The sequence below is a fragment of the Gekko japonicus genome, unplaced genomic scaffold, assembly GCF_001447785.1.
Source record: "Gekko japonicus isolate JY-2015 unplaced genomic scaffold, Gekko_japonicus_V1.1 scaffold179, whole genome shotgun sequence".
Taxonomy (NCBI): domain Eukaryota; kingdom Metazoa; phylum Chordata; class Lepidosauria; order Squamata; family Gekkonidae; genus Gekko; species Gekko japonicus.
The window spans coordinates 657,378-719,416 of NW_015160213.1; the positions used below are offsets into that span (position 1 = coordinate 657,378).

Below are 62,039 nucleotides of genomic sequence, written 5' to 3' on the forward strand. Positions count from 1 at the left end.
TTGTTGTAGAGGGTGAAGGAAAACTAGGAAGACTGCAAGACCTTCACTCTCTCTATAATGTTACATAACTATCATTGTTCAGCATCTATTCATTATGTAGACCTCTATAGTTATGGACACTAAGTATTATTGGTTCCAGCTGCGGTTTACTTCATATACTGAAGATTATAATGAACAGAAAGCTGGCAAACGGAATTAATTTTTGTGGCCTATTGGAATTGGAAACTTACACAAAACTGTAACAAGTGATTGCTAGACACAGAAAATAAAAATAAAATGTAACAAACCATGTACGCAGCGTCCCCAGCATCCCCACTCCCCATGTTTAGATGCCAGTCTGGAAAAACAATTTGACAAGACAAACCTTTGAGAAACTGCTAAAAGCATATATGAAACCGTAATGCTACAGAACCACCACGAACAAAGGCCTAGTAAGCAACAGAACCCAATTTATAACTTGCGCTAACCATATTAGATCATTAATACACATAACAAACACTCTGAACCAAAACACACATTTTGGGGAGTGAGCATCGACAATTTAATTGGGTCTTATTTCTAAAGTAAGTGTGTTTCGGTCTGCCATCATTCAGCCAGATCTGAACTTGCTGAGACCCAGAGGGGAAAAGATAATGGGGCCATAACGGATAGCTCAATGAAAGTGTCAACCCAGAGTGCTGCAGCAGTGAAAAAGGCAAACTCTATGTTAGGGATTGTTAGGAAAGTGATCGAACACAAAATGGTCAATATCATAATGCCCCCTATAGATCTGTGGTGCAGCCTCATTTGGAATACTGCGTACAGTTTTGGTTACTGTATCTCAAAAAGGATATTGCAGAGCTGGGAAAAGTACAAAGAGGGTGGGAACACCTTCCTTATAAGGAAAGGCTGAAGAGGGACTTTTCAGTATAGAAAAGAGACAGCTAAAGGGGATATGGGGTTGAGAAAATTGACAAAGAGAACTTTTTCTCCCCCTCCCAAAATAACAGAACTCAAGGGCATCCAATGAAACTGATGGGCAATGGATTCAGGAATTCGCTGCCAGAGGATATAGTGATGGCCACAGACACAAAATCTTTAAAAGGGAATTATATAGATTCATAGAGGATAATTAAATACATGAGGACTGAATAGCAGCATCTAGAATGCCCGGGACATTCTGCAAGGTGGTCAAGACTATATTGGCTTCCTTCTGTTTCTTCATCAGTAAAGTTTACAAAAAGACACAAAATGCTTCCAGAGATGGAGCCTTGCCTTTTCTCCAAATGGGTCTGGCTCATTGTCTTAGATCTAATACCATTACAAGTAATCTGTGGCATCAGAATCCACCACATTCTGGATAAGAGTCTTAATCCTGTTGCCATATAAATACTTGCTCTGGGGTGTTTCTCGTACATCCTACAGCTGCTGATAGATTTCTTATAGACAGTACCTGGCATTGGAGATCTGACTGAACCCTGCTTTGAGCTCCTGAAAACCATACCATCAGCAGTGGCCACCTAAACAACTGCCCTTTTGTGTGACTTTTGCCTCAGGGAAATAGGTATGATTTTGTGCAGTCTGTCTGGAAAGAACTGTGTGTTTTGAATGAGGATACGATTGTTCTTTGCACTTGATCCCTTGTTTTGGCCACACGAGTGCATTTCTCTCATTTAGCCTGTGTTTATAGATTTTGTTGTGTAGCTTTCCTTGCCATTAGTTAGGGTTATCATATTTTGAAAAGCAAAAAAGATGACATATTTCCCAATTGATTACTTCAAACAAGTGATCACTATGACAAATATAATTTCAAATACCCCTACTAGTTAAGCTGTGATTATTGCTACTTAACTAGGAATATTCCTAACCTTCCAACCCAAAAAGAAGGTATTTTCATCAGTTTTTTTAATAGAGCCCAAAAGAGGATGGACATCAAAAAAGAGGACATGTCCTCTAAAAATAGGCCATCTGGTAATAACACTTAAGCAATTGCTTGCTGGTATAGTGAGCTGCGTTCTGTGAAAGAGAGTGTAATCTGTGATAGCGTGAGAGCAACCCTCTTTGCCAATTCTGCTGCATTACCTGCTTGTCTTGGAATGTCAAATGCCTCTCTGTGCCCACTCTGTGCCTACCTTCTGGGGTTGTCAGACATCTCCTTGTGGATGCTGTGCAAGTGAAAATTTAAAATGTATACAAAACAGGGGATTTATCTACTGGTAGTCTCTGGTCTGAAGGACGTCAGCTTAGCCTCAACCAGTGCCAGGGCCTTCTCTGTCCTGGCCCCTGCTTGGTGGAACATGCTCCCAATTGAGATCAGGGCCCTGCAGGACTCGCTACAGTGGAGTTATTCCACCAGACCTTTGGTTGAGGTGGCAGATTTTTTTACTGTCTCAGACTCCCCTGCCCATAGTGGGCCTACAGATGCCTGCAATCCTGCTAACACCTAACAGGAAGCGTATTAAGCTGCTCTGGACTGATGGGGTTTTTTTGCTGCCATCCTGTTTTATTTAATTGGTTTTTAATTATATATTTATTGTTTTATTTCTGTTGTGAGCTGCCCTGAGCCCATCATGGGATAGAGTGGGATATAAATGCAATAAATAAATACAATCTCAAATGTGGCACGGAGAATCTCTTTGAGTGTGGGATGCCATCTCTGAGAATCTCATCCCCATTAGTTAGGTGGAGATACGAAAGTTAGTAATGTGTTTTGCCTTTAATAGCCTACAGAACAGGGATATTTCTTCCTACCTTCTTGAAATTTGGCAGGAAGATCTCATTAACTGGGTGGCAGGATTAATAACTGATGATTTCTTCCCAACAGAATGGTAAACGTTACAGCTGGAAATGTGTTTTCTGCTGAAATCAATGGTAACAGAAATGTAAGTTTTTTTTATAAAGCATGAATAGGAGATAATAAAATCAAAATGGGGGGAAAATCTGTACCTCTACTCAGCGATGAACAGATAAACACACAAAGGCAAAGGCGATCCAGGATAACAAAACACAAGACATCATTCAAGCATATAGTAAGATCATTCACTTCTATAGTTTACTATAGGAAACAGGGTTTCAAGAGGCTATGGCTGAAATCCTATGCACATTTACTTGGAGGTGCATTTCATTGACGAACTCGCATCTCAGGGAACATATACAAGATAATAACTTAAGAGGAGCCCTACTGGATCAGACCAGTTGTCCATCTAGTCCAGCATCCTGTCTCACACAGTGGCCAACCAGTTCCTCTGGAGGGCCAACAACAGAACATAGAGGTTGAGGTTTTCCTCTGATGTTAACTCTTGGCACTGGGATTCAGAGGCAGTCGCCTCTAAATGTGTGGTTCCCTTTAGTCGCTATGGCTAGTAGCCACTGATAGAATTCTAGTGTAGTCCCTCAGAAATCATCTTAGTTACTTAGATGGTATCATCTTAGTTGCTTAGTGTTTTTTCCCTCTGCTTCTGTATTTAAATCTGGTTAAAATTTGGTAAGCTGTTTTGTTTGGTTTAGTTTTATTTCTTTTCAGGATAGTTCCATTCCCTTTACTAGTTTCTTGTTCAATATTCTCTTCTTCTTCTTCAACTTCTTCCTCTTCCGTTTCCTCCTCTTTTTCTTCCACCTCCTCTTCTTCTACCTCTTCCTTTTGCAATCCTAGTTCTTCCCCAAATTTATCTAGGAAATATTCTGCCTTGAATACAGAGTCTATTCTGTGTCTTTGACTGCTGTAAGAAAACAACACTCCCTCTGGTATTAGCCACCTAAACATAATTCCATTATATTTCAAAAGATTTGTTAATGTTGTATATGGTATCCTTCTTTCTCTCACTCTCCACGGTATTTCTTTTTAAAATGTTATTTCTTCTCCTTGTATAGATACTTTACTTTCATTTGCTGCTCTCAAAATTCTATCCTTCAATTCTTGTATATAAAATTTTATATGTACTTCCCAAGGTTTTTTGTGTTTCTTGGCATAGGCCAAATTTCTTCTGGTTCCTTCTTCTCAATTCCCTCTTCTAATTCCTCTTTCGTGGCTACTTTCAATTGTTCTGCTAGGTTCTTCGAGATTTCTTCCTTTAGGTTTTTATCTATGATCTCTGGTATATTTTGACACCTTAGTATCAGTGCAGCTTTATCCATTTCTAAACTTATAATCGTGTCCTCAAGTCTTTCATTCTTGCTCTTAATTTCCTGGACATCTAAATCTAGATCCCGTACTTTTTCTTTTAATTTTCCCTGATTGGTAGAAATTTTTATAATTTCTTGCTTGTTGTCTAATATTTGTTTTTTTATTTCCTTAGTTTCATTTTTAATTTGTATTGTTAAGTCATCCATTTTTGCACATAGGATCTATTTCCTTTTTAATTAATGCTGGTAGTGTATTCTCTACTGTATACTTCATTGCTTGCAACACTGCCTGTGTCACACTCTCTTGTATCATTTTATTTAGCTCCTTCATCGACATTTGTGATACACTCATATTAGTTAATTTAAATTGACTTGCTCCTCCTAATTGTCCCAGCGAGGATACTGATGCCTTTCTGCTGCCACTGGTTCCTGAGGCCATAAGATTATCCTTTTCCTCTCTAAGACTACCTATTAACCTCTTTTCTCCTTTGCACTCAAGTATTTTGCTTTACTTTATTTTGTTTTATTTAAATCTTCTCACTCTATTGATCTTATACACACCTAGCCTTATATACTTTATCTCTTTATCAGTTCTATATATTTATTGTTCGTTATATTCTGTGACACCCTTTAGTCACTTCCTCTTCGTTGCTCTTTTCCATCAGTTTTATCTGTTCCTTCTACTTTGTATCTTATCTGTTCCATCTATGTTCCTTCTGTTCCATCCATGTTCCGTTCTCTCCCATCCATCTATCTGTATTCCTTCTATATCTGTATCTCCACCTTCTTTCCCCTTTTTGGATCGCTCCTCCTTCGTCTCGTTAGGGCTCTCTGCTGCGATCTCGTGCTGTTTGATGATGTCACCGCCTCCACTCGTTCCTCACACCTCCGCCCTTCTCCTCTCCTTTCTCGTCTTGCCTCCGTCACCAGACCGCAGCACCAACTCCACTAATTCTGCCTCGTCACGATGTTTCCTTAAAGCGGTATGTTGTTCAATATAAATAGGAAAGAAAAAAAGAGAAAAGAAAAACCTTTTTTGCAGCTTCAATATCTTTCCACTTCTAACTCTCCCTCTGTCCCTCTACCCCTTCCATTAAACATACACTATGCTTATGCACTCCTCTTTTACTAGCCACTTCTACTCTACTCTTGGTGCTTTGTTTATTTTCGGACACTCTTTTCCCTGGCAATTCTCACCCTTTTCCCAATATCTATATTTAGTGAGCTACTTAAAGCCTTAAGGTACTTAGCTTATAACTTGTAGTGTAATTCAATATTCTTTCGACTCTGTTGTTTCACCACGGCTCGTCTTGTGCTTGGCGTGACTCTGCTGTCTCATCGTAGCTCCCCAAAGCTTGATGCTGACTTTCTTGCTTCAGAACAGCTGGCTGAAACCAGGGGGTCACCACCCCACTGGACAAGCCAGAAAAGTCCCTTGCCAAACCCTCCATTGCTAGAAGGAATTTGAGGCGTTAAAATTCCCTAAGAAAAGTCCAAGGGCAGAGGAGCGCACACAAATACTCCCTCTGTTGATGAGCCCGGATCCGGAAATCTTCTTGGCACTGGGATTCAAAGGATGGCTGCCTCTAAATGTGTTGTTCCCTTTAGTCGCTATGGCTAGTAGTCACTGATAGAATTCTAGTGTAGTCCCTCAGAAATTCATTACACTACCAACAGCCACTGAACCTGTGTGTGACTAAGATAGCCCACAAGGGTAGCCATGTTAGTCTGTTTTGGTGAAATAAAAGTCCTTAAAGACTAACATTTTGTTTTCTTGTTTTTCTGACCTAAAAACACTAGCCTTTTTTTTCTAATGGGAGAAGGAAGAGGGGAGGAAAGGGAGTTAAAAGAGGAGTTTTGACAGGGAACTGGAGACAGGAACAATGTCAGGGTTGGGCTTGATGAGTCATCCCTGGAAGATGAGGGGGTCATTGCAGCTGACATTGTGGGGTTGCGATCCCAGGAGACCCTGTAGTCCCTGGGCCCTCAGATACCCAGTACTCAGACAGGCCAACTGTCGAGATCACATGACCAGAAAACCAAAGAGCTCATGCACATGAGCTGGACATGGTGGCCACAGAAGAGCCCATCAGTGAAACCTGCCCTTTGCCATGGATCCCACAGGCACCCCCAGAGCCCTGGAGCAGAGGAGACAAAGAGCCTGGGTGAAGGCTGAACTCTGGTGGTGGAGTGCCTTGTTGGCCATTTGGGACCTCTCCTCTGCCCATGAGGCTTGCAGCAATCAAGTTCTATCATGAGGTTTTGCAGGATGCTGGACTAATTCCAGCTGTAAGTACCTGCAGGATTCTGGCCCTGCTGACAGCTGTATGCACTCCTTCATAAATTTCCTCAGTCCTGTCTGGTCAATCATGAGGTTAGCAAACAGAGTTTGCAATTCCCAGCCTGACCTCTGGTCTGCCTATACTTAAAAGAGTCCTGACTTGCTCAAATTGCAACTTGGAGAAAAAGGCCAGTGACAACTGAAAAGACACCAGTGAGGACTGTAGAATCTAAAATAAAGAAATTCTTGGGAGTCCTGATATCAGAGCTCTCCTGATATCAGCTGGAGTTCCAGGTAGACACTTTGTTTAATATTGACTGTGGCAGGAGAGCTCTGGGAAGAAATGCCTGGAACCAGTGCACTCTCACTACTTAACTGGTGAGCACATAAGGCCTAGTTGAAGAAGATTCACACTTGGAACACAATTACTATTTCCCACTCCTTTTTAGATTAGCTTCCCTACCACATTAAAGTTCTTCTTGTGACTACAGTTGTTGGAACCCATCAGGGCTGAGACAGCTGCTAGACTTCTAGTGTTTTCAGCACTAATCTATAATCTTATGTACATAGGCTATTATTTTGTATTGGCAGTAGCTTTGCTGAGGCTGGGTTAAGCGCCAGCACCTTAGGTCAGGTCAGACTATCATGGGCTTAGAAAAGAAGATCTTGAAGTACATCAAGTCTAAAATCCATAGTTTCCTTGGCTAGAAGGGGACCATCAAGGTGCCTTCTGGCCACATCCTGTCTAAAAGACAAGTCTGGCTGCCTTCAAACTCCATTAACTGATAGGGTGAGAAGTTTTGTTAAGGTAGAAATTGCCTTGGTTCATAAGCCCAAGTAGCCCTGACATGAATCTCCAGATTGGGCCCATGAACACCTGGGAATTAAGCCCTGACATGAATCTCCAGATTGGGCCCAGGACACCTGGGAATTGTTCTTAGCACAGAGCTCCTAGCACATATTCAGCTGACAGTCCATGTGGTCTTTAATGCATGAATCTGACATCAGGATGGCACTTAGAGAGCTTTGGAAAAATAAGAAAACTCTGCTTTCCAGCCCTCTGAACCACAGTAAAGGAATACTTCTCAAGTATTCAGATAAAGATGAATTCTTTCCGTCAGCCACCAAGTATATACGATGCTACCTTTCTAACTTCTCCAAGGCTCAGTCTTAATGTCTTGGATACCTCCCTGCTCCATGTGGATAACCTTCCCTTCAACCTAACAGACAAAAGAGAAAATGCAGGCTTCCACGTTTCCTCTGCTTTCACATTATCAGTATTCCATGGCAGGTGCAATCCTATTTGGAATAAAGGGGCCAACTGCTATTTCTCCATCTTAATTATTATTCTAGTAAGTAATCCTTCCATGACACACACATTATCTTAGGTCAAACAAATATGTTTCCCCACGATGCTTGTACCCTTTCAATGGTTACCATGCATATTATCTTTTTATTACTGTGCGTCAAACTTTAAAATGAGAGGCTCATGTCCATCACAAAAGTTGTAAAACTAGGCTGCACACAGATAAGGTATGGACTTTTACATACCCTGCAAATTCCTCAGGCGTGCTGAGAAGCAACTTTCTAAATTAACAAAAAACAGAAAGGGAAGGAAGAACCTCCTGACGAAGACTGAATACGCCCCAAGAGGTATGGAAGGTTGAAAGCAGTTGACTTAAAAGGGGGGGAACAGAGACACTGGTCTCCTCAAGCCCTGAAAGTTGGAGGGGAAGAAGGGAATTTCCAAATGGTTTTCCCTACATCATATTTCCTTGCAGCCCCTTAGCTCTCCCCCTCTAACTATAAACTTGGCAGCCCATTAGTTGCTACAGCAGCACAACAGGGTGATTAACAAAGAGGAGAGTTCCAGGTGGGTAGCTGTGTTAGTTTGTAGTAGAAGAACAGAAGATTGGCAGCATTTTCCTGGGTATTCATAAAAGCTCACTTCAGATATAAGAATGCTTATAACCTGGGAGAACTGTGCTGGTCTTAAGGTGCTACTGGACTTGAAACTTGTTCAACAAAGAGAAGTTTCTGCATATCTGGGGAGGGGTAGTCTAAGAATGCAGAAATAGTTTACTTAGGTAAACGAATAGCAGATACAGTCTTGCAGATTTTCTGTAGGTATCAAAAAGGATACAAATACACCTTTAGCTGATCCAATAAGATGGTAAAGGTAAAGGTTCCCTTGCTCGAAAGCCAGTCGAATCCGACTCTAGGGTGCTGGTCTTAAGGTGCTACTGGACTTGAAACTTGTTCAACAAAGAGAAGTTTCTGCATATCTGGGGAGGGGTAGTCTAAGTATGCAGAAATAGTTTACTTAGGTAAACGAATAGCAGATACAGTCTTGCAGATTTTCTGTAGGTATCAAAAAGGATACAAATACACCTTTAGCTGATCCAATAAGATAGTACCAATCAATAGATTTATGCTATAACAATGCTATTCAGCAGTAGTTAAGAAAAGACCTTGGAGGGATAACGGAAAGAGGAATAAACCATTAAGTAATGAACATGTACATGAAGTCCTAAGTAAATGTGTTCAGAGTAAAGTTTCCATTGATTTTAATAGAACTGAATATTCTCAGGATCACAGTTTAAGGGATATTAATGTTAGTTTGCCATTTACTGTATGCCATTTACTGTACTAGCAGCACTAGCTTTGCAAACATTTCAACCACAAAATATCCCCAATAGCCTGCTTTAATTTAAACAAAACAAAAAAACAACCCAAGGCCAATTTCCTCCCAACATCAGCCTCATCAATTTTATGTAAGCATTCCCCCCCCCCAATTAAGAATTGCCTCTCCTGAAGCCTCTCTAGCCAGAGAAAGGTCTCCCTCCTGTGGAAATTTCTCTCCAGCAAATTCAGAAAGGAAACCTTTCCTGCATTATTTGGAAGTGTTTGCATTCTGAAGAACCTAATTTTGAACATGCACCATCAACTTGGTCCTGTGTTCACTGTGGAAAGTATGGGGAAAGTACCCATGCCACTATATTCAGGAAGAGATTCTGAAGAAATGAGACAAATTGAGGTGACGAGAGATGAAGTTCTAAACCTATTGGGGAAATTAAAAACCGTTAAGTCCCCAGGTGGGATAGAGGAACTCAAATGTGAGACAGTGGATCTACTAATTTGTATATGTAACCTATCTCTAAATTCAGCTGCTGTACCAGAAAACTAGAGAGTAGCAAATCTTACACCAGTTTTTAAAAGGGATCCAGAGGGGAACCAGGAAATTACAGACCAGTCAGCCTGTCCCAGGCAAATTAGTAGAAACTGTAATCAAATATAGAATTATTAGGTACATAGAGGAACTAAGCCTGCTGAGGGAAAATCAGCATATCTTATGCAAAGAGATGTCCTGCCTCACTGACCTTTTGGAGTTCTTTAAGAAAGTGAACAAGCATGTAGGCAAGGTGACATGGTAGACATTATATATCTGGACTTTCAAAAGGCTTTTGACAAGGTACCTCATCAAAGACCCCTGACTAAACTTAGCAGTCATGAGATAAGAGGACGGGTTCTCTCATGGATTAAAAATGTTTAAATGACCTGAAGTAAAGTTTGCAGATGACACAAAACTATTCTGATGACACAAAACTATTCAGGATGGTAAAAACCAAGGCTCCAAGAGGATCTCCACAAATTCGGTGAGTGGGTGCCAGTGTGGAAAATGAAGTTCAGTGTTGGTAAGTGTAAGGTGATGCACACTGGGTCAAAAAAAATCCCAACTTCAAGTATAAGCTGGTGGGGTCTGAACTTGCTGAGACTGAGGAGGGGGAAAGATCCTGGGGTCACAGTAGATAGCTCAATGAAAGTGTCAACCCAGTGTGCTGCGGTGGTGAAAAAGGCAAACCCTATGTTATGGATGATTAAGGAAAGGAATTGAACATAATACCACTGATATTATAATGCTTGTGTATAGATCTATGATGCAGTCAACATATCTCAAAAAGGACATCACAGAGCTGGAGAAAGTACAGAGGAGGGCAACCAAGATAATTAGGAGGTTTAGCACCTTTCCTAAGAAGAAAGACTGAAGAGTCTGGGCCTTTTAGAAAAGAGAATATTTATAAAATTATGTATGGGGTGGAGAGAGCTGACAAACAGAAAATTTTCTTCCTTTCCCAAAATACTACAACTTGAAGGCATCCAATGAAGCAGGTAGTAGATTCAAGATGGAGAAAAGGCAATACTTTACACAGTGAGTGATTAAAATGTGGAACTCTCTGCCAGAAGAATTCTCTGCCACAGAAATAAATAGCTTTAAAGGGGGATTAGATAGATTTATGGAGGATACATCTATCAGTGGTTACTAGCCATGGTGATTGAGGGGAATCTCCACGTTCAGAGGCAGTCAACCTCTGAATCCCAGTGCCAAGAAGCAACATCAGGGGAAAGTCTCAGTCTCTATGCCCTGCTGTTGGCCCTCGAGAGGAACTGGTTAGCCATTGTGTGAGACAGGATGCTGAACTAGATGGACCACTGGTCTGATCCAGCAGGGCTATTTTTATGTTCTTAATCACACTACAGCTGACAGGAAATTGAATGTGAAGCCAGTAAACATGTTACAGTGAGTGTTCTTTATTGGCTATGTACAAAGGATCCTGGTCTAAGTTAGAAGTTCAGACTAAATCAAGAACTTGCTATAATGTCCTTGAAAATCAACAAGTAATAGAATTTAATGATTCTTCCCGGTCCAAGCCCAAGTCTTAATGCAACTACCAGTGTACTGCACTAACTTTTCAACCCTTCTCTTCTTCCCCATCATAAGCTTTTAACATTACCATAGGATTCATTCATTCAATCTCCCCTTAAGCATGAATGTCAGAATTATCAACAGACTAGTTTATAAGAAGAACATATATGCTTTACATGTCAAGTTGAGGAACTCTATGAGACAGTTGGTCCTTCTTGGGATGTTCAGAATACAGGTAAGGACCTGCATGTACCACTGTATGAAAAACTTCTTGGCTTTGGAAAACACAGCAGAGAAAAGGGCTCTAAACTAATTTCTCCTTAATCTTTTTTCAAAAAAACTAAACAAAGAAGTGTGATCTGCTTTCTTGCATTCTGAACTGCCACAGACGCAGGAAGGCTGTACCAAGTGTTTTAAGCTAATAGCTAAATAAGCTTTCAAATGGAAATTCTCTCTCCTATCATCACCTTAAAAGTTCAGAGAAGCTGATGTCTCATTCTGCATGATAATACAGGAAGAGGGCCTGGAGGATAAATCAGAATTGGAAATATGAGCCAGAAGCCAAGATTACACATTCAAGATGACAATATGCAAGACTAACAACTGAAAATATGAAGTACATAGTTCCTCTCAAACTCCATTCAATCTACTCAATTTAGCTCAAAATGGCAGCAAATGTGTGTTCAGTTAGGCACATGCTTAGTAGGAATATGATTAATTTCAAAAATAGTTTAATTACAAAATATCTTGCTGACAAAGATCCCAAAATAAGTTCTGTTAAACCATACTGACGGTGACTATCCGATTTATCTACTAAGACCTCCTCCTTGGCTTGCTGTCGGCAACTAAAATCTCTTTGGTAAGCGGAGACACAATACTCCATCTGTGCATGGAGCCTGAGAGAATTAAAAAAAAAATTCACTTGACAAATGGCTGCCGAGTCTCACAATCAGACTTGATAATTTAGTCTATTAGACAATAGATTAGTTATTACCGCTTGGCTTCCTTTCTCTCATCTCTCATGTCCTCAGATGACCACCGTAACACTCTGTCACAAAACAAATGAATGCCTTTGTTGGACTGATACTGGTATGACATGTTACATCTAGCTTCTATTTAACTATTACACTCACCTTTTTGATATGCTTGAACACATGAAGCCACCTTATACTGAGTCAGGTCATTAGTCTACCAAGATCTAGAATGTCTACTTGGACTGGCAGCAGCTGTTCATGGTTTCAGGCAGGGGTTTTATACATCACTGGAGATGCTGAGGAACCAACCTTGGACCTTCTATATGCAAAACAGATGCTCTACCTGTGACCCATGGGACCTTTTCATAGCCATATGGTTGATGCTTTCATTGTCTTCATTTCTTTCCTTCCCTTTTTTTTTTGTCTTACTCTGAATCCTCCAAATATGCTCTCATCCATTTTTCATATTCTTTAAAAATCTCTGATCAAAACAGTATGAAAAAAGATTACAGCTCAGGGAAGCAGAAAATGCTTGGTTAGAGCTGCCTCCTGGCAAGCTGACCACCCCCCTACCATGGGCATTCATGTTACATGGAATGAACTACAGTGAAAACATGTGGCAAAGGAATTTCTGTAAGTTTCAGAACAGCAGCAGGAGAGGAGATGTGGATAGTAAATTTGGCTTGGGGTATGGAATTATCAGCTGCATGTGGTATATACTAATTCACCTTCCCTGACCTTCCAGGTAACAAAAAGATATTTTGTTCCTGTCCCCATTTATGATTACATCCACAGACTTTCATTCTCTGAAGACACAAGATGTGGAAATCAGAACACTTTTGGCAACCTTTTTGTTGAATTTTAGCCTTCGTTTATTGTTCTGTGGATGCTGAACTTTCAAGTCAAGTAACCAAGTGCGTCAGGACTTGATAAGTGACTCAAAATGGCACTTGTGCATTGGGTGAAGTTTAAAAAAATGATAGGGCCAACGATTTATTTTACTCCATAGACTGAAAAGTCAGTTTGATATTCACAGTTAGAATCCACAAAGTGTGCAATGTTATATTTATTGATTCGTTCTCGCTTTCTTTACACATTACATCAATGTTTTTCATCACAATCCACAAATAATTTACTGATTAAAAGTAAGAAATTCTGCACCATAATTCACTATGGGGGGCAGTGCTGAGAACTATGAATTTTTAAAACCAGGAATAAAAACATTATAAACGCAATTAGATCTTTTTAGTGAAAAACACTCATCGTTTTACCTTTCAGGTCAAGAACATCAGCAGGCATTTCAAGATTGATTCCCCAGATGACATCCAATTACAAAGAGCCCATAGTTTTATTAAGTATATAATCCTTTACTCAGTAAAAAAGCTTTTTGGTTTGGCTTACGACCTAAAAATGTTTGGAGCATATCCATTCCATCTAATGAGCCTCCAGGCTTCAGGATAAGATTTCTGTATTTCATTCCAGCCTAAAAGAAAATAAAAAGGTTGGCTAATATTTCATGTTTATGTGAATTTTCTAAATCCACAACAAATAAAGGACATTTCCATGGAATGGAAGCAGGAGGTATTCTTACCACAGAGCTAACATAATTGTTCTTGTTCTTCCACAAGCTGTTTGTCCTTCTGCAGTCAACATAGGGTGAGAAAACCTTCTGCACACTCCAGCCCTTGGTTATCATGCTCCCAGCAAACTAGGTTTACAAAACTTGTGGGAATACAGAGGGCTAAACATGTGTCTGTCCGTTCTCACAGTCTTATGGGTTGGTTTTTTTTAAAAAAGTAATCTTCTCAAGAATAGCTCCACTGTTAATCCATCTTTAACACACCTGAAAGTCTCTTTGGGCAGTTTACAGAGGCATGCATCCATAAAATATTGGATTGTTGGCTTTTTACCACTTTTAACACGCTCTCCATTAATAAACTCCAAGGGGATAATATTCCCTATCTGATGCTAGACAGTGACCCGAACATGCTATACTTGGTCACCAAATTTCTGTCTAACATATTTTCCTTTAGTAAATAATGTATTATTCCTTTAGTCATTGCTCAAGATCATCTGACCATAAGAACTCTGGAAAGGAAAGTGGCATGCATCTTTCTACAGTTCCTCATGTTAAACACATACAAGACTAAGCTTTGTATCCAGACTTTGCATGTCTAGAACACTGGTTAAACATCATATCGAGAGCCTGTAGGCATCTCAGGCACTACTGCAGAAGATTGCTTTCTCCAGGCTAATTCCATATTTACATTTCCTATGAAGCAGCCATCATCATCTAAATGTCCACTCACCTAATCCTTAGCACTGGTGTACAAGTTATTTTGTCTTAATGGATGTTGCTTCCACGAGGCAACACATCAAGTAATCCTTAGAGCCAAACATGCAACACTGCAGTTCCATAATTTGTAATGCATAATCTATACCCAGCTTTTTATGTGGATCTCTCTAGTCCCATAAGAAGTTTTCATACTGATGCTGGCTGCTCCTGCATTCTATATTTCATCCAAGTCTATTAGTTTCACATTTCACCCAAATCTATTTATTAGTTTCGCATTTTACCCAAGTCTTTTTATTAGCTGAGTGCTTTTCAGCCTGATAATAAGTTATGAAAAGTAGTATTGGGTGCCTGTTGTGACATTTATTAACATTTCCAAACCACCTTTCCAGTTAACCTCAATCAATCTTTTTTATCTGTTTGTTTATAATGCAAAGTAAAACTTCCAAAATTAATTCTTGTAAACACAACTATCTGCAGCTCTAACATTAGACCAGCTTGGTCATTTGACAAGTTTGCTCAGCCACCTCAACACTTCTGCATATGATACGCTTTGAAATATATTATGAATGGCCTGAAAATTTGCTTGCTTTTAAAAAGGAATTCATAGATAATGCACGAAAATAAAACAGATGAAGAGGTGCAGAACAGAAACAGCATTACATATTACTAGGACTCAAAGCTCCGCTGAACAGAACAACACACAACTTCATCTCCCTCAGTGTGAACACATCCAATCAGTCAGGAATAAAAGAATGAGGTCATATTTCACGCAGAGAATTAACCACTGAGACTTTCAAAGTAAGCAATAACCACCAAGTATTAAAACATATATTTAACGTTTCTTTGATGCTATGTGTTCAAAATTAAATGTGTCACAAAAATACAGCTTTTTTCCTCATAAAGTATGCCCACTGACACAAGATTGGATACAGACCAGACATTTCTGCAAGCACAAGGACTTCTGCTCTCAGACTGTGATTTTCCTGCTTCCCCACTTCCATAGCAGTCTGAAATGCCTCCCGAAATCCAGTGCCTGGGGGAGAGGCATCCCCCTGAGAACAGGATTGGGGGGGGGGGCATTTCAGGCTGCCACAGGATGGGGGAAACAGGAAAATTGTGCTCCATGGACAGAAATCCTTGTGCCTGTGGAAACATTAGTTTGGATCCAACTCTCCGATTTATAAGGCCAAAATGGCTGTCTCTGTGTTCAAATTTGCCAATTCTGCCCTTTTCGAGTAAAGCATCTTTTTCAGACTTCACTCCAGCAAAGTGACAAATGCAATCCACACTAGGTATCATAAAGTTCTCCTACCTTTGGATTCATTATCCCTTCTTGTTTAAAGCAATTGTAAAAAATGTCCATTGAGAAAACTTCACTCCAGAGGTACCCATAGTACTGGGCATCATATCCACCTGCCAAATGCCCAAAGGTAGCTGGCATATTTGTACCTTAAGGAGCAGAAAACAATGTGCAGATACAAATCAAATAATAAACCTTTGTTAGGTATTATTACAAATCACATAACCAGCTCACACAACATCAAGAAATAATGCAAATGAACCATCACAAACTTTTTAAAAGGAGGAAAAAGGAAATTATCCAAAGTTATTAACAATCATTTCCCAGAGCTGCTTGGAAGCTAGGAAATACCTAGCTGCTTGATTAGTAATATGAGGGTTCTGGTCAGAGAGAAGACATAAAACTAACCACTTATCAGAGTGGCTTTTACATTTGTGTAAAAGAGGGCTAATGAAAGAATTCCTCAACTCAGTATAAAAATTACAATGAAGCAAAACATGAGATAAAAATTATGGAGCCTTTCCTGATGGGGAGTTCTCAAGAATCTTCCATAAAACACAGCAGAAGGCAAAACCCTGAACATTGATTATGCAGATAACACAAATATTAGAGAAAGTATAATAAAGAATGGATTCAGAGGAGAGTATCAATACAGTTAAACCTCTGAAGTTAATCAGATCTGGTCTCAGACAGCAGTTCTATGGAAGTCAGAAGGCCTGACTTACACTGCAGTGAACTTCTCAGAAAAAGACCAGAACAAGTAACTAAAAAGAAGTGTGGAATTTCCATCTGTTGGCCTCATTGAACCCCCTCCTTGGGGAACCAGTCACAAGAGCCATCTTGGCTACCTGACAGTACTCTGTGTGACACAGAAGGTGGGCACAGTACATGTGAGGAAAGGGAATAAAGGCAGACTGCACCCCAACTTGATCTAGGGGGAGGAGCTCTCATTTGGGGCCTGACAGGACACACGGGTCCTACTCTGTGTACCTGTTGGGACGCTTACTTCCTCCCTTTTTTGGGGCCATATCCTGTCCATAGCCGAGGTTGGCATGCTCCCGTCTGTGCTCTGGTCAAAGAGGCAACTGGAGTTCAATAAATCCAGGCTGTCTGCCCAAAGAAGTAAGAATGACTGGTGGAGAGCAGGGTAGAAAAGAGAGGTATGAAGACCTAGAAAAAAACTTTTCCTACCCTGAGAACTTTTTAAATCTTTTCCAAAGGAAAGAAAAATGTCAATTTTGGGGAGCACTAAAAAAACCTCCTATGAAATATTTTCTTTTTTGGAAGAAGTAAAATGTTTTACTCCCTCAAAATATATTTTATGAAGATTTTTATGTAATGCAATCTGTTTTCAAGGATATGTTTATAGGCTATATGTCCACACTTAATGCACTCTATTTCTATTAACAGGCCACTGAAGACTTCACTGTTTTCAACATTATGCATTATATATAAATAGTCTACTTATCCTATTTGACTGTATGGGACTGTACACTCTTTTTTACCCCAACACTTGTTTTCTAATTTCCATGTTTATTTTTTTTTATACATTTCAGTATGCAAAAACTTCAGATAAATATGCAAAAGCATATATGGTGCAGCTGTCTGCAGCTCTCTCATAAGTGTTCGGTATTATTCACAATTTTACTTATAGAAAATGAGCACGATTTTACTCTCAGATTCCATATAGATTCGAAAGGGTACAGTGTTATATGTTAACAGTTATAAATGATGCACTATATATTGCCAAAGCACTACAATACATTTAAGCTTGAAAGGAAATTAAATGTCAAAACTTAGAAATGTTTAATTTTTCCATAGTGTCATGGTATTAAAAACCAACAGCATTCCTTGTTAGAAATTTTTGTTGCATTTGTAAAAGTAACAAGGGATAAATGAAAGTTTTAAAATGTCCATACCAGGTGTTGCAGGTATTCCCAAAATGTCATCACAGTACTTGGCATATTCCTCAGCAGGATTAGCAGAAGATTTAGTATGAACCGACTGATCAACTTTGCTCAAGACAATCTGGCGAAGAGTCAGGAGTCCTAGTTAAATCAGAGGATCAAAACACCGTCAAGAAACCAGGACAAGGATTTGGAAACATGTTGTGAGTGCTACAAAACTCTACCTGGGACAGAATGTATTGAGATTTTTAAGTGCTTAAAACAGAACAAAATTAGATAAAATGATATGCCATTATAAAAACAAAACTGAAATGACTTTGGCAACAGCAAACAGGAAATGATGGCAAATGGGAGATTTTACAGAACTGATAGCACTAAGGAACAATGATATAGAAAAGATAACTTCTATGCCAGACCTAGATCCCCTTCTGACAGTCTCTCTACTGGGAACTTAAATCCATTGCACAGAGTCTTGGCTTGTAGCAGAAGAGGCTTCAGCTCCCCCCCCCCCCGAAATGGCCCCAGGAAGTAGCTATTTGCCCACTGGGAAATATATGTTCCGATGGCTACATGTAGCTTCCTCCAGTGGGGCGAACAATATCCCTGGGTCCTTCCAAATTGGGAAACTGGCAGAGGATGCAAGGCTGAAACCCCTTTGCTGTGGTCCAAATCCCGATCCAAATGAGCCCCCCTCATGCCTATGAATTGATTTTCCAGCATGCAGCTCCAAGAGCATGTCTGACCCAATTTTTTTTTTGGTAGCATACATCTTTGTAGCATGTGAGTTGGTCCTCAGATAGTCCTTCAGGAAAGATCTAGAGTGGACCTTAAGCTTTGCACGCTTCCCCCCCCCCATCTAAGGCTTTCTTCTGAAATCTTCCCAACTATATCTTAACAGGGACAATAAACAGGTAAAAGCAGTGGCATACCTAGCCTATTTGGCGTCCAGGGCAGATAATTTTTTATCACACCCCTCTAGGCCCCACCTATCATTTGTCATGCCCCTCCAATCAGCACTAGGGTTTGTGGTGAAATCTGTCGTAAGTTTTCTACCACAGAGTCTATTGTCTCCAGGGGCAGTGATCTCTCTAGTCTGGTGATCACTTGTAATTCCGGGAGCCCTCCAAGCCCCCCCCCCCCGGAGGCTGGCAACCCTACTGGCAGCCCTCCAGCCTGCGTGCCTCTATAGCGGTCCTTAAGTCTTCCTACAGCAAGTTATGTGGAGCCACACCAGAGCAGGGTTTTGGGCCGGGGTGGTGGTGGTTAGTTCAATGGAAGATGGTGTTGTGAATCAAAGGGGCCATCCATCCAAGCAAACTTACCTCTTTCTGTGATCTCAGTTAGCAAAGCCTCATTTCATTCTCAGAAATCATCAACTTTTTAGTTCTGTATCATATGGGAGTATCATTAAAGACATCTCTTGAAATGGCCATAAGAAACATGGCCCACTCCACATTTGGTAGTTTAAGTATACCCACCAAATATTTGTCATATTAATCTTGTATTACTATTGCTATTCCACATTGAAGAAGTCTAGTGTTCGGGCACCAGTCATTTGGAGCCTCAAATAAGTGGTCAAAATTGTGATGAAAAAAAATTAGAAGTGTGTTTGGATCTAGCCACAGTAGCAATGTATCACTCCATGAACCCCCAAAGATTTAAAGCATAGTGTCAGTTTCTGGGAGGAGGAGGAAGAAATCCAGAAGGCTATGATCAAAGCATTACTGAACCTGAGACAGTGTTGTCTAAGATTTTCATCTTTGAGCTCAGTAGGAAAAAGTTGTTCTCTAGGAATTGAGTTGGAAACTGACATTCATTAATCATGTTTTGGATCTCAGGGAGGATCCTCAACAGATTTTTTTTAGGACTCCCACCCTCTTATTATTAAACAATTAAAATATCAAAACATCTGCTAGCATTTCTAAGGGTATATCCTTTTATTTCATGCCAGTTATTTAATTCTTGCACGCCCACACAAACACCAAAGACACCCCACAAAAGGAATACCTGTGTTGGCTAGCCTAGAAGCAACCAGTTTTTCAAGGAGATCATCTGGGACATGGCTTCCATCTTTGTAATGTCTTGACATTTGTTTTAGAGGTTCTTTCTCCCATACCCAGTTCTCAAACATTTGGGAAGGTACCTCTACAAAATCTGTTTCCACATTAGTTCCACTAAACCTAGCAAAGTCAGTCTGTCAAAGATGGGGGAAAAAAACACAAAGAATGAATGCAGAGTAAAATCCTAAGGAAGACACAGCAATGCATACATGCATGGCCCATTCTACAACGACATGAAGTGAGGCACTCTTTTCCTCCTTGTTCCTCAGCAATCTTTAAACAGTATGGCAAGCCACACACAATCAAACACTCAGGTGACATGAATAGAGGAGGGTGGTAGCAGAAAGGTGTTGAGGACACCCTATGTGGAGCCACCAGAGAAAGAGACAGCACACACGCGCACACACACACACACACACACACACACACACACACACACACACGTACATAAGAACATAAGAGAAGCCAGTGTTGGATCAGGCCAAAGGCCCATCCAGTCCAACACTCTCACACAGTAGCCAAAAATACCAAGTGCCATCAGGAGGTCCAGTAGTGGGGCCAGGACGTTAGAAGCCCACCCACTACTGACCCCCCCCAAGCACCAAGAATACAGAGCATCACCTGCCCCAGAGCCCGTATCTATACCTTGTGGCTAATAGCCACTGATGGACCTCTGCTCCATATGCTTATCTAATTCCCCCTTGAAGCCGTCCATGCTTGTAGCCACCACCACCTCCTGTGGCAGTGAATTCCATGTGTTAATCACTCTTTGGGTGAAGAAGTACTTCCTTTTATCTGTTCTAACCCAACCACTCAGCAATTTCATGGAGTGCCCACGAGTTCTTGTATTGTAAGAAAGGGAGAAAAGTACCTCTTTACCTGCTCTATCCCATGCATAATCTTATAAACCTCAATCATGTCACCCCTCAGCCGTCGTTTCTCCAAGCTAAAGAGCCCCAAGCGCTTTAACCTTTCTTCATAGGGAAAGTGTTCCAACCCTTTTATCATTCTAGTTGCCCTTTTCTGCACTTTCCCCAAAGCTATAATATAATGTACCTTATGTTTTTGCTACTAATATAACATACACACAGAATTATTAAGAATTTTAATGTTAAACTGAAACATTTTATCACCTATATTTATATACAAACACCCCTCCCCCCCATATAAAGCTTGTGAGTCAAGACAGCCAGCATCCAAGACTGACTGATGTAAAGAAGACTGGGATTATTCACGCATACTTGATCTTAGTCAAAAGGCTGAGAAACCTGGGATTACTAATGCCTGAAGTCACCAAGAATAAAAAGCATGTCTCTGAAAATGACCATATTTGCCATTGATGTTCATCAGAGAGCCTCATGGTTACGTTGTGAATTCTAATATGAAAGGCACAATGTCCTAATATGTGAGGACCCAACCAAATGAACCATTAAGTAGGAAACAAATCACATTTCAGCTGTTGGGAAATAAAACACATTTCAGTTTGTTACAGTTACATGATACTGTTGATAGCTTTGTTTTAAACGTATAACCTATATGGTGGTTTGGAACCTGCTGAAAATTTCTGCAGACTGACAGATTTCTGTTGGCAGACCAGAACTTCCCTGTCTCCCTCTGCAGCCCAAAATATCCCCTGAAATGCTGCTTATGAGGAAATGGGGGATTCCCAGGAACAGCATGGGGGGGGAGGCACTGGAGGGTCACCTGTGGGAGGGAAGAAATCACCCAAAATCACTCCTTTATCCCTTTTGTTACTGGAAATGCTTTGCAGGATCCAAGCCACAGATTACTAAATTTACCATTCTGTTCTTGAATGTTAAAATGCCTACTAACCTGTGCACATATCTGATGCATTACATGTCCAAACTCATGGAAATAAGTTTTCACCTCACCATGTCGTAGCAGTGATGGGCGGTCCACTGTCGCTTTTGTGAAGTTGGTTACCAGAGCTGCTACCGACATCATTCTGCTGCCATGAGAAAGCAGGCAGCCAGGCTGGAGACCAAAGCACGCAGCATGCCCATACTTCCCTTCTCTGAGTAAGAAAACAGGTCAAAACCATCATTTCCAGAAGTACCACAGAAAAAAAAAGATGAATCATTTGGTACTGTTTTATATATTGGGGGGGGGGGCTCATCCTTCTCTTGGAATAGCTAATAACAGGAAAATATTTTTCTACATTGTTGTAACACTTGGGAGTCAAAGGACACTCTCCCTCCTGCAATTTAGACATACTACTAAAGGGATAACTCTGGATGCTTTTGAGTGTCTGTTTTACTGTAAGCTATTCTTAGTCATGGTAATTATGGCATTAAAACATATCTTATCCTCTGAAGCTTTAGCTTTTTGCCTTTCGGAGAGCTTTCAAGGGAAAACAAGAGGCACGATAGCCTTTGGACCACAGGTATGCCCAATGACATGCACTTGCTTCACTTATTCATTGCATATGATATGCCACAATATTCTTGACCATCCTAATGCACTAAAACTGGGCTCCATTCAATACCTTTTGCAGTCCACAGAAAGAGCTATATTACATCCTGTTATGCTTTTTGGCATACTGATTTTATCTAGGGCTTTTATGTCCTGTCCATTCAAGTATCTGATTTTGTAAAAGAGACTTTTCAAAGTGAAATAACTGCACCCAAAAGTTACTGCCTACATTTTGGCCTAAACATTTCTCATCAAAACACTCTATACCAGTTTTTCTTTTGTGGTGGCATAAAAATGCTACACTGCTAGAGCTCTTTGTCACTTGAACAAAAGGATATAGTACATATTTTATTCCTTTCTGTCTCTCTCTTTGAAAGCAGCAATGACTGCACCACTTTGAAGATGGGTACCTAATGCATATCCTGCTCAAAGTTTTGAATAAAATTATTAGCGAGGGGATGAAAAGAGCAGACATTTGGCTTCCAAACATTCAGCATGATGAATAAGCATATCAATCAGCAAACACGTAATAAACCCCTGGGAAAGAATGTCTGAAAGCGCCTTTTGAAAACCAGGTATTTGTATCCATTATCTGAGGGAAATGGGGTTTGAACTGTGTTTGGTCGGACACACTTCATTAACGTTCTGGATTTACCAGCTTTTGGAACAGTTTCAAGTAAGTTATTTTCTAACAAAGTCTGGCATTTGCTTTGTTAAACCAATCTGCTCTGAAGCAAAACATCTGAAACGCAACATGCTAAAGACATATATGCAAAATCACATGTAGCTGATCTAATTTTGAGTCCAGTGGCACCTTTAAGACCAACAAAAGTTTATTCAAAGTATGATGCACTTCCTCAAGAAATGTGCATGCACACAAAAGCTCATATCTTGAACAAACTTTTGTTTGTCTTAAAGGTGCCACTGGACTCAAAATTTGTTCTACTGCTTCAGATCAATGTTGCTGCCCACCTGGATATAGTTGATCTGTCATTTTATTGTTACCACTGTTCATTAATGAATGGATTTTTGCCCCACCCTGTCAATGCATTCTTTTAGATGATGTTAGAATACTAATTTGCTTTACCCAGAGTATGGAATCTGAGGTGGTAATAATTCTGGTTTAAAGAATGAGGAATACTAGAATGTAGCAGTCTTGTGCATACAGTACAAGACACAAGGAATAATTGATTACAGGCACAACATTCACTGATTATATGAAATCACTTCCATTTTCTTTTATACCAGCTGCCATCCAGAAGATGCATAACTCTGGCATTATGTCACATAGTTAAATGGGATTATCATGGATTGTTGCTTCTTGAACTGTGGTCAAAAAGATTCCTCAACTGTTTCTGGATATCATTGGCTATAGAAATTAAATGGTATTGTAACACAAGACTGCAGACCAACCTTAGTACTAAAAGTAGTCTTTGGAATGATAAGAAAGAGATATGAAAATAACAGGTTTAATTAGCCCATTTAATAGGATTATTCCTAGAATTCACTGGGTTGCAGGCCTTACTGGAACTGGGCAGCCACAACCGGTGTGTTAAGAGTGCTTAATAGAACTTAAAGCCAATAGACAGCTGAGATTGAAGGTACCAAGTCACAGAAAGAAAACAATTTCTAGATGAATCTAACAAATGAGGCAGCTTGAAACTGTAGGCAAGCAAATATGTATTAGATACTGTGCTTAATGCCAGCTACAGGTAACATAGCAAAATATGGCAATTACAGCTACAGGTAACATAGCAAAATATGGCAATGTTTAAATTATTATTGTACATCACCTTGAACCAAGAGGAAAGGTGGGACATACTAGTTTACGACTAATTAAATAAAATAAACTGCAGTGTGTGTTTTGTAAAATAGCTTTCAGAAGTCAGCCTATCTTGATTTTTAAACCATACTTGTGAACGGAATAAAAAGACTTATGGGAAATCTTTTGGGTTATGGAGGAAACCGTTCTTCAGAACTGCGTCCATAAAAATGTACTGCAATCTGGAGAAAATAGATAGGATTCACAAAGAGGGGCAAACTCTGGATAATTACAAACCTTTTCTACCTAAAGCTTAAGGGGAAGCAAGGTTCACAAAGTAATTGCAACTCCAAATTAAGGGTGTAAACTACATGTTAACAAAATACTTGCTTCCTCTGCACATCCACACTGGTCCTGTCAACCAGACATGCTGTGGAGGTTCCATACCAGGAACTTAATTTTCAGGCACATGGACCGAACTCTGGTTAGAACCATGGCACAAGGGGGCTTAACCTTCCCCCCAACCAACATTTCCTTAGTTACACAAGGCATCAGGGATCCTTTTGGGGATACTTATAGGCAGCGCATTAGTACATGTAAGTTTCCACAGCAGGGCAAACAGTGGCTATCTGGGGCATTTCAGGCCAAGCAAACAGTGCTGGAGGGAGCTCAATTCCCCTCTCTTTACAGTCTTGATCCGAACTGGACCCATGAGTGCCTGAGAATTACGTTCCAAGCATGAAACTCCCAGAGTGTGTCTGATCGACATGACTGGGGCTGACACTCAGGGGACAGAAGGGCTGTATAACAGGTAGTTAGCTCCCCATGATGTTAGCAGATTTGGAAACTGTGCAAACACTTCCCAAAAGCAGTCAGGATCGGTGCAACAATGGGCCTCTGGAGATAAATTTCACAGCCTGCTGTGAACACACAAAGGGGAAAATAGTCAAGGTGGCAAGACTTAGTTCTTAGTTTCTCCCAAGAGTTCTTCATCTACCCCAGAGGATCTCCAACCTCTCTGAGGCTGTAGGCACCTTTAGAATTTTGATAGGAGGTGGTGAGTGCCACCCTCAAAATGGCTGTCAACCACATGCTCTCAAGTTAGATATTGCAGCAAACTATGGTTAGCACGAACTAAAAATGGATGAGATACCAAGGAAAAGGGAGCCTTGCAAGTTCACTTTCAATAGATAATGCATGGTTTGCTATTATGTCAGAACTAAGCCAGGAAGAAGAGCAACAGAACATTTAACTGGACTGATTTCCTACTAAATTTACTGCAGAAAGTTCTAAGAGTATACAAAGGCTGCATAATCCTACACACTCTAAATTCAGTGGGACTTACTTCTCAGTAAACATGCTTAGAATTGTAGTGCATTAGAATAAAAGACCTCTGAAGAACAAGGAAACAATATGCCTTCCTCTTAATTTAGATCTGTGGGTTCTCAAAAGGAACTGAAGCTGCATGCCTTTCATCAAGGCAAAGGTCAGGTTTCATGATATTTGCAATCTTTTTTTCAAGGTGGAGTCTGAATGAGCAATAACACAGGCCCCTAAATCACAGCACCTGATTTTCTAATCCATGACTAAAATTGGAAGGGTTGCCTGAGGAGATTTAGGAATTCCTTGTGCCCAAGCGCCTATTCAGTTTCAACAAATAAGGGCTGGATGCACCTTAAGCTTCATGCCAGGTGTTGTAAAGGCATGTTGCAAACATGAAACAAATAAATATTAGGAGCATGCAGTTACTGGCACTTATGATATTTTTAGCTTCTACTCTGTGTCCATGAACAAATTCCAGTAATAATGGGCAATATAATTAATATAGACCACTGCTGAGTGCCTATGACAAATACAATACATATGCCAGAATGGCTCCTTGGGGAAAAATGATGAGTGAGCACAAGGAATTGCATGCCATAGTCAGGTCCTCAGAGCTTTAATACTGCACCCACCCTCACAACTACTAACAATCAGCTTCATCTTAATCCTAATAAAAATAAGGATTATACTAGCTACAAACTGTACAAGTACCTTGGATATAGGTCCAAGTAGAACTGTCCTAAAACTTCTCCTGTTGAACTGTCTTTCACTGTGTAAAGAGTAACACTCTCATGCCAAACATGGGGATTGTCTACTTGTTCAAAGACAAGTCCAAGCAGCTGCTGGTAAATGTTCAGTAACCCTTCTGTGACTGCTTCGATAGGGAAGTATTCCTTCAGTTTCTCTTGATCTACTGAATACTTAAGCTCTTCCGTCTGGTTCATATAATAATGAAGATCCCATGCATTAATTTTCCCATCATATTCAAAGCCTCTTTCTTCACACTCTTTTTTCTTCAGGGTTAGAATAAATGCTCTCTCTTCTTCACCCAGAAGCTTCAGTTTATTGCTCAGATCATCTGAAAATGAAACAATTACTATGACAATTTATTTAGTTGCATGCATCATGTTATTACAGAAAGGTCCAAGAAAAAATAGTAGATACAGGTAATATACATTGTAGACACTGAAGTGATGAATCAGCAAAAGCCTGTTTTGGGACAGCAATGCTTAACATACCCAAGGAATTTCTCCTTAATTAAAAGACTTGCTACAATTTATTAAAAGAACAACTCAGCTAAATACAAGAATGTACAGTATACTTTAGCCAAAGTCACAGGGAGGGAGCTGTAAACAATCAGGCTAATATCTTTGTGGCACATATTTTCTCATATGGAAAGCAGGGATTGATAGGTCAAGGACACATTTTTAGAGCCATGGAGTTCTGAGCCTAATATACCCATTACAACTGGATGGTTGCAAAACTCAGGTAAGAGTCATGTGGCAGATATATATTTAGCCTTCCAAAAAGCTTCCGACAAGTTCCTCATCAAAGGCACCTAAATAAATTTAGCATCATGGGATAAGAAGATGGGTTCTTCTGTGGTTCAGTAACTCTTTGAATAACAGGAAACAGAGAGCAAGGGTAAACTGACATTTCTTATATTAGTAACCAATGCCAATATTAATTAATTAACTGGAATCAGGGATTAACAGAGACAAAAGTCTGCATAGTCAAAGTGAAGGTATTCCCAGTAGTAATGTATGCAAGAGTTGGACCATAAGGAAGGCCGAGTGCCGAAGAATAGATGCTTTTGAATTATGCTGCTGGAGAAGACTCTTGAGAGTCCCCTGGACTGCAAGGAGATCAAATCAGTCAGTCCTAAAGGAAATCAACCCTGACTGTTCCCTGGAAGGCCAGATACTGATGCTGAAGCTCAAATACTTTGGCCACCAAATGAGAAGGGAGCACTCACTGGAGAAGACCCTGATGCTGGGAAAGACGGCAAAGGATGAGACAGTTAGACAGTGTTACCAATGCAACAAACATGAAATTGAGCAAACTTCAGAGGATGGCGGAAAACAGGAGGGCCTGGTGTGATGTGATCCATGGGATTGCGAAGAGTCGGACTCGACTGTGACTGAACAACAAAAGTCCAGTTTTGCAGATGGCACCAAGTTATTCAAGACAGTAAAAAGCAGAGTTCATTGTGATAAATTCCAACATGATTTCTCCAACCAGAGCAGGTGGGCAACAACATGGCAAATTGGGTGTGATGTAATTGTAAAGTGATGCATATTGGGGCAAAGCATCCTAATCACAGACTCACTGAGAGGGACTGAACTTGTGATGATTTAACCAGGAAAAGACCTTGGAGGTCATGGGGGATAGCAAAATGAAAATGTAGAATCAGTATTTGGCAGTGGTGAAAGGGGATAAATTTTATGTTAAGGAAAGGGACTAAAAATACAAAAGTCATTATCACAATGAACTTTCCTAGATCCATTGCGCAACTGCATTTGGAATGCAGTTTATGGTTCTAGTTGCCCCCATATATATAAAAAAAAGAGGGGGGGGGGGGGGGGGGGGCAGAAAAAAGCAGCCAAAATGTTCAAGAGGGAATACTTTTCCTATGAGGAACGGCTAAAAATATTGGGGCTTTCCAGCTTAGAAAAGTTATGACTAAATGGGGTATGACAGACGATTATAAAGTTATACATGAAGCAGAGAAAGTGATTAGACAATTTCCCCATTTTTCAAAACACTTGGGCTTAGGGGTGCCATATAAAGTGGATGGCCAGTTTTAGGAAAGACAAAGGAAGTATATCTTCACACAATGCATGGTTAACTTGTTGCACTCCATCATTCAAGATGTAGTGACAGACCCTTAGAGGGCTTTAAAAGAGGACTGGACATTTATGAACCTATTAGCTAATATGACTAAATAAAGCCTTAGTGTTCAAAAGCCGTGTATCTCTAAATGCAAGCTGCTGCTGGTTGAATGCAGCATGTTAGGGCATCAGGCTAGCCGCCATGGGAAACAGGATGCAATGGACAGACAGGAGGCAGCTAGCCTGATCCAGCAAGGCTATTTTTGCATTCTGGTTTGTTTTTTTTAAAAGGTGTACTGGATTAACAATATACAAGATTTTGGTATGTTAACTACATGCTCTAACTGCTTAGCTACTGTTGTTTATAATTAACAAATCGTTTATAAGCTATTATGTAACCTTCTTGAATTCTCATATACATTAAGTATTCTCTCACTCTCCAAGTAAACATGTGTAAATATGACTGTTGGAACTGCTACCAGACTGCTTCCTACAGGCTGCTGGGAGCCAACAGGTAAAGCAGGCTGGGGAGTGGCTGTCATTCCGTACAAATCAGGGGGGAGGAAAAGGACCACACAGGGAGCTAGATAGTTGCCTCAGTTCCCCAGCTGAGTTCTAGATTGTTCCACATGAGGCAACAACATAACCTCTAGCTCTCATGGAAGGAATGATTACATCGCTCTTCCTCATTTGCTATTCCCAAACTATGCCTGACGGCCCCTTCTGAGTCCCTTCCCAGTGTGTACTGTCTACTGCTTCCCTCATGATTTCCCTCATGATCACTTTAGTTGGGTCCATGCCCTCAGTCCTCAGGTATTAGCAGCTTCACCTGAGGAACTCCCATCCCGTCTCTTCTTGGACTGTTAGTACAAGGCCAGATGTACCCCATCAGTTTTCCCAGGTGCCGACTCTGCTTTTCCACCCTGTTCCTGAATTACTGTTTGGCCTTGTTCAATTTCTGTTAGGTAAACATCCAACAGTACAAACCCTATGAAACCCCCTGCCCTCTCCTGGCTGGGCCAACACAGGTCTGACACAACATGGCAGCTGTTCTTTCAGAGTATAAAACAGCAGCTTCCTTCCCCACCCCAAAATCTTTATCACAATAAACACTTCCAAAGGACCAAAAATTGCATTTAATATTTGTAATATTATATTACAAATAAATAAGACAGACCTAAAAATGCTGTTACATTATCTGTGATCTTCGCAGTGTTTAGCTCCAGTACAAAGTTGGCATGCGTACTGTATCCTAGAAGTTCTGCTAATTTTGCCCTCAAAGGAAGCAACTCTTGAAGAATTTTAGCATTTTCCTAGGGGAACAATGAAGGGTTTGTTATTTCCTATAAAGAATACACCAAAGTCTGCTTTAAGCAGCAGCAACAGTACAGGTTTTGAATGAAATATGCTGAATGCTCCTCATTTTGTCAGCGCGTTAAAAAAAATTGTAGAAAATTGCCCTACATGCTCAAAGCAAAGTAACAATAATTTACGTTTCTTCTACTTGGAGAGGGGAGCCAAAGCTAGGCAGAACAGGGCATGTTTTCTACACCAGCGCCCCCAGATTTTCTCTCTGGCATTTCCAGTTAGAAAGGATCATATGTAGAAGGGCTGGGAAAGGCATTTGCCTGAGACTTTGACGAACTGCTGTCAGTTAGAATGCACAGTACTGAACCAGTTGGTCCAACTGGCCTGAATTAGGATAAAGCAGCTTAATGTTTACATGTATTACTGCAATACTGATATGAGCTTATTCTCAACTACATATTTCACTCGGCTCCTATATGGCTGTTCAGACTGACATTTGGGCAGGTATGAGAGAGCCAGTGTGGTGCAACGGCTAAGAGCGGTGGACTCTAATCTAGAGAACCAGGTTTGATTCCCCCACTCCTTCACATGAAGCCTGCTGGGCCACCTTGGGCCACTTGTAGTTCTCTCAGAAGTCTCTCAGCCCCACCTACCTCACAGGATGCTTGTTGTGGGGAGCAAAAAAGGATGTGATTGTAAGCTGCTTTGAGACACCTTAAGGTAGAGAAAAGAGGGATATAAACACTTTCTCTTCTTCTCTTCTGTGAGTCTAAGCATGCTTTTTAAACAATGTAGTGGTGAATTCTGGTTCTTCAACAGTTCGACACCTGCCAATATGTCAGTTACCAAATGGGATAGGACAACCAGTATCAACACAATTACTGCACTACATTGTTTTTTGTTAAATTGCTAGTGATCCATCTTCTTAAAACAAACCTGTATGTTTGACAGTTAAATTCTCTACTCAAAAATCATTCTGATTTCTTTGTTTCATTATATCCAATTTACAAAAGCTCTCTCATTTCACAAATGCCATTTCAAAGAAAGTGCATTTCTTGCAACCATACATCACAACTACGCTGACTGATAAATAATTCCCTCATACCTGGATTCAGTTCTAGGATTAGTAACATAAAACAAAGCATTAAGAAAAATCACATCTTGTTTGCAAGTACCTAAAATGGGGGAAATGCCACACCTACAACTATAAATTCCTTTTGGATTTTTATAACACACTTTCTCCTGCTGAAAAGCTTCCTCCAAAAACATGAGCCAGTAGTGATCTTTATGAACTTTTGCTTCTTAAGATAAAACTGAGTTAAACAAAATTCATTAAAATAATGTTAAGCCCAATAAGAGCAAGGCACATCAGTACTTGAAAACGCACAACGCCTGGGAACATGTTCCATTATGCAAAAATTTATTATGAGTTTTGACCCAACTTAGCCCCAAAGTCTTACTCCTTAAATTAACCTTTTAATTAACTTCAGTCTTTACATTAACCTTTTTAAAAATCTGCATGTTCAATTAACAACTGGGCAAAGAGCTTAAAGCCAGGTCTTTAGAATGCTAATAAAACTGAAGTACTAAAAGGATTAGGGATGATTTCTCTTGCATTTTGTTTCTATTAATCATGCTACTTTGCAGTTCAACCAGCACTCCTAATGCTGACTGGCAGCTTCTCCCCATGGTCAGATGAAGAGGTTCTTCTAGCACAACAAACTAAGATCCCTGCAGGAGGGACAACACCAAAGACTGAACTCTGTGGCATCATTCGACCCATGGGAAAGGTCAAGCGTAATATAGTAGGATGATGCTGGACTTTGAGGGAGACCCATGCTGAAATCTGCATTCAGTGGTAAGATACACAGAGTGACCTTTGGACAGTTCTCCCTTCAGAGACAACCTCACACAGATGCGAGGATTTGGGTGACTCCAATGTTCACTTGCCCTGGGTTTTTTGGACAGAAGTCCAAAATGGGAATAATGCCACATCAACTACAACAATAACTTCCTCTTAAACCTTTATAACATTGGCCACAGCCCTGGACTTTTTGGACAGATCTCTGGATGAATATGCAATAAAAGAAGACATACGTACATATATAGCATGTGCTTTATTCTGAACTACAGACATTCCTACATCTAGTTTAGTTAGTTCTGCCCTCTTTTATCTCTTCCTTTAATTACGGAAGGAACAGATCTCTCATACCTCTTTGCACCTTGTGTTAAAAGATCTTTCCAGTTTCCGCCTGGTGTCCGGAACACAGCACTTCTTCAGAACAGGAAAATAGTGAGGATATTTTAAGGTAACTTTATATCTGTCTGTTTCAATCTTCTCTAAACTACTGATAAAATCATCAGGAAGAGCACCTAGGAAACATATTTTCACAGGATTTAATATAAGCCTATCAGCAGACACATCTTTAAAATATAAAACATATCCTCAAGTGGCTATCATTGAAATTATTTAATTACCAACTTGCTTGTATTGTCAAAGGAATCACAACCCTAAAGTCGTTATATTTCTTACTTACATACTTATATAAACATTTTACTTCGTGACAATACAAAATACATGTTAATCCATTATCAGGAAAAACTTTTCCAAATGTAATAATTTTGACTAACAAAAATTAAAATGTTGAAATGTTAAGGTAATAACATAAATTTCCAAATTTAGAATTCTCAGAAAATGAAGACAGCTTAGTATCCTTAAGAAAATATTCCAAAGTAGACATAGCAGCTCAGAAGAGAAGATGCTAACCACAGAGGAAAAATGAATGCCAATATAAAATGAAGAGAAACTGAAAGAAAAATGGCAAAAATGCAACCAGGATTCTGGTGAGATGAAGTTTATTGTATGGACTCAGTGCCCAAATATATCTAGAAGTCCAATACTAGGGCCGAGTTCAGACTGACAGTTTGGCCCGGCATCCAAACGTTTCAGGAGCATTTCAGTAGCGGATTAAAGGGGTGGGTTCACACAGGCATATCTTTCAGGTGGCCCCCAGCCGTACTCAAGCCGTCTTGGGCCGCTTCCCTCCCGAGTTTAAAAAGTACCAGGTGAAAGTGGTAGCAAATCGTGTGTAGAGCGGGTTGATTCCAGTTCCCCGAGTGTGAATGCAAGCTCTGCTAAGGCGGGAACAACCTGCAGTCGTTGATAAGAGGCGCTGGCTGTTTCCACAGGCAGGTGCCCATGCGCATAGGCGCATGCAGCGGAGTGCAGAAACAGCCGCTAACAGCCCGTCAGGGGTGGGCCAACAGTGCGAATGCTCCCTTGCGCTTCCTCCACGGTATCCTCCCACTTAATTTGCTGCAGTGTGAATGGAAATACCGCGACCAAGCCGTTCCAGGTCTTCTTTGCCACGACTCCCTAGCGCTTCAAATTGCCAGTCTGAACTCGGCCTAGGACTGAGTGTTTTAGTTGTGCACTTGCTTTAACATGTTTGCTGTACACTTATGTTTGTAGAACACACCCAAGAACCACACCCAAGAAGTAGGGAATGTTGTGGTTAGGTAACCTTATCCTGGCTACAAGTATACTGGCAGCTAGGTTCCATAACCAAAGTGGCTGTAGAATTACGCTCCTCTTAGTTATGCCAGCCTTCCCAATAAAGTGTTAAGGGAACACCAGGTGTGAGCCTTAGCCCCCAAGCCAGCATGACTCAGGAGATTGCCAGGAAATAAGTCAGGTTATAAATATCTTAAATAAATACTAATAGGGCTTACCCATGTTTATGAAGCTATTTGCCCAATTTATATACATTTATCTACAATTCCTAAACATGTATACTCACAAAGTTCGTCATGAGAAAATACCAGAAACGTGTTTTCTTCATTAAGATTTTTGTTGAAGTCTATGCACAGCTCACTCACTTTCTGCTTTATTTTCTTGATTTCCTGAATATGGAGATAGTTAAAAAAAACCAAAACATTGCATGATATAGCAAAAGTGTTTCACAGGAAATGTTTTATTTGTATGGTTTTGCTCCCAATATCCCTACATTAAAAATACTATTTATTTAAAAGACTTTAAAAGATAAAAGGAATCAAAACATGCAAAGGAGGTACAGCCTAGTTTCTGTGAACAGAAGCAAACAGCAGAAGCAGTTCTTCCCAGCTTCCCCTCCCCCAAGCAGCCACCTTCACCGCCCCCCCTTGCTTCGATTAAGATCAGATCCCTCCCCTCAACAATATGCCATGAGGCACAGGGAAATGCAGGAAAGGGGTAAATGAGGCAGAATTACTGCTCTGCATCTTGTGCAAATAGGGCAAGCCTTTGATTCCCCCCTGCTTTCTGCAGTGGTCCCTGCTCACATGGCAAATTGCTCGGGAAGGCCGTCCGATTTTTAGCAGAGGCTTTTGGGAGATGTAGGGTCTTCTGTGGGCAGAGAAAGAAGATGAAGTGCTGTTTCTGTGAACTGCTTCCATTTTTGGGAGCTGGGATTTGAAACACATCATCTAGAATATAGATGGAAAAGATACATCTGCAGAAGAAACTTCAAAAACTGTTTCTTCAACATGCAAAATAGTGTACATGTCACTTCCCCATCACAACGTTCTAATCCTTTTCTATTGCTTTTATGCTCAGATGTGTAGAAACTTACAACAGTAGCTCTTAGGGCAGCAAAAGTTAACAATGATTACAATGTCTAAGTAATGGCTGATTTTGGACATACAGAATAAAAGGAAGATGACAGCTTCCATGTTTGCCTGCATGACTATCACAAAAGCAACGGGGAGAGGAGAGAGTTTCACTGAGGACAAATGAGTGGTGCTTGAATACAGTCATCATGATCTGAAACCCACCATTATGCAGGCTAGGTGCTCAGCTACCCAGGTGCCAAAGTAAGCAGACGTGTTAAAATGTTCTGACAACAGCTTTTCTGTCTGCTTGGGAGGAAAGGGAGATTTTTGCTTATTTCTCTACCTTGCTGCAGACTCCCAGTTTGCCCTCCGCTCTGCTCCTTCAGACCCACTGACCTGCAAGAGCACACTTTGGGGAGGGCACAAATGTCTGAAGTGAGAGGGGAGAGGTGGTAAAGTGCCTCCCCCTGGCATGACTCTATTCACGTGGCTTAGGATCCAAACCATGGCTTCAGGTGGTCTGTCAACATCAACTTGCAAAACTTTCTGGAAACAGAAACATTAACCCCCTCCAAACTTTCTGGAAACAGAAACATTAACCCTCCACCACCACCAAAAGTCAATAGTTCTGAAATATTATCACCAAATATCATCATTTGAAAATCTTCTTATCACTTCTACTTTCCATCAGCTACTACTGACTACATAGGATGGTCTCAGACCACAGTTTAAAATGGGAACACAATAACCATGTAAAAAACACATGCTTCTCATTTCTGAGAGATGCCAAACTCACATTCTGTACTTCCAGAGGAAGATGCAGCCCATTCCTTTCACACATTTTTATTGACTTCTCTAAATATCTTTTGGCTTCAGGCTTTAAAGACCCAACGTCACATGTTTGCTGAAACATAAAACCATGATAACAATGATCTATTTTGTATCATCATATTTAAAAGCTTACTGAGCACTATAGGAGCAACAGCAAGTACTTATTACTTGAGTTCTTCTGTACAACAGAAATACAGAAATACGGTTTTCTACACTAACAATGTGGGGATCAAAATGCAATTCCACAGCAGCATCTTTTGCAGTTAGTTAATAGCAGTGTAAAAGCACTTCAAAGCATTCAAAGAATGTTACATTAATTATCTCGGTAATTGTCACAACAATCCTGTAAAGATGTGGAGCTAAAGCTTAAGACCACCAACTTAATTCACAGCTCAGAAATACATGAAGCTATTAAATCCATCCAATGGCCAATATTTCATTGCTATGTAAGATGCTCAGATGTGCAGTGGGTACACAACTTTAAACTGCCTTGAAGGAAATGTACTATATAGACTGATTTCAATTGAGATTCAGGCCTGGGTTTGGGATGGAAATGACATTGGTCACCCTGACAATCTTTTCTGGGACAGTTAATAGGAGGACTATGTTCCTACTGATTCCTTTGGTAATCAAAGTTACAGGAAAAACCCACAGACCATGGCATTTTTCTGGACAGGTTGGCTCAGTTGGAACTGTGGAGCACCATATTTCAGTGATTCTTCTTTTACTTTGCCTATAACTTCCAAAAAGTAATACTGAGGCAGCAATATTGGAGGAGGAACATTTATGCTGTAGGGTCTCACAGCAGTATTTGATTCCCACACTATCAAACTACATCTGCTAGGAAATGTCAACTGGCAATTTGGAGTAAGTTGCCACCTACATGCCGCTGACACCCAGATCTACTTCTGCTCAATGGATGTTTCAGTAATAGAATGGAGAAAGTAATAGAATGGATAAGGGCCATGGAAAAAAAACCTTGTCTAATGCTAATAATCTAGTCAATTATACCGGAACCTTTATGTTCAAGGACCAAAAAGACAGCCACTCCTGGATGGCTGGTTTGTAGAGGAGGGGCTGCAGGATCCTAATCCGTAGTATCTTCTTTCAGCTTCCACTAGTATTCAAGCTATGGCTGTTTCTTGAAAAGCATGACTCACCCAGACCAACACTCTGATCACAATGTTAGATTACTGCAATACACTTTGTGTTGGGCTACCTTTGACCAACTGGAATCTTTTACTGGTTCAAAACACAGCAGCCAGCCTATTGTCAGGGGCTGGATACAAGGAACAATCTGCATTGGGTGCCAGTTTGTTTCTGGGCACAATTGAAAATGCTTAAAACTAAAATCTAAGACCTTAAATGGCTTTAGGCTGTGGTCACCTTCTTCCACACCATCCAGCCTACTGGTTCTTTGCCTCATGCAAGATGAGGCAGATAACAACAAGTGATGGCATTTCCCTTTGGAATGCCCTTCCCCAGTATCTAGCTCACTGTCCGACTCTTGGCGATTCTATGGGCCAGCTCTCTCCACATTTTCCAATCTTGTACTGTTTCTTTGAGTTGTTCCATGCTAAGACTGGTGTCAACTTTTATGGTGTCTAGCCAACATGTTCTCTCTCAGCCCGTTTTCCTTTTTCCGCTAAACAATCCAAGTATAATTGCTTCTTCTAGTGAGATCTTCCACATGACATGGCTGAAATAAGTCAGTAGCAGTTTTATGATTTTTCCTTCCAATGACATGTCTGGTTCTATGTGCTCCAATACTTGCTTTTTTGTCACCTTTGCTGTCCAAGGAATGCACAGGAGACTTCTCCAGCACCACAGCTCAAATGAGTCGATTTTCCTCCTGTATTGCTTCTTCATGGTCCAACTTTTCAGCCATAGGTTGCTATGGGGAACACAATAGCACAGATTAATCTGCATTTGGTTGCTAAGTTGATGTCCTTGCTCTTCCATATTTGGTTCATGCTCATCATTGCTGTGCGACCCAGCGTGATTTGACGTTTTATTTCTGGACTGCATTTGCTGTTTTGGTTGCTCTGTGATCCTAAGAAAATGAATTTCCCCACACATTCAATCTCTTCATTGTCAACTATTATTCTGACATTTCTCTTCTTCTCGGTGGTCATAAACTTAGTCTTTTTGATGTTTAGGAAGAGGCCAAACTTCTCACTTTCATCTTTGATTTTCTTGATCAGGTATTCTAGGCCTTCTTTAGTTTCCAATAGGAGGGTTGCGCTGTCGGCATATCGAAGATTGTTGATATTCTTTAGATACCAGGCCAAAACATTTGGCTTTACCCATACTTTTAATGGAAAGGTTATCACTTCCTTTTTGGTTGTTTTTATGGCCTCTCTGTAGCTTGAGGGCTGTTTTCAATGTTCTCTACGGAATTTTATATTTGCTGTTTTATGCTGCTGGGTAAAATAATAATTTTAATGCTGATTTTATACCCTGGCAGCTTCTTTACTAGCAACTGCAATGTTTTATCTTTAGTTACTATCCTCTTACTGTTGTATCATTTTTGCATTGTGAGTTTTTCTCATCCAGTCATTGCCTAAGACATATTCAAGTTGTCATTTCTGATCCTTTTCTTCACAAATATGCACAGTACTGGTAGTATGTGAGAATGAATACAAGGCTAATAGGCAAATATTTGCTTTGCTGAACTGTAGATTGAAATCTGCTAGCTATTAAAACACACTGGGCTTTTCCACAGCCATTAGAAGAGTTTCATATGATGTTTCATCAGACAGCATTCAGATACAAAGGCACTTTTTAAGGAGAGACAAATTTGGCTTTAGCAGGCTGCAATTTTTATGCTCATACTTGGATGCAAGTTTCGCTGAAGAGATGAGGATAATGTTTAGACCAGTGGTTCAGCTGTTCAGAAAGTGGCAATTTAAAACTTTCAAACCCCATGTTCATATCCTTCAGGAAATATCACTGCATAAGGCATCCTTGGGAATGTGGAATGGTATCGCATAAACCTCGTCAGATACTGGAAGCTAAGCAGGGTTGGTGTTTGGACTGGGAGACCACCAAGAAGGACTTTGAAGAGGAAGACAAAATGATCTCTGAATGTCTCTTGCCTTGAGAACCTCAATGTGAAGTGACAGCACTTTACACATACAAGGCATCCCTGTAAGCTTTGCATATAGGTAGAGCTGGCTTAAAATTTTTCTTTTCTACGAATATATATATTCAATACATAGGACCAACAGACTTAAGTTACCAACATCTTTTTGAACAGGGCAGAACTGAGACTAGGAAGAAGAGATGGAGCCTACTGGTAAATCTTGAATATAATGGGTCTCTAATATAAGCCATAAGATTGCTTGGGTGACTATTGAGATCTGGTTCACTGAAGAAAATGAACTTTTCTCCCAAAAAAGTGTATTGACTATGGTTAGTCAGAAATTATATGCTGGCCAAAATAACTGATTCACAAAAAAGCACACTCCACAAAGTGGCAAGACTGAAAAGACACTGATCAACCAAAATTTTCCTTCCATTTTCCTCCACTAGTTTTAATCATGGTTAAGGATAGATTTTTACCCAGGATTTGAAGCTAGTTAAAACTCAATGTTGCCCTGACCTGGATAGCCCAGGTTGGTTTGTTCTCGTCAGGTCTTGGAAGCTAAGCATTAGGATCATTAGTATTTGGATGGGAGACCTCCAAGGAATACCAGGGTTGTGACACAGAATCAGGCAATGGTAAAGCACCTCTGAATGCTTCTTGTTTTGTAAACACAGGATTTACATAAACTGTGACTTGACAGCAAAACAAAAACCACAGTGCAGACCAGCGAGTAAAGGACAGGAGAATTTATTAAGAATTGGGAATATAGACTCCTACAACAGTGGCAATACAGAAGGCCTTCTCAAACTTCAGATGACTTCATAGTCCACAATAATTTGTTCAGTGTTTATAATCCTGAATAATATTAATAGGCTGCAGGGAGATTATTCAGGCCTGCAGCCCAAACAGCTTTCTAAAAGCTCAATCCTGTCTCAGCAATTACATTTTATTTATTTATTTAAATTAGTCCTATGTTGCCTTTCTACTCAATTCAGGATCCTCAAGGCAGCGAGCATTAAAAACAAAACAGTAAAACATTCCAGCATTTAAAATATACAGACACACACACACACATATATATAAACAAGTAAATAAAACATTATATAAACATATATAAACAAACAGACAGGGAAGAAGGCTAATAAGAATTAGTGAGGGAACATCCAACAAAATTATAGAGTCTTTACCCGGTGGCAGAAGACAACAGTAGAGGGAGACAGACATCACAACAAAGAAGACCCTTTCTTGGGTTGCCACCTGTCTGGCCTCAGATGGCGGGGGCAACTGAAGCAGGGCCTTTTAAAATGAACGGACTGAATGGGTCAGTTCGTATGGGAGAATTTATACCCCGCCCTTCACTACGTGAAGGAGTCTCAGAACGGTTTACAATCCTTTTCCCTTCCCCTCCCCACGACAGACACCCTGTGAAGTAGGTGGGGCTGAGAGAGCTCTCCCAAGAACTGCCCTTGAGAGAACAGCTCTGAAAGAACTTGTAACTGACCTAAGGTCACATCAGCAGGTGCATGTGGAGAATCAAACCCGGTTCTCCCAGATTAGAGTCCGTGCTCCTAACCACTACACCGAACTGGCTCTCTAAGGTACATTCATATGGAAGTAGGTGGTCCCTTCAACCATTCTGGCCCCAAGTCATATTGGGCTTTAAAGGTCAATACCAGCAGCCTGAATTTGACATTGGGCTGGATTCAGCCAGCTTTTGCACATAATTTCATTCCATACTACAATCACATCCCACGTGACTTCTGCCCACACATGTCCTATGACCCCCAGCATAAACGTCCCTTATTCGTCAGCTGAACAGCCAGATGGATGCAACCCATTATTTTATAAGATTTTGTCTAATCTTTTTATTAATTATAAAAGTAATTTAAGGGAACACACAGTGTGAGCTAGAATAAGCAGAGGCTTAAAATACAATTTCCTCCTCCCTAGGAGGTTATGTGGGTGGGAAACACCAGAGCATTTCTAAACATGCCCTTGCTAGCTTGTGTACGTGGCCACAAGAAATTATGTTATGTAATATCACAGATACGTTAAATATTCGAATTCTCTTGGTGGATTTATCCTTTACAATAATTTGGAATTTATTCTAAACTGTAAAAAATCCAGTGATAATTCCCCCCCACACACTTTGAAAATGAAGAATTCTTTTACAATGTGCAATGTCTCCACTGTTTTATAATACATTTTGGAGTCCACCAATGCCATAACATAATAACAAAGTAATCTTTAAATTATGCAGCCACCTTTGCTATGAGACATCTATAGTTCATTCCTGTTCTCTGCAACATGACTCTTAATCAAGATGTGGTAGTTTACTATTTTGGATTATGAGTGTGCCTGGTAGGTCAGTAGACTCAATAATCAAAAAACCAAAGGTGGAAGGAGGCAACTAAGTAGACTACTGATTAAGACATGTTCACTTAATTCTTGTTCTGTATGGCAAAAACAATCTGAATGGCTAGTCCTGGATTGACTTCAGGCAGGAAGTGTGGTATCCACTTTCAGTTTTTCTTCAGCCGAGGTCTCACAAGTCAAGCTTGGTTCTATCTCATAGTATGTATTGTCTTCAGTGAAATAGTATCCATTATCTAGGTTGTCACCCACTCTGGGAATGTCATTGTAATGAGCGAGTGAAACTCAGGCTGTCTCTCCTTGAGGATAGTCTGATTATTCCTTCTGCCTCTTTGATGATTCTCCATGTTTCTCATTCCCCATGAGAAGATTTCCAGTTTCCCAAACTCACTGTGGCCCATCTCAAGCCTGCAACCAAGCTCCTTTTGTAATCCAGTCACAGTGCCAAGTATTATGTGATTTTTGCATGCAGCAGACCTACAGATAAATCTAGAATTTTTGGTCATGAATGAAGAGGCAAGGAGTTGTGGATGCAAACTATTGTACTTAAACGGATAATTGTGAATTGATGCATGGAGTAAAAGGCTAGACAAAAATAATCATCAGTGCATCATTCCCAAAATAATGGAGAGGATACCATCAAATACAAATCAGCCTACAAATCACTAGTTGTGTACATAGATGTAAATTAATAAAATATTAATTCAAGAAGAGACAGGGTGAAGTACTCACTTGCAGAGGCTAAGCTGAACACCTCCATTCAGTCATAAACATAAAAACAGGAACAGTGATTAAATGACTTTTTGGGAAAGCACCTCTAGGCAACTGAAGATCACCCATTTTAAATAAAGGCATCCTGGCCAAGCTTTGTGAAAGTGATGGGTCCAATGAACAGTGAAGAAGTATCACAAATCTGACTTGCCCATCATCAAGACTAGAAGCAACCTGATGATGGGTTAATACTCTAAAAATGGTTACACAGTAGAGAACCTTAGATAAGACTTGGACCCTGATAAAAAGAAATTGTAAAAAATTAAAAACAAAAAAAATCTGTAACAGTCTAAGGGTGACAAATGCTGCAAGAAAACCAAAATGTAACACATGCAACGTAATCACAGTTTCCTGTGTAGGAAACTCATTGTGTGAGAAGCACAAAAAGCTACATTTGCAGTAATTTAAACAACATATTCCAAAACCATGCATCTTGCTAAACTGTAAGCCTGTCAACAGTAACCTGTATCCTACCACTTCACTATGCAAAACTCTAGCCCAAGGAGCCTTCTACCAACTAAGGCGGCTTTACCTCCATCATAAGAACTTCCTCCATTCCTTATGTAGAATACTGCCCACTGTATTTATCATAGAACAATGTTTAGCAAAGAACAGGCACTTTAATAATAGTGGCGAATAACATACATTAACAGCTGATGCTGGGGAAAATAAATCTGTAACATGCCCAAATTCAAGCCTCCATTTGTTAGATGTTGGGAAGTAACGTGAATACACGTGCTATGGTTGTGTTATAAAACATGGAGACCAGGGTAGGAGCACGTAGGCACACTTTTAAATATCATTTAAACTGCTGGAGAAGAAAGCATAGATAAAGGAGAATGACAGTAAAAATGTGTTTCATGCACACGTGATCACTTGAAGCTGCCTTATACGGAATCAGATCATTTGTCCATCAAGATCAGTATTGCTTACTCAGACTGGCAGTCTGGGATCTCAGGCCCATGTCTTTTTTAATCACCCATTACCTGATCCTTTTCACTGGAAGATATCAGGGATTGAACCTGAAACCTTCTACATGCCAAGAAGATGCTTAACCACTGAGCATGTAATATAAATGTTGCTCAGTGGGAGAAATATACAACACAATGTTATTACCTAAATGTGTGCAAATTTCCCCAAATACATAAGAACATAACAAAAGAAAAGCTCTACCGGATCAAAGCAGTGGTCCATCTAGTCCAGCATCCTCCTTTACAAATAGGTCAACCAGTTTGCCCTGGAGGGCCAGCAAACAGGACATAGAAGCCAAGGCCTTCCCCTGATGTTGCCTCCTAGCATTGGGTTTCAGAGGTCTACCTGCCTCTGTACATGGAAGTTTCCTTTACTCACCTTGGCTAGTAGCAACTGATGGACCTATCCTCCATAAATACACAGGAACTATATATAATTATACCCCACCTTTCTTCTGTCATGGACAGCAGCAGTTTAGATAGCCAGAAGTTCTACTTTCCAGACATTGATCAGATCCAGATTGCTATCCATGGGTAATTGTCTTCCTCATTGCTTACCTGTAAATGGACAATCTTTTGGAACACATCTTCTCTCATGCTCATCTCAACATCAAAATGAGAAAGCCTTTTATCAGCATATGTGCTTGCTGCACGCACATCTTTGTCAGGAGAAACATGCTGTGGGAAATCCAATATGCTTCTTTCCACTATTAAAAAGAAAAAACAAAATAACAAATGCACTAGGTAGCAACAGTGCAACAACAGTAGAAATGAGCCCAACTTAATCCAGTTAATGAAAGAGATTTTCTAAAGCTCCTTAGATAACAGTTTGAATGTTTTCTAAGAATTCAAGGTAACATAAACTAAAGTTGATAATATGCTGTAATTAATGGAGACAAGAAAGGGCTCTCCAAAAATAAGTACAAAGAACAGCAGGTATAAAAAAGATTTTACAGAAAATGCCCTTTGTGCAGAAGATAATATATAAATAGGTGAGCATTTTATATGCCTATCCTGAAAATTAAAATAAAATTAGAATACAACAATCAGAAGTTTTAAGAAGCAGATCTTGAAATGAAGCTGTACATTCTTCTTGGATATGCCCTTCTATTACAGAAACAGAAATTGGTGTGCTCCAAATTCTCACTAAATATGACCAAGGCAGGCCATTTAGCCTTTCCAGTTCCATCCCCCACAAAACTCCTGTCCACTAATACATACCATTCATTTACAGAATCACCTACTAATTAAGAATCATGACAAAGAGAAAGATCTCCACCTGCTGGGAGTTATTTTCAGACCTTTTACACAAAATCACTAATTTAACTAACAAACACAATCGAAAGTATGAACATTTGTATTTATTATTTACCACATTAGTATCCTGCACTTCCTCCAAGGTGCTCAAGGCAGCATATTTTCATATCAACAATCCTGTGGTTGTGGTTAGGCTAAGAGACACAAGGTCACCTGCTAAACTTCCTAGCCGAGGATGGACGTGAACCTAGGCTTCCCTCATCTATGTGTTCTCCGCTTAGTCCTAAACAGCCCCGTAGCTAGGGTTTTTGGGGGGAGGGGGCCTTGGGGGCCCCACCAGCTAATTAAATCAAAGGCTCCCGGGCAAGGGGGGGTCTGCTTGGCGTGCACCCACACAGCCCCCACTAGAGCCTTCCTCTGAGGTGAGCCAGAATCCCAATGTTAATAGACACTAAGGCTCCTCAGAGGTCTAGCAAAGCTGCTGTGTTTTTTTTTTTTAAAAAAAGGAGAGCGGGGATCAAGCTTCCTCCCTCCTTCCCTGAGCCTGGCAGAAAATCCAACAGGAGGAGCGAACTGCTGCAATCCGACCAATGTGTGTGATACACCACCGGTTGCTCTTGGGTCCTAAGGAGACTCAGCTCATCGCAGTTGAGCTCATATTGGGAGATGCCGGCTCATGTGAGGCGATCGATCAGGGGGTGAAGCTGAGGATTGGGGGAGGGGCCCACAAAAACAGCGGGTGGGCCGGGCCCCACGGGCCCCACGCTGGTCCTGGTCCTAAATGCTTCCACTTTCTGAGACTTCAGCCAGTGCTTTCAAGATTGTTCTCTGTTCCCAAGAGAGATGATGGTAACATGCTCTAGGATGCCAAATTCTGCATCACAGCAGATACAGTGGGGTTGAGAATGCTCCATGAAGTCTGCACGCACACACAGAACTGAGAATTCAGTTTCCAATCTAACCCATAGAACAGGGGTCAGCAACATTCTATCATTAAAGAGCTAAACGATGTCAAAATCCAGAACAAGACATTTGCATATTTGCCTATTTGCATAGCTTAATCATCCCATCAACTATTAGTACTGTTAATAAAACCAAATGGTTTCTGCACAGCCCACGCTCTTGATTGCTACAGGGTCACTTATTAGGGAGCGGCATATCTGAGGTCTCCCAATAAGTAATGATAAAAGCAATTCAAACAGCATTATAGCATCCCACATGACCCTCCAATATATCTTAACTTAAAAGATTTGAATTTCTTTTGTAAAATGCCACATTTGGCTTCAGACCCCTGCTGTTCCGCCAGGCCTTTGGCTTCCCCTGCTCAAGAGACCATGGCACTATTTACATCTTGGGCACCTGGAGTGACTGATCTGTTCAAGCAGAACGCACCAGTCCACCCTGGCATGAGCCCAAAGAAGAAGAAACTATTCACTGGGCTGCCAGTAGGTATTTAAATTAGTCCACTAAATTTTTAATTGTTTGAATTAATGTTTTAATGAACTCTCCTATTTAAATATGTATGGTTTTATTGCTGGATGATATGTTGTAAGCCGCCCTGAGCCTGCTCACAGGGTAGGGTGGGGTAAAAGTCCCAAAAATAAATAAATAAATACATAAATACAGAGCCCAGGGTGATTAGAAACTCAGCTGAAATTTAATCACATACTATGCATCATAATAGAACTGTAGCTATTACTATATTCAGCTCCAAGCAGCTGTACATAAATTCAAATCTCACGAGTCTAGCTTCTAATATCCTCCCCTTCTGGTGCAAATGGAGACTAATATTAGACATGTCACACTTACCTGAATACTCCACTTCTATATCTGCTAAAGCCTGTACAGTGTTTTCATACGTGACCTGTTCCATATCAAGCATCCCCACACTGTCATATACTTGCTTTGTTTTCCTGATAAGCTCTTCAGTCTTTGTTCTAATCTGGTCTGGCTGCAGGTCCCATTTCAACACATTTCGGTCTGCTGCAGAATAGGATGAGGCCTTGAGATTGGTAGTAATCTCTGTTCCTAAAGTCATTCTGAATAAAATCCTGCGGCCACCTGCTCTGCAATTAAAAACAAACAAATAAACACACAAGCACAAAAAGCACGACTTATGGCAGAAGGCCCAGAGGGGAGAGGAGTGGAAGTGGCACAAGCAGCTGTACCTACTGAAGGAGAATATAGGAAGATGGCGGCTAGTTATGGGTAGAGCTTTGCAAATCTGGAGCATCTTAGTGATGACTGGGTCACGGATACGGGGAAAGGGGTAGCATGGACTAGGAAGCACAGCCAGGAGGACACTGTGGATCAAAGGCACTGTGGATCAAGAGGGGATCAAGATAATTAAGGGGGGGGGAAGTATTTAGGGAAGCAATAAACAGGGCAAAGCAGCTTCAGATGTGATAAGTTCTGTCCTGGGGAGGAGGGAGGAAATTTTTCAGCTCCCTCTAACAGGGCAAAGCAGCTTCAGATGTGATAAATTCTGTCCTGGGGAGGACATTTCTTGTAATTTGTTTTATCGAGGTTAATTTGCTTCTAAGCATTCAGTAGATACTGCTCCTTTATTTTTCCCATTTAAAAAAAAGCACAAGGGCTAAATAAACACTATCGTTCTCATGAAACCACATCTGATGCTCCAGAATAAAGAGTCCTACTAATGAGGCTGGGGAGAACACCAACCACAGATTCAATTAGACATACCGGGGTTTTTTTGGTATTTCTGTGTGTGCCTGGAAATCATGGTGACTTCTGGATGTTTCAGAGACATGGCTTGGTATTTGCTTGCCTCTGCATCCCAGCCCTGGTATTCCTTGGCGATCTCCCTTCCAAGTACTTGCCAGGGTCGGCCCTGCTTAGCTTCCAAGATCTGACAAGACTAGGTTTGCCTGGCTATCCAGGTCAGGGCTAATTAGACATACTTATGACAACCATTTTTATGATTTAGGTCACTGTGAGAATCTAGTAATTTAAAGCACAGCTGAAATTTAATCTCAAAAATAGACCTCCAGATCCTCGGAACTTAACCAACTGAAAGTCAATACTAATGATGCAGTCAGAAGTAAAACAAGTGAACTGTTTCCTTAACAAAGTAGTTTTCTAATATGCAAAACAGCAAGTGAAGACAAATATCATAAAATGCAAAAAGATGGAAAGGCCACTGCAAATGCCCCATTATGTAAGAGTAACAACAATCATTCATGCAAAGTAAATAAAACAAAAAAACACCAATAGAAACAAAACTTAACATAGCCTCCCCAAAAGCTACTTCCATAGCAATCCTGGTAACCGCACTAGCCCTATCACAGTACCCTTGTATGGAATATACTGAACATTATGTGGTGACGGAAAGGATGCTAAGACAACATCATTGGGTCCAGCCTGCATCCCCTTCCTGTTGGAATGCACAAGCCCACTCCCCAGATAGAACCCCAGAGCCTTCCTTGCCAGGGGCCTCTACAGCCCTGTGGTCAAGAGGGCAGCTAATGACACCTGCAACCCCAACCTACTAGATGCCCCTCAGACAACGCAGCCTGCAAGTAATCTTTTTGCCAGAAACAGAGCTAAGGCCAGACTAAGAATGAAGGGGAGTGGGTTTCTGGTGGGTGTTTCTACCTGCAGTCTTTACATAATACTTTGCACAGTCAGCCAAGGCCAACTATACAGTTGTTTCACATTTTCACCAAAATTCTGCACTCTTAGAAATGTCCCAACTGGGCACCTGATTGTTTGTGATACCACAAAGAATGGAACAGGTAAAAGCGTAGCAGTGTACTCTGATACCTGTTTATCTGCTTCATTGGTACCCAGCCTTTCTCACAAATGGGGCCCCAAAGGAGCTTACACTGTCCCGCTCTCTTCCATTTTATCCTCACTACAACCACATGCGGTAGGTTAAGCCAATGCTCCCTCTAAGCTGTGGAGTCATGAGCAAAAATTCTGCTTTGTGAGCTACTGGCATTAAAGTTGTGAGCGAGCGATTTGGCTACTGCATGAATTAAGTTTGCTCTGGAGCCATCCTTCCTGAGCTAAGACAAAAATGTGTGAGCTGGAGGCTAAAAAACTGTGACCTAGCTCACACTAAACTCCGCTTAGAGAGAACATTGGTTAAGGCTGAGAGTATGTGATTGGCCCAAGGCCACCCAGCAAGCTTCCATGGCACAACACGGAAGTTGAACCTGGTTTTCCCAGATCCTAGTCCAAAACTCTAACCCCTATACCACATTTGGATCTGTGCCTTTTACCCTGGTAATATACCATGATTGACTGTTGAGTTAGTTGGAATCCTATCCAAGGGAAGATATATTGGGAGGCCCTTGTTGGTAGTGTTCTACTTATGTCTTTTGCCAACATAATATTATGCCATTATTGAGGGTGGGACCAACCTGAGTTATTTCAGACTATGAACTGAGCTTTGTTCTCCCCCTCTACCAGCCATCACACTTCCAACTCTGCCTAGATCTTCTCCCTGTGTCAGTTCCACAGGGCCTGTATAACGGAGCTCTTCCGCCAGGCTTTTAAATAAGGTCCCGCCTCAATCGTATGGCCCTGGCCCTAGCCCTGGCCTGATTATCAACTGTGTCAACAACTGGCCCTGGACTGATTATCAACTGTGCCATTATTGGTACCAAGAGTACCAACGGCGCCACCAACCGAGGCTCTATAGCTGGGCGTGAGCCGGTGGACAGTGTTCAGTCGATAGTCGATATCAGAAGATTCGCCATCTTTTAATATGAGTTGTATGATTTTATATGGATTGTTTTAATGGAATTTTAATGTATTTTTATATATGTTGTTAGCCCCCTTGAGCCTGCCGAATGGCGGGGAGGGCGGGATATAAATGTAAATATAAATAAATAAAAGATTTCACAGTGATCTTATCCCTGCCCAGTAGGAATAAGCCAGAGACAGGATCACACTCTGAGGCTTTCGTTTGTAATAAAGACCTGTGGGGAAATTCCAGCTGTTTCTGAAGGAAGTTCACAGAAGTCCTGCGGGCACCTCAAGGTCTAACAACATTTATTCTAGTATGAACTTCCAAGAGACAGAGCTCACTTATTCAGATGCTGTGTATTTCCTTTTCACAGTATTAGAAGAAATGAGCTCAAACTCACAAAACCTCATAATGGAATAAATGTTGTCAGTCTTTAAGGGGCCACTGGGCTTCTATTTTGTATTGTTACAACAGACTAACACGGCTACCTCACTGGAATTTTCTGCAGATGAAACACGTGTAATTAACCGATATGCATATGTGGAAGAGACTACTGTTACCCTCCCATGAGCTCACCTGCTGCTCTTCCACCTGCTGGTCGTAAGTGGTCTAAGCACCATTCATGCACAAACATTTAACATTAACAGACTACTTTCTCCTGTCTCCAGCAGCCCATTACCAAAAAGTAACTGTTCATATGGCTTGATAGAAGCCATGCTAAAGATGCTGACAGCAGTTTCGGTACAAACAAGTAGCAATGCATTATTTATGCCTCTTTTGAAAGTGAAATTTTCATTAAGAGGCAACCTATAGGGGCTCCCTAAATGTCTATAAATTGTCATATAAGACATCTGCCAATCCCTGATGTATCGGATATATAACACCTTTGTTCTTATGAAGTAGGTATGCCATTGAAATTAAAGGGTTAGCTGTTGGTGAAAGAAGATTTCAAAATATACCTTACAGATATATTTAACTGGCTCCTAAAACGAGCGGCATCAAAAATTCCACTGCTAAAACAAAATGTAACTCATTGGAAAAATGAACTATGCACAGGAATGGTTTAATTTATTTAATTAAATATTTCTATCCCACCTTGTTTCCATGGTCTCAAGGCAGCTTAAAACACAATGTATTTATTTATGTTATTTATATCACACCTTTCTCTCCTCAATGGGCTCAAAGCAGCTTACCTTGTTCTCTCCTCCACTTTATCCTCACAACAATCCTGTGAGGTACGTTAGGCTGAGAGTGTATGACTGGCGCATGGTCACCTGGCAAGCTTCCATGGCAGAGTGGGGATTCAAACCTGAGTTTCCCAGAGCCTAGTCTGACACTTTAACCACTACACCAAGAGGAACAATCCTAAGAAATGTATTTTTATTTATTTTATTAGATTTTTATCTCACCCCTCCCCCAGAATGGGGCTCAGGGCGGCTCACAATATGACAATACAGTAACAATAATAACATAGTTCTAAAAAAATGCAATTCATTTAATATACAGCTTTTGGCATAAAAATCCACCATGTTGTTACTACAGTCCTCCAGAATTACGTTACTGGAATGCCTGCCGGGACAACTCTATCGTTACATGCCCTGCAGAATGCAGACAGGTCCTGCATTGTACGGGTCTCTTCAGACAGGGCATTCTACCAGGTCGGAGCCACGATGGAGAATGCCCTCACCCTTGTTGCACTCATATGGGCAAATTGAGGGCCAGGCACCACCATGTGTGGCTGAACGAAGACACCGTGGGAGGTCATAATGGGAGAGGCTTAGTGCTTAGTTCTTGTGGCCCTTTCTTACACGCCCAGGGAAATGCGGATCGCCACTTTGGGGTCAGGAAGCAATTTTTCTCCAGGCCAGTTTGGCTGGAGATCTTGGAGGTTTTTTGTCATCTTCTGGGCATGGAGCAGGGGTCACTGGGTATGTGTGTGGGGGAGGTATTTGTGAATTTCCTGCATTGTGCAGGGGGTTGGACTAGATGATCCTGGAGGTCCCTTCCAACTCTATGATTCTAGGCAGTCCTTTGGTAGGATGGTTTCAGACCATTTAAGGCTTTAAAGGTTAACAAGAGCACCTTAATTTGACCCAGAAACCAACAGTCCCCTATGTCATATCCTACACAGTTCCCAAGAGCACCTTGATCTTTAGCAGTGACCTTTCAAAAGATGAAGGGAGATTCAGAAAGAAAGGCATGTTGGGAAAAATCCCTTTCTTTTATTTATTTACTATATTTATAACCCACCTTTCTCACTGAGACTCAAGGCAGAATACACAGTGTAAATCTATACAATCAATATGATGAGACATCTAATAATCAATGTACTAGGATTACAGAAATCTGAACAACCATAGCATATTAGGCATGATACACAGTGCAGATACAATACAGAAAAAATGGTATTACATCCATAAAAATAATGCAGAATAATACATGCAGCCAAGAGAAAATATGTCCTGTACAAAGTGGTATAGTCTGCAGTCTTTCCCTTTGTGAAGCACCTTCCTGAACCGTTCTGTTACAATACAGCCGTATTATATTTATAGAAAGGCCCTCCTGACACAATACAATTCAATTTTACATAGTTCACAGAATGATGGAAGGCAGGACCTACAGAAGACCCTGAACAAATGACTGAAGCTGTCATGGCAGATCATAGGGGAAGAGCTGATTCTACAGATGTGAAGGTCTAAGGCCTTGCAGAGCTTTGTATGAGGTAGGAAGTACCTTGAATTGAACCCAGTAAGTACAAGCTTCAAGCTACAAGCTACAGCTTCAAGAGGGGATTGGATAAACATATGGAGCAGAGGTCCATCAGGGGTTATTAGCCACAAGGTATACACTATGTAAACAAATATATCAGAATTGGAGATTGATGTGTAACTGTACCCTTCTTAATTGTGGAATTCTGAGAGTAATGAACTGAGACCCTGTTGTTACACTCCATCCATCTCCTCTCAAGCATGGAGGTAACAGCATCCTTTTCTTTAAGATGGGTTGATTGGTTGTGCAGTGTCACCAGACCAGAGAAATACAATCCAATCTACCATTTCAAATTACATTACATTCTACTATTCACTGCATTGCATTACAAACACTATTCCAATTTACTATTCCAAATAAGAAATACAATAAAATAAAGAGGATGTATGGCTCTTCATGGTGAGAATACAGATGTAAGGACAGAATGAGAGTCGCATACATACTGAGATAAGAAACCAATATCCCTGTTAAGTCCTGGGGATGGTTCTGAGTGTTGTAATAACTTGTAATTCAACATTTTCCCTTTCCAGTCTGTTCCTGAAGTTCCTTTGCAATAAGGAAAGGCAAACTTGACTATGATCTTTCCAAAAAGATTGTACTAAACCAGGTTTTGGAAAGATCTTAGCAAAATGAGAGGAAAAATGAAACGCGAACTATTAGGGGACAATATCACATGGGTGTAACCAAAGAACTCACTGTGGTTTGGATACCAAACCAAAGCAAACCCTCTGAGTGGAAGCAGAATTCTGTCTTGACATTTTGCTAAATAAGATGGCTTAACAAGCACGAAAAAATGAGGAGGAGGAGGAGGAGATTGGATTTATACCCCGCCCTTTACTCAGAGTCTCAGAGCGGCTTACAATCTCCTTCCCCTCCCCACAACAGACACCCTGTGAGGTAGGTGGGGCTGAGAGAGCTCTTTCAAGAACTGCTCCTGAGAGAACAGCTCTGACAGAACAACCCTCTGAGTGGAAGCAGAATTCTGTCTTGACATTTTGCTAAATAAGACGGCTTAACAAGCACGAAAAAATGATTTCCATGTTTTCCCAGTCACCGATTACTATGCGGTCAGTGTTTACTAACAATATGAATACAAGGAATATCAATCTGTTCACAGGAGCTCAGGAGTTCACAGGAGCATAGTTCTTGTGTATACGAGTTACTAGTAAGGCTGAAATTAGGGTCCCAGTTCTGGCTTCATTAACATGGCCCTCCACGATTTCCTCCCCAGAGTCACTCACTTTAAATCTCTGGATGAATCTTAACAGTCCAGCTGGATTGCTAGCATTCCTTTCACTGGGGCAAGGGCCATGATAGCATGGGTACATTCTGGGTTCAAGGCAGAAATTAGTACTTTTGGAAGCCCAAAGGCCTTGCATGCTTAATTCTCTCAATATTAGGGCTAATTCTTTCAGCCTCCCTTACACAAAATACCTGACCATTTATTTTAATAACTCTTTCACCAAATCTACACATCAGCTTAGTATTTGCAACATTCAGGTATAATTGTTTCTATGCCTACTTCACATAAATTAGCCTCTCTCTGAACTACTAGCCTAAGACTGCATCCACGCACCATGAGATATTTGCACGAATGATGCTGTATAGCAGTAATTGGCAACTGGATTTTCCTGTGCAGACAACACAGTCCAGTTGCCAAGTACTGCATCAGTACAATAGCACCATGTGGAGTGATGTGTGGATTCAGCCAAGTTTGCAAACAGGTCTCTCAAAAACAAATTTCCTCAATAACCCCTACAGTAATTAACTACAAAAAGCATACATCATCCTGACCTGGATAGCCCAGGCAAGCCCAATCTCATCAGACCTCAGAAGCTGAACAGTACTTGGATGGGACACCTCCAAGGAATACCAGGGCTGGGTCACAGAGGCAGGCAATAGCAAGCCATCTCTCTGAAACATCCAGGTCCCACTAGTGGTCACCAGAAGTCAACCATGACTTCCAGGCATACACACACACACAAAATACTCACCATAGATAAATAAGTAGACATATATATTATCCAACCTAATGCTTCCACTGATCTCTTAAATTCAGAAGTTTACAGCTATTGGAATCATAACCCATGGACAGAAGCATCTGTTGGAAACTGCCTACATTATAATGGGACAGGCAATTGCCTACAAAGGTTTTATGTGATAATAAACAGATTTCAAAGACGTCCCCTTGCATTGCTGGGAGGGCCCCCCCCACCTGTATAACTGTTGCATATAAATAAGAGGAAATAGTCTGTTCATTCAGGAATGGAAGGGAGTGGAATCTTCATTGGTTGGCAACCATTGAAACCTAATGCGTATGGCTATAAAGGTTAAAGGTATGAATAAGGAGGATGGTTCCTTGTTCAGTAGTTATAATGTTGAGGAGAAAAAGCGGTGTGAGAAAGCAGGCCACATTTTTCGTTGTCTTGGAGGGGAAAAGGCATTCGAGGAGGCAGAAACGGATACATGCAAAGTGGTTTTACACTCAGAAAGGAGGGCCTAGCCTCGGCATCAGTGTCTTTTTTCCCTCCGGTGCTTGCAAACAAAAGAGACCACAGTGTGCAGCCCAGAAGAGATGCGGGCAGTTTCCCTCCGCAGCCCTTCAGAACCACAAGCACCTATTTAGATTCTCGTCTCCCTCCCCCCGTCGCCTCGTTCCTTTCAGGTGAGGAAGAAACCGAATACCTGCAAAAGCTCCGGCCCGCTAAGACGCCCAAGAGCAGCATGGAGAGCTGGCAGGGGACGGGGAGACCGGCGAGCAGCCTTAGTCTACTGCTGCCGCGCCAATCAAGCCAGCCGCTCACGGCTTGCCCCACGCGTGCCGCCCGCAGCGGCTCTGCCTCACCCGCGCACACCAGCCCGCAGCGGAGTTGAACCAGCGAATAGCCGCGGCGGCGCAGTCACTTCCGCCTGGCAGGTTTTGCGCGCGCGCCCCCCTGCAGCCTCGCGCCCGCCCGCGTTTCCACACGAACGATAACAACGCCGCGGGAGCGAGCCGGGGACTCGAAGGCGAGAAGTTTGTGCAGGCAGAGCGTAGCAGCCGTAACTGCGTTTCGACGTGTGGTGGAGGACCAGGCCGAGGAAGGGAAGAAAACAGACAGCCGTCGCTTCGCTCCCCTTCTTCTTCTTCCTCCTCCTCTTCGTTTGCACGGTAAGGGTAACGGCTGCTGCCCTTCTTTGCATGGATGGGGTCCGCTGCAGAGCTACACGAAAGCTTAGGTTGTTCCGCTGCAGAGTCTGCTGCTGTCGCCCGCCGCCTTTCCATAGGGAAGGGAATGTGTGTATCGCAAGGGTTGAAGAATGCAGAATAGGTCAAAGAGACCTCCTTTTTTCCTTCTTTCGGGAAACTGCTGGACATCCTCAGTCCCCGTCAGGTGGGCCATGACTCCCCCCTTCCTTTTAGATCTGGTCTGGCCCGTTAAGTCAGGGTGGACACCTCTGAGCTGTGGAGAAGATGCTCGAGATGAGCTGGTTTGGCCGGGTTCCCGAGCTAGGCGTGTGTTGGGAGGGTGTCTCCTCTCTGTGTGTGTGCATTTAAATAGACGGAATCACACTCGGTTTAAGTACTCTGATCCGTGAAACTGTTAATCTGCCAAATGTAGTATATAGCGCATATGTGGGTGAAATCTGGAATACCTATCAAAAAGCAATCCCAAACAGTGGCGATTGAAATTATAGCACAGGCCAGTTATATAACCCCATATGGGAAATGTAAAATATTTAGGCAGGGATGCTCTGAATCATCTACTCTCTAGCATTTGCCTCCAGAGGGCTCTTGCCACCATTAAAACGAGATACAATATGTTTTGATATATGGCAGCACTTTAATCTTCTTCCATTACTTGAGAGCTTTTTGTAGCTCATTCAGATGTTCAGCAACAGCTGAGATGTGTAAGCCAAAGCATGTTGTTAGTGTTTTCAGCATTGTCAATAAAGGGTTCCACCCTCCCGAATGTAAATGGAAAAGTATTGTAAGGGAAAGTGGCAGCCTGAGAAGTTAAATTGAAATACTTGCATAAAGTTATATAATTTCAGAAAAGATGCTGAATGCAAATGAAGCTCTGAGTCAGCACCATATCACTAATCACAAGTTTGCATTGAGGTCACCATGTGCTAGTTTTCATCCTAAGGTGTAGGTCCATGTTAGGAGAAGGTGGCAAGATGATTATCCTGTCATTCTTAAGTTTGGAATGCAGGTTACTAGATTCAATTGCATAATGATTTTTAAAAAAAATTGAAATGATTTTGAACCTTGAACACAAAGTCTTGTGGTGTGTTGCCCATACAGTAGTAGTAGATGGTAGATGCTGGAGATGTGAATTATTCCCCCCCCCCCCCCCACTTGATATTTGTACATTGTGAGAATAAACTTTGCCAGCCTGAGGCCCAGGTAGTTACATATATGCAGGTTTCTATAATATGGTGGCTAAGAAGAAGAGACTATGATATTGGGTTTATACTCCGCTCTTCATTACCCGAAGGAGTCTCAGAGCATCTTACAAATCTCCTACCCTGTGAGGTAGGTGGGACTGAGAGGGCTCTTGAGAGAACTGCTCTTAAGAGAACAGCTCTGAAGAACTTGTGACTGACCCAAGGTCACGCCAGCAGCTGCATATGGAGGAGTGGGGAATCAAACCTGGTTGTCTCAATTAGAGTCTGCACACTTAACCGCTACACTAAACTGGCTTGTTTGAACAGCAAGCCAGGAAGCTGATTTTTGGGGGTTCAAACAGTCAAACTCTGTTCTTTGAACCCTGTTTGGTAATTTTTGTGCATTGTTAAAAATGTGGCAAAAACCAGGAGAAGAATAGATTTAGCAATTCAAAAGTTTGTGTACTATGGTAACTAAAAGTGCCATCATAAACATAATTGCATCCTTCTGAGTCCATTGAAGTTATTGGGTTTCCACTAATAAAGCTGTGCTGTTAAGTTTCCTCCCCCCCCCTTCATCTGTTAGAACTGGAGAGGGGAATCTCTCCAAATGAGAGAGGAGGTGTGTTGAAACATATGGAACCATAAATGTATTTTTAAGTACTTAGCTATCTACTTCCAGTCATTAAACAATGGAATCCAATCCAAATGTTGTAATTCCTAATCAGGGTCTTTTTGAAAGAAAATTAAATGCCAGATAAGCACAGAGAAATCTAATCTAAAAAAAAGTTTTCCAAATTAGCCAAAATAATTTCTTTTTAATTCTCTTTTTCCCTTAACCGAACACATTTTGGGCGTGTGTGTGTGAGAGAGAGAGAGAGAGACTGACTCAAAGTAAATAGTAGAGCAGGGCGATCTCAATGTAAAGTGTGCTTGTCATAAGAATCCCCCCTCCCTCCTTCCCTCCCTCTGAAGAAGTGTACCTGCACATGAAAGCTTATACTTGGAATATAACTTTGTTGGTCTTAAAGGTGCCATGGGACTCCAACTTTGTTCTCGCTCATGTGCTCTCTCTCACCCTTTCCTTCACTTTGTTCTCGCTCATGTGCTCTCTCTCTCACCCTCCTTCGAGGGGAGGAGACCTCGGCCAACGGAGGAAAGAGAGGCTTGGCTTTGTATCTCTCCAGCATGATTGAGGGAGCTGGGTGAAAGTAAGCTATGATGCAGCAGCGGCAGCCCCAAAGAAGGAAGCAGGAGAGAGCTAGTTGCTTGTGGGCCAGATACGAGCCCTGCAGCAGCCAATTCCAGCCCGCAGGCCATATGTTTGAGACCCCTGGCTTAGACAGTGGAGGGGTTAGAGGACTTTGACAAAGTCTTAGACAATTTCGTCTCTAAGGATAATTGGGTCTCCCTCCTCAAAGTAGGAGGCAAGGACTTCTTCCCAATACAGTTGGGTGGAATGGCCCACGGAAGAGTGGGAAACCCTGGATGAACTGAGGCAGTGGGAAAGCTCAACCATATGACTCGACTGCACTTTGGAGGAGGCCATATCAGTAGCTGCCGATTTTGGTGGGAAAACCTCTGTGCCACAAGATGGCAGATTTTCAGGCTCTGTGTTAGAAACCTGGCAAGGGCAGTTGGAGAGACAGAACTACAAACACCTTCCCTCAGAAACAGCTGCTGCAGCCCTACTACCACGGATGTATGGTGGGAACCAGGGGCCAGGGGAGGCTAGTGGAGGATGCGAAGCTGAATGGTGGCATGGCCAAGATGGGGAGGAAGAGGTTTAGTTTTGTTGGGAAAATCCCTGTAACAAGGGAGAACAATGTAAGACTGGATGTCTCCCAGAGGCACAGGAGGTACACATAGAAGAGTCTAAGGGCTAAAGGGGGTGTTTCCGCAGTTGCCCCCACCTGCACATAGGTAGACAGCCCTGGAGAGCCAGGTGGAGGAATCTATATTCCTAGGGGGGGCACAGTACCAACATACTCTAAAGGGCATGACTGGGACAAATACCAGTATCATGTTCTGCCCTTTCTTTCTTCATTCCTCCCTCTTTCTGGCAGAAAATACCAAGATCGGCTACCTAGAAGAAGAAGAAGAGAAGAGATTGGATTTATATCCCGTCCTTCACTCAAAGTCTCAGAGCGGCTTACAAACTCCTTTCCCTTCCCCTCCCCACAACAAACATCCTGTGAGGTAGGTGGGGCTGAGAGAGCTCTGACAGAAGCTGCTTTTTTTAACAAACATTTTTATTGCTTTTTCTATTCTACAAACCTACAGGGTCAAGGGAAGGGAACAACCTAAAACTACAAGTAGCAAGGGTCATTAATACATAAATTTGAAATAATCGATATTTCCCTATTACTCAGTAATACATGAGAGTTAATACTATGCAAATATGAGCAAACAAAATCTTGCTTGGCTAAAGTGTGTGTTTCTTAGCTTTAAGATAACTAGTTTATAATAAACATTAGACTTTCGAAGTTACTCTATTTTGCTTATTTCTTTCCTCTGCGCTTCTTATCAAAATCTAGTCTAACTTTTAAAGGTTTCGGAGCAGCAGCCCCTAATTCTGCTTCCAGGTCAGAGGATTCTGCCGAGCTGTACGCGATATTGTCAGAACTTCCCCCCTTTTTATCTTCTTCTTCTTCTGCATCTTTGTTGTCTTCCACTTTCTCAGATCCATCTCTTTCTGTTGTTGCTTCAGGAATATTTTCGCTTTAAGAACAGAGTCAATCTTTTCTTTTTTCCCATTGTAGTTGAAGATAAGTCCTTCAAGTAATATCCATCTGTATGGAGTGGTATGATTTTGCAAAAACAGTGTTAAGTCTCTGTATTGTCTCCTTCTTTTCCTGATCTCAAACAGAGCATCTTTTAAAACTTTGATATGTTCTCCTTTGATTTTCAAGACAATTCCATTTGTTGCCTTCAAAATTAAGTCTCTCATTGACCTTTATGAGAATTTTGTGTGTACTTCCCTGGGTAGTTTTTTTTAAATAAATTCTGGATAAGTATGATATACCATATCCATATCGCTTTGTATCACTTCCGCTGTTAAGCCTACCACGGGAGTGAGCTCTTCACTTAAAATGTCTTTCAGGTTCTCTGCTCTGGAATGTTTTGAAATCTCAGGACATATGCTGATTTTTCCATCTGAAGAAGTAGCAATTGTCGACTCTCAGAGATTTTTTCTTTTTCCACTACCTCCAGTCTTCAAACTCTTTGGACTTAACATCAACTTTTTTCAGCTTCTTGGTTAACTTCTCTGTTTTTGCTGAAGTTTAAGCTCCTTTTGCAACGTATCAAACTTGTCATTGAGGTTGGTCATCTGGTCCAGTAGAGGGCGCAAAGCTGCAGCAATCATTTTAGGAAAGTCTATGGTTGCTTCCGGTTTGGTGACCGGAGACGATGTGCTGGCAGTTCCTTTTATAAGTTTCGATTTCGCCGCCATTCTTTCTGCTTGCTGCGTCATTGTTTACAGTTAGTGAAAATTTTTCAGAAGTCTCTGAAGGTCTGGTAATAAATGCTTTCCTGATAATCTGCACCACACTCAGTCAAAATCCGCTCCCTTCAAGCCGCCCCGTTTTTAACTCAGTTTTTTTCCGGGATCGGAATTCTCTTTTCAAGAACACCTCTGACAGAACTATGGCTTGCCCAAGGTCATCCAGCAGCTGCAAGTGGAGGAGTGGGGAATGAAACCTAGGTCTCCCAGATTAGAGTCCGCTTACTTAACCACTGTACCAAACTGGCTCTCTACCTAGTCCCAGATGAGACACAGGACCAGACTACTCCCTGCGTCAGCAAGAATCAGTGCCTTTATGCAGCCCTCCAACTTCGAATACGATGGCCAAAAGTGGAGTTCCTTGTTTTCTTTAGCTGTTGAGCAGAGTGGAGGAGGTGACCTCAGTGGAAGAGGCAGTGGTTCATAAGTAACCAGACACCTATTAATATGATTTTCAGAACTGTCAACCAAGACTCATGGAGCTGCCTTATACTGAATCACACCCTTAGTGTCACAATTGTGCTGGCGGGCCAGGCAGGGCACAGAAAGTCCAAAACACAGTCCGGGGTCAGGGCACCAGATAAGACAAAGTAACGTGAGCAGAGTCCAAAATACCAAGTTAAAACACAGTCTAGGGTTACCGGAGATTGCAAGCAGAGTTCAGAAGCTGAACGCCGTTTGTGAAAAGTCAGGATACACAGTCCGAAGTCAGGGAGCCAGGAAACAATGTCATGCAAGCCAAAGTCAGGAGCCAGGAAGAATGGAAACCAGGAGACAGGAACGCAGGATCCGGGGTGCAGCGATTTGTATATGTGATTAATTGCCAGCATGAGTTGGGAATCTGAGAGAGCTGCCTAAAATGCCCATTCTGCTTGTTAGCCAATTACCAGCCACTTACAGGGTCCTGGCTCTGGTCAGTACTCTGGGCTTAGAGAACGCCGACCTCACATGTGCGCCTCCTTACACCGGGTTGCCATGTCCGGTCGCCTCTGATCACGCAAAAGTCTATGGTTGCTTCCGGTTTGGTGACCAGAGACGATGTACTGGCAGTTCCTTTTATAAGTTTCGATTTCACCGCCATTCTTTCTGCTCGCTGCGTCATTGTTTACAGTTAGCGAAAAATTTTAGAAGTTTCTAAAGGTCTGGTAATAAACGCTTTCTTGCTAATCTGCACCACACTCAGTCAAAATCCGCTCCCTTCAAGCCGCCCTCTCGGTCCCCGCTTTTAACTCAGTTTTTTTCCGGGATCAGAATTCCCCTCCCATTTCCGGGGCGGCTTTACTCTCGGGATTTAGGTGGTTGTTCGCTAACCTCCCCACTGTGCGGGCTCAGGGCGGCTCACAATTACTTAGATTGGCAGCAGCTCAGCTGTTCTCATCACCTACAACCTGATCCTTATGGAGATGCTGGAGACTGAACCTAGGATCAGAGAAGATTGTTTCATTTGGATCACTTGTGGGCTTGGGCCAGTATGCATCTCTAGGTGCCATTGCTGGCTCTGTGCCGCGAGGACCTATCAGAGCAAAAATGATCCCTTGGCTACCGCCTCGGGAGAGGCACCTCACGTGCCCCAGGCTGTGACCCCCCCTACAAGGGGTTGCAGGGGTCCAATATCAACTTGGACCCCTCCCCATCGGCACGTTTGCGGGCCACTCACATCAGAGCAACAATGGAGCACACCCACCTGCAAGTCGCCAAAAACCGGAAGTCAGAAACTGCTCTTTTCAAGAACACCTCTGACAGAACTATGGCTTGCCCAAGGTCATCCAGCAGCTGCGAGTGGAGGAGTGGGGAATCAAACCTAGGTCTCCCAGATTAGAGTTCGTGCACTTAACCACTACACCAAACTGGCTCTCCAGTGAAATTCCTGCCCTCTCAAACAACGTTACTTTTCCAAGCAGCCCATCAATTACATAAGTGGAGGTTGTGCTTGCGGCCCTTTACCTAATAGTGCCATAGATCTGCTACAGATGCCGCTAACAGATGCACCCACTGTAACCCTTCTTTCAGAAGTTCTTGTGGCTATGATTAGTGTGGAACTGCAAGATCCATCACCTGTAAGTCCAAACACCTTAGGGGGTCTCACAGTTTTGGGGAATTTGGTACAAGAGCCTTGGCAACCTAATCTCTGACTGTCAGGATAAGGAAACCAGACTGGGACTACCACAGTATGGGTGGGCTGTGACTCAGTGACAAGGCAGTGACTTTGCACACAGAGGGCTTCAGGTTCAATCCCTAGCATTTCCAGTTGAAGGATCCCAGGTAGCAAGAAAGACCTTTGGGTTCCTGAGATCCTGAGGACTGCTGCCAATCGGAATGGACAGTACTGAGCTAGATCAACCAATGGTGGGACTTAGGATAAGGTCACTTCATGTGCTCAATGCAGCTTTGTTCCTATGGCCCCTTCATCTCATAGTGTACAACAAATTAGGACTGACACTACCACTGGACTAGACAGGATACTGGATAGACCCGGACGAGGTTGGAACCTCTGTATGGAGGCTACTGCACCAGTTATACTAGGCCTCACACGTTGGCTGTACCCCCTCCATGTCTGAGACAATCCTGTATAGACAGAAGTTGTGGGGCCTGTCAAGTTTAGCTCTACATTATATCTCACAGGACTTCCATTCTACAGGTCAGGGGACTGACATATCTTGGTTTCCCAGAACATACCAGTGCGCTCCAATTGCTATTCAGTATCTCTTAGATATGAGAGTGATACAGCAGGCCAAAACATCTGAGCTGTTTTTTTTTTTGAACGGAGGTCCAAAAAAAGAGAGAGAGAGAAAGGAAACTTTGGTGCAGGAACTTCTTGTTGAATAGTCCATGATGAGCTAACACTCCCAAATGGAGGCACTAGTTAAGTCTTGGAGGCTCTGTGCCACTTTTTCTCCCTTTATGAGGTATTCTACCCATCAATACCTCTGTGGCTACTGGAGGCTTGCCTTTACAGGAAATTTCTACTTCCCAGGACCACTCCCCTGGTCCTCTCTTTTACCAGAAGATTCTCAGGCCTGGTGACCTTTCTTTCCTCATCTTGGTTGAATCATACATTTCTAAGATTCCTTCATTCTCATTGAAAAAGGAAACTTGGACTTTCCCTGTGAACATTTCCTCTGCTCTGAGGAAGGAAGGGCATCTTATCCCACCCTAATTAAAGAGGGAAACAATTTGGCTGACTCTGTGTGTGTGTGTGTGTAGATAGATAGATACAAGTGGGGACCCAATTTGTGGAATGGGGTAATGGGGGAGGAGTGAGCCTGCATCCAAGGGTACTAAAATAACTTGTGGATGTAATTTCTGAGTCTCTGTCCATTATTTTTGAGAATTCTTGGAGAACAGGTGAGGTGCCAGAAGACTGGAGGCAGGCAAATGTTGTCCCCCATCTTCAAGAAGGGGAAAAAGGCGGGTCTGGGTAACTACTGACCCATCAGCTTGACGCCTATACCTGGGAAAGTTTTAGAACAAATAATCAAACAGACAGTCCTTGAGCATTTAGAAAAGACAGGTGTGAT

The 62,039-nt window shown here is 41.5% G+C and overlaps 1 protein-coding gene across 2 annotated transcripts; it reads right to left on the reverse strand.

The window, feature by feature from the left end:
- Positions 1-13,119: 13,119 nt before the first annotated feature.
- On the reverse strand, positions 13,120-50,132 carry NLN (neurolysin (metallopeptidase M3 family)). 2 transcript variants are annotated; one of them, XM_015410211.1, is made up of 13 exons: positions 50,123-50,132; positions 44,972-45,223; positions 42,464-42,612; positions 34,668-34,775; positions 33,082-33,184; positions 31,494-31,654; positions 29,151-29,286; positions 25,854-26,220; positions 21,458-21,659; positions 19,572-19,758; positions 17,577-17,705; positions 15,670-15,806; positions 13,120-13,544 (listed from the first exon to the last, which is right to left on the reverse strand). In XM_015410211.1, the coding sequence occupies exons 2-13, from the start codon at positions 45,198-45,200 to the stop codon at positions 13,413-13,415; spliced, it is 2,040 nt and encodes a 679-aa protein (XP_015265697.1). In that variant the 5' UTR covers positions 45,201-45,223; positions 50,123-50,132; the 3' UTR covers positions 13,120-13,412. The 2 variants fall into 2 exon arrangements, with proteins under 2 accessions (XP_015265697.1, XP_015265689.1); XM_015410203.1 differs by lacking the exon at positions 50,123-50,132 and adding an exon at positions 48,453-48,496 and having other exon boundaries at positions 44,972-45,228.
- Between the last annotated feature and the right edge of the window lie 11,907 nt (positions 50,133-62,039).

Excerpts from the sequence above, each read along its gene's own strand:
- NLN (XM_015410203.1), bottom strand. The coding sequence starts at position 48,496 with ATGGTGCTTAGACCACTTACGACCAGCAGGTGGAAGAGCAGCAG. Across the intron at positions 26,221-29,150 it reads TAATGTAACAGCATTTTTAG|ATGATCTGAGCAATAAACTG; the intron begins GTCTGTCTTATT and ends TTTCATTTTCAG. Across the intron at positions 19,759-21,457 it reads TGCATCAGATATGTGCACAG|ACTGACTTTGCTAGGTTTAG; the intron begins GTTAGTAGGCAT and ends CATCTTTGACAG.